At 40.4% G+C, this 72,089-nt stretch overlaps 1 protein-coding gene and 1 pseudogene across 1 annotated transcript; one reads left to right on the top strand and one right to left on the bottom strand.

The window, feature by feature from the left end:
* Nucleotides 1–19,771: 19,771 nt before the first annotated feature.
* Nucleotides 19,772–43,243, bottom strand: LOC147615620 (uncharacterized). The gene is made up of 3 exons (XM_086778137.1): nt 42,749–43,243; nt 42,074–42,191; nt 19,772–20,157 (listed from the first exon to the last, which is right to left on the bottom strand). Exons 1-3 carry the CDS (start codon nt 43,181–43,183, stop codon nt 19,961–19,963), a joined length of 750 nt encoding a protein of 249 aa, XP_086634263.1. The 5' UTR covers nt 43,184–43,243; the 3' UTR covers nt 19,772–19,960.
* A 2,894-nt stretch (nt 43,244–46,137) lies between these two features.
* On the top strand, nt 46,138–46,888 carry LOC147615619 (chromatin remodeling protein EBS-like; annotated as a pseudogene).
* The last annotated feature ends 25,201 nt before the right edge of the window (nt 46,889–72,089 follow it).

Genomic DNA, 72,089 nt, shown 5'->3' with positions numbered 1-72,089 from the left:
TGCTCAAGAGCTTTCTTTCCCTCCTAAACCACATTAATGAGTTTAGATCTTCTCAATCATGGGGTTTCCTCTCTTCTGTAAAACAGAGAAATTGAAGGGTAGGTTGATTATTTGGTGCCATTTAGTTGGAACCACATATTCATCTTCCCCTTTAATCATCTTTATGTTCGTTAGTCTCTGCAGCAAAAGAATCAAAGAACAAGAGAGCAATGGAGGTATGTCCATCTTGTTATCGGTTATGTTGTTTTGTTATAGTTTAATTTTGTCTGAGTTATTATGTTTTCTTTTCTATTTTGACCATCTTATTGTTCTAAATGTGATTTAGTCATGTGTGAAATAGAAGATGATAGTTGAGTTTAATGATGTTATTTCTATGCTATTTGCATTTTTTATTTTACTGATTTTTTGAGTGCAACAAGTGTGTGAAATATAATTGTTGATTAATAGTATTGATTTAGTTTTGGAAACAAGAGAGTAAAAGAATCAAAGAAAAAGAGAGCAATGGAGGTATGTCCATCTTGCTATCTGTTATGTTATTTTGTTATGGTTTAATATTGTCTGAGTTATTTTGTTTTCTTTTATATTTTTACCATCTTATTGTTCTAAATGTGATTTAGTTATGTGTGAAATAGAAGATAATAGTTAAGTTTGATTATGTTATTTCTGTGCTGTTTGGATTGTTCATTTTATTGATTTTTTGAGTGCAACAAGTGTGCAAAATATAATTGTTGATTAATAGTATTGATTTAGTTTTGGAAACAAGAGAGTAAAAGAATCAAAGAACAAGAGAGCACTAGAGGTATGTCCATCTTGTTCTCTGTTATGTTATTTTGTTATGGTTTAATATTGTCTGAGTTATTTTGTTTTCTTTTCTATTTTGACCATCTTATTGTTCTAAATGTGATTTAGTCATGTGTAAAATAAAAGATAATAGTTAAGTTTAAGGATGCTATTTCTGTGTTATTTAGATTGTTTATTAGTGATTTTATGAGTGAAACAAGTGTGTGAAATATAATTGTTGATTTATTTTACGATATATTGAATTCTATATGTTATGTTCAATAATGTTATTTCTCATTTATGATGTTATTTATGTGTTATTTGGGTGAAACAAGCGTGTTATTTTGATTACAAGTTATGATTTAGTTCTATATTATATTGAAGTTATATCTCGTTAAAGTTCAATAATGTTATTTTTGGTTAAATTTTTGAGTTGTATAAATGTATAAAAGCTACTTTTTTGTTAATAGTTATATTTTATCCAGAGCTAATTTTGGTGAATACAAGGTAAAATGGCATCTTGCTGGTGATTTGAAAACATTGAAATGTATGTTTGGTATTTCAAATTCAACATCAGCTGAGTTCCCTTGCTTATATTGCATGCAATCCAGAAAGAAAGGCAACGATGGGAAGAAACAATGGATAACAAACAAGGATAGGACAACGTGGTGCTCCAACACATGACCAGTGTGTTCAAAGGAATGGAATGTTGGTGTTATTAAATCCTAAGTGGGATCCTATTTTAGAAATACCCTTAACAAGGGTCCACTTTTGCACCTTGCATTGTGTATAGTAAGGATAATAGAGAAGTTGGTGTTTGAGTACGTGTGTTTTGCCTACAAGATGCAGCCTACTTTAGATGATGATGCAACATGCAAGAAGGTAGAACAAGTCTTATCTGATGTTAGATTGCACCGGAGCCAAGTAGAAATAAAAAAGGACGAGAAAAAGTTATGAAAGAGTGAAAATTTACCAAATTGCATTGCACACTATATGGTCAGAGTGGTCTCCATTTCATTTTTACAATTAAATTATGAATGTAATATTTTGAGTTTAATTGTGGATCATGTGTTTTTGAATGCCACACATACTTGAGGCTTATGGTCCATACTTTGCTGAACAAGGAATTTTGGCGATATGGTCCACACAAGGTATGGAGCAATCTCATTAGCAAGCTCGATGCAGATTCCAAAAAGCAACGGCACATGGAGGTGGAATCAATGATTCCAATCCTATGAGGCAATTACTCCAATGGTGGTATATAGGAGAATAGAGATAAGATATGAGGACAAATTAATAAAGTCCAAATCCAATGATACAAAAGCTATTCGTAGGGAAATATATAAAGTGAGGAAAGCAAGATATGAAATAGCATGGCCAAAGAACATCATGCAGAATGGTTGACAACCCAAGAGAGAGTCGGTAGTAGCAAATGGAAATATCGATAGAATTGTAATTATGAAATAACATTTTTATGTTTATGAGAGTATTGGAGCAATCCAATGTTTTAAAGAAATAGGTGTTTGCTAAAGTCAACATGGATAACTTTTTCAAAATAAGTGTTTACTTAAGTCAACATGGATAACTTTTTGATAGTGTTGATATTTTTTAAAAGTAAGTGTCAATAACTTATAGTAAGTTCCATTTATAAATAAAGGAACTTCTTTCATTTCTCTCCATTCCTTCTAGCTTGTGAGTATGGCACGTATAAGCAAAGAGCAAACAAGATGCCTTCCAAGACACCAGTTCATTCATCTAGATCTACTGAACGTACTAACACCGACAATGATGAAGGTCAAGCTCCTCTCGCTACTCCAGCTAGGAAAGCTGCTCCAGCTGGAAATGCTCATCCCGCATAAGAAGAGAAGATAGAGACCAGGCACCGTCACTCTTCATGAAATTAGGAGGTTCCTAAGTTGATTATACCCAAGGCGCCTTTCTCAAGGTTGGTGCGAGAAATACTGCAAGAGCTAAAAAGGAAAAATCACTACAAGTACTTTTCAAGAGATCAAGCCTATAATGTGGAGCGATGGTCATCCCAAGCGTTGCTTGCTCTTCAAGAGGCGGCTAAAAGTTACTTGGTGGATCTCATGCATGATGGTCAACTGTTAGCCATCCATGCCCGGCGCATCACACTCAAGCCCTTGGATCTCCCTCTTGTTCGTAGGATTCGTAACAATAGTGATGCATTCAACCTTAACCATGACATGGTTTGAAGAGTTGTGTAAATGCTCGTGTATCATTTTGTGTTTTCACGTTTTCCTTCAGTTCTACTCAACTAGTTGTACTTTATACGATGTACCGAATTTGGATATTTTAAGTTTCCTTATTTCCAATGTTATGTACCAGACTTGCCCATTGATTTGAATATTTTGAGTTTTCTTCATTTCTAATGTTAGTGTATATTCTTATATTTTCGTGGAAAAAAAATTGCAAGTGCATGTGCATGTGTAGGTGTTTTTTTATTTGTGCATGTGTAGGAAAAATTGACACATGGTGTGCATAGATCATAATGGGCAGAAATTTGTTCTGTGCATAGATCATGTGGCTTACATCATGAGCATGCATGTGCATGTGCAAGCAAGTCCATGTGCATGTGCATGTGCATGTGCAAGTGCTATTTTATACGATAATATTTTTTCCTATAAAAAATTGATACATGGTATGTGTAGTAATCAGAATGGGTTGAAATTTATTATGTGCATAGATCATATAGTTTACATGTCTTAGATAAAATATCATCCCTATCAAAGGCCTATAGGGTCCTTGTCCAAAGGCTCGCGTCGTGTAGAGGCCTTTTTTTTAATACCAGGTCTATACACGATGCGAGCCTTCGGACAAGGGCCTTGTAGACCTTTGATGGGGTTGATATTTTATCTAGGAGGTGTTCCATGATACTTATATGTACACATAAAATTAGAGCTCATTCTGATAAGGAAAACTATTTTTAAAAATTAAAAAGTATCAAATTTATGTATTGAGCTAATTTAGAAAATATATAAATTTTCATCTATAAGTATGGAAGTAACCCTCATTTCACCTCATTTCTCATCTTTCATTTCTCTCTCTCACCTCCAAGAGCATGGCTCACACCAAGCAAACTACTAGGAGAGTCTGGCCTCCCAAAGTGGGACGTGGAGTTGATCCATAAAATCTAAAACAAAAGTATAAAAAACAATAATAGGGGACTAACATGCACTAACTTATAAACAAAAAGTGACCAACAAAGATCCAACTAGTACTCTAATAATCTAAACTCACTCGCCTTCATCACATTCCTTGAATGTTGCCAAACTCTCATTTGCCTTAGTACACAAATTTGCTAGAATCTTAATCTTTTATGGCACTTTTTGCCCCATAGTAACCCCGCAAAAACTATCAGTTTGATACTTCCCAATGCACAGGATCCTTCTTATTACACATCCATAATTTGTTCCAAAAATCTCTATAAACCTCAACATCACTAACATAGAGATGCCTAATATTGTATTAAAATCCTCTTGTTTTTAGATCTGTTCACATCTATGTTACTCCAAGCTACACCCATCCTTTTTGCATACAGGTGTCTAATATTGTATTAAAATCCTCTTGTAGTTTTGAGATCTATTCACATCTATGTTACTCCAAGCTACACCCAACCATATAGGATATATTGGTTATTGGTTCTAATGGTCAAATAAGAAAAGAGCCTCCATTTCTAACATTAACCATGCGTTGAAAAGCTTGCTTCAGCCTTTTTTGTGGTGCGCAATAGTGGTCATCAAATTCCTCCAATCCCAAGAATTCATCATCAATGTCAATAGTTATATCATCCACATGTATGCCTCGAGTTCTTGGCTAAAAGTTCTGATAAAATTCTCTGTCTTGGACACTTGGTCTCTCTAATGGGATGCATATTTTTGGTGAGCTTCCTATGATGAGCTTTTTGGCAATTCTAGTGAGCTTTTTCTATAATTTAGGCTAATAACACAATTTATCATCACTTGTTGGTGGGCTTTTTGCAGACTACGGTAAGCTTTACATGATGAGAAAGTTCCTAAAGCCATTGTCAAAAGGATATTAGGAGAATTTTAGACTCAACTTTGGGCCCTCTAGGAAGTGCCAACTCAGCTTACATAGAGATAATCCAAAAAAGCTAAAAGATAATATGAAATTAATTTTACCGTATTTTCTCTCCTATTCTTAAATGTAGATAAAGATATAAAAAATATCAAAGATACAAAGATACAATAATCTTGAGAGGGGTTACTCATAATATCAAGGTTATGTATGTAGAGACGAGATCGAAACGCTTGCAGGAGTACGTGGATTTGGAGGTGTGGCATTCTTTTGCCCGTTAGGCTGCTACATACAATGATGTCAATGGTCGAACACGATGAAGATGTCCATTTTTTCTAGGTTTGCCAAGAACGAGAATAGTGCAGATTGCAATCTATCACTTCCATGTGGAGATGGATAGTCGCCTTATGCCTCTCTCATTGTAGATATTGTTGAATTTTTGCCACTAGGGACATTAAATAGCTAGTGGTGGGCAGGTGCACATGTATGACTTCCATACAAATTCAATTGTCCTCTCATAGATAGACACGTTAGAGTTGGTACTTCAAAGACCTTTAGATGACATTAGACATGTCACCAGTTTTATAGCATAGTGATTTTATAGATGAGAGCTACACACAACTTGGTGCTATATGATGATATAGATGCCTCATTGTCCTTTATCAGGTAGGCTTATTTTTCACATGGAGGCGAGTCAAGTATTATGGATTACTTGACGAAAAGTCTCTTGTTTTCTTGTGATACATTAGGGACTTTGCTATCCCACCACCACCCATTGGTAAGTCTACATGTCGAAAAGTAGGCTTTGGGTTTATGTGGATGAGGAGGTTGTAAGGGACCCAATCTTCATCTATCCCTTCGAATTGCACAACAAAAGGTAAGCTTGATGTGCTCATTTGTTCATGTAGCTCACATGTGGGTCTAAGTTGCACGTGTGCCATGAGATAGTGTCAGAGAAATTAACTTCTTGCTTGAAGATGCAATAAAGCTTTTCTCTTCCTTTTTACTCAGTTCGTGCTAGAAATTGAGTAAATTTATCAAAGAGAGAGCTATGCATGGCTAAGAGAAGTCAAAAGGTAAATAGAAAGTGAGGAGTGGTTAGAGAATTCTATAGAGTGTCAACAAGAAGAACAAATGAAAATGAACTAGGGCACTCTCCCTTTTATAGACCTTTGGGCATGTTCATATTGGGTGCCCAATGTAGTAGATGTGAACATAACCACAATTAATAAAATAATATAATGTGACAAATATAATCAAGATCTCAAAGCTATTTGACAACAAAAAATTACGAGAAAAAGGAAAGATATTAACGTAAGTCATTTTTTCATCTTGTACATGATGTCAAAGAAAAACATTTTATATAGTCAAGGATTTCTTGTTTACAAAACAACATCAAGAACATTCAAATCATTTGAAGCCATGAAAGTCTTCTCCAAATGTTTTATCAAGCAAAGAATATGTGTGAATAAGATTACAATTACAATGCTAAAGAAAATCAAGCTCACTAAAATAATTAAAAGAATCACCAACCTTTCTACTTGCTATTGAAAAACTTGCTATTGAAAAACTTGCATTCTCTAACTTAGGTACACCCATAAAAAACAAATGGTCTGAAACATTGAATAAACTCCAACAAGTATTCACTGAAACTAGTTCTATGATCCCATCTAGCATGTTCACTTGGAGATATTTGGGTGTCCTAAGGTCTACCTTGGACTTCAATGGTATCCAAGTGATGACTTTCTTCATCCAACGTCAGTAGTAGAAGCACATATACAATGTAGAGTGCCTTATCAAATATCAAAACGTGGTACTTGATGTAACCATCCTATAAGAGTACACATCACTCTTGTGTATGCCATCTCAACTTTCTCCCAGTCTTCTTCAAAGATAGGTTTCAAGAAGTGCTCATTGACCTCTTTACAAATGAACATGAAGGAGCTTCGATGTGGGTTCAGAAGTTGAAAAATATGAACAAAAACATGAATTGGCATAATCCAAGATAAACCAGCAAACATCGGAGCTTTTGAGAATTTAAGGGAGGTGTGGATATCAAACATCATCTTGGATTTCAAGAGTTCTATAGATCACTTATCAAAGATAGGTCATTCTACAGAACTCAAAGAAAGACCAAGAGCTTATTCTAGACTACCATATTCATTGACAATAGTAGGATTTTGTTACTTAAAAGAGATGTACTAGATTTCCCAACAAATACAAGCTCGTCGTCAAAAGCCTCAAATAACCCTGTCAACCTCTTCACGGATTAGTCTTCCACAAAGTTTGATGGGAAAATATCTGTTTACAAAAACCATAGACAAAATTGTCAAATAATATTAGATTTTAATAACACTAATATATGCATGAAAAAACATTGAAAACATAAAATTACAAGGGAACATAGGATTCCTAATGTTAGGACCAAGTTTTAAGTGTCACGACCAGTGAAGACATGTTGCTCGGTATCCACTAGACCATTCTCCCTTGTTTCTTTAAGCCCAAGTATATTTCCTTTCGAATGATTCTCTACTACACCACGATGGCAAACTCGATGTAGACCTATAATAGCCCGAGGCTACATGTATACCCAAGAGTCCTTCTTGAATGTTGATGCTTCCAGTGGCCATTATCATCTATGACATTGTGAAGAGTCTCTAGGGCGTCTTTGTGAACCTATGGAAGCCATTGGAGCTCAAAAAAGGGAAAACACACCACGTTGGATCTACAAACATACTAGATAGAAATAAACCAAACAATATTCTAAGAAATTTAAGCTTCTATGTATGTCACACAATACTAGAGGTTGGAGATGAGAAGTTGGAGAATAATAAAGAAAATTGCTGAGAGAATATGAAAATAGAAAAAATGGAGGATTTCTATGGGTAAAGAGGCTTGGAAATAATTTTTTGACTATATATTAGTGCAAGAGGAACATTGGAGAGGAAGGGGGATGTTTTTAGCTAGGGGAAATTTTTTTGAATTTTGAGGGTCACCTTTTGCATGAGTCCAAATGTGGGTCCCTCTACTCTCTTTTGAGGGGGAGGGGTGGAGGGTCCCAAATAGGAGGGAGGGGAGTGGGGGTCCCAAATGGGGGGGGGGTAAGTGGAAGAGTAGGGAGACAAGCCTAGGGAGTGGGGGACCAACCCAAAAGTTCATCTAATGAGGTTTGAGTAGACTTTTCAAAATGACCACCTCTCTCCTATTGGTCCACCTTAAATCTTTTTGCATCAGAGAAGGGATTAATAATTAATTAAAGAGGCCCTTTCATAGTCCATTCCACCCATCATGCTTTAATAAGAGTTTCAAGGAATATAAAAAGCATTTGGAGGCTATATTCGATCTTCTCAAGGAAAATGACCTCTATCTTAATCCTGAGAAGAGTAGCTTCTTCCAAAAGGAAATTGAATACTTATGTCACATTATCTCTACTAATGGCATTCAAATCGACCCCAAAAACTATAGGTGGCCACAATCAGAGTATATTCCTGAGCTTTGTTCTTTTCTTGGTCTTTACACAGTTACTATTGTTGTTTTGTGTAAAATTTTGCTTACATTATGCATTCACTTACTAAATCTTTTAAAAAAAATCAAAGCCTTACATATGGACCTATAGGCAAGAAAGAGCATTTAATGCAAATATGCACTCACACATGCTCCTATTTTGCAATTGTCCTGATTTTATGAGACATTTCTTTGTCTTAGTCTATGGCATAGGTGCAATATTGATGGTTATCCTCTTTCTTATGAAAGTAATAGAAAAATCATCCTAATAGGACAGTCATATGAAATTAATAGGACGGTCATTATATTGCTTTTATAAAAAACTGACAATAGTATAGTACATGAACTTGAAATTTTGGAAGTACCATCTCATGGTGGGTACTGAATTTATCATAAATACTAGCCAACAAAGTATCACCTCTCATTTCAGATAGGCACATTAAATGGTGGTCATTTTCAACTCGTTAGTCAATACCAACATGGTAAAGAAAACGTGATAGTAGCTGACGCTCTAAGTAGAACGCTCGGTGTTCATAACATATCTATCACATTAAGAGTTATACTTTTGAGACACCTATGGTAGCAACCTTGATTTTACCACTACATGGTCTAAAATGGAAGAGAATAATTGGACTCCTCATTTCAAGTATTCTTATGATGATGGATACCTCTTTTTCTAGATTAAATATGCATCACCCTACCATTTAAATAGTCTCTTATTGAGGAATTTCACCAAGCCTCCTTATGTACGGCATAGAGGATTTTCATGCACTCTATAGACCATAGTTAAATACTTTTATTGGCCTTTAATGAGATGTGATATATCTAAATTTGTTTATGAATACATTGTTTGCCAAAAAGTCAAAAGTTATAAGGGTAAGAAACAAGGTTTGTTGATGCCACTTCCAATTCTAGATGTACCTTGGTAGTAGTTGTCCATGGATTTTATTATTGTTTTGCTTCTTACTTCTAACCATAATAATATGCGAATAGATTTAGTAAACATGTATACTTTATTGCCAACAAAAAGACTTTAACTGCATACCAAGATGCATATTTATACTTGAAACAAGTATGTTCATCATAAATTACCGAAAGTCATTGTTTCTGATAGAGATAGGAAGTTTTGAAGTGAATTTTGGATAACTTTATTTGATAATCTTGGTACTAGGCTTGATAATCTTGGATTACTTTATTTGATAATCTTGGTACTAGACTAGATTTCAGTACTACTTTCCATCCCGAAAGTTAAAATGAGGTAACTTTATTTGATAATCTTGGTACTAGACTAGATTTCAATGCTTTCCATCCTAAAGCTAAAATGAGGTAACAAATAGCATTATTCTTGACTTATTATGAGCCTATGTTTTTAGTCAACCACAAAGTAGTGGGATAAGTACATACATATTTATAGTTTGCTTACAATCACACTCTCCATATTGCTATTGGTAGATCACTTTCGAGGTAGTTTATGGCAAGTCCCTTCCTACACCCATTACTCGTCTTTCACATAAAGTAACGGATGTATATCAGTTTACTAGAGATTTCTTAAGTGATTATGGAAAAAGGAAGCTTCTAAGATTCAAAAAACCTTCGAACAGGGCCCCGAGGTATATTCACTCAAGAGTAAATATTTCTTAACATATACTACATACGGTTTGACATGTGCAGGGATCCCAAGATGCTAAGTGATTATGGGAAAAGGGAGCTTCTAAGATTCAAAAAACCCAGGCCGGTTCCTCCAGTTTTACAATTACAAGATGTTGCAGAGCCATCTTCAAAAAAGGCAAGGCTTCATGCACCCAAGATAAAGAGTAGTAGTAGGATCTTATCTCTTGTAATAACCACTTCTATAAAAGTTTGAATATTAATCATTGATCAATGGGTATCCAAAACTTTTCATGTATTTGTTTTGCGCACTTCTTTATGTGTGTTAATACTTGTATTAGATCTCCTCCATATATCTTACTTTCTTTCTCTTTTCATAATTTTCACTAATTAATTAATTTCTAATGCTTTGAATTGTTCCTTTTTTTTGGCTTTGTGAAGAAGCTTCCTATATGTAATTCTTCTAAGCTGTTAGCTTTTTCTACTCCTCCACCATGTCTTGTATAGTTGAAATACCCAGAGCGTGCTTGATAATGTGTTTTCTCCATTCCTTGGGTTAACCATATTGATAAACTACCATACTTCTTTGCAAACCATATTGATAATGTGTTTTCTCCATTCCTTGGGTTGACCATATTGATAAACTACCATACTTCTTTGCAAACCAAAGAGTATGATTGTAGATAATGTGCGGTAAAAGAATTAAAAAATATATTGATTAGTATATTGTTCAGCATATAGTTTAAAAATTTGTTCAATGTATAATCAATTGGATACCATATAGTGGGTGGTGTTGATTTGTCCATGTATCAATCATTGATCTCTTGAACTCGTCTAGCGCTATTTGAAAGATGTCATAGTCCATATTCTTCCACTCTTTCTCACAAAACTTAAACATAGTGTCTAGAGATTACCACACATTGGCTTTACATATTCTTGCTTCGCCATCGTCTACATGGTCTACTACTGCATTGTGAACACATTTTCATCGGTTGTATTTTACAGTCTGCAGAGCAGTGATCATCTTCTTCTATAACGAGGATTATCTTGTGGTGTTTTTGGAGATAGAAACCTTCTTAACACCTTTACAATACACATGCAATATATACAAGGACTTTTTGAACTGGCCGCCTTTGACATGTTATACATACATTTTAGAATTTTAAGATCACCTACCATATACCACTCCACCTTATATTGTCCCATGTCTTTCATATCCAAAATTTTATCATTTCTTTGCTCATTGTGGTGATCTCGAGTGTAGATGTCTTATGAAAAACCCAGTGCAGAATATCAAAATTCTCTGAGTCTACCCGTAACACACAAAAAAATGTAAGAATGTAACACTCATTGCTTATTATAGCTTTGCACAAACTGATCTCTAATAAAATTTACCTCAAAGGATCCCAATAAGAATGTATTATTTTCAGACTGAACACTAAATCATATAGGATCATCCTTTTTTTAATAGATAGATCAAGTGCCATGTTCATCAATGTGATGGTAACCCTTTCTAACTTTCTTTCCTTCACAATTTGACACTCATCAAGCTTTAGAACAAATTTGAGGATACCATCACATTCTTCAGGAGTAACTTCAAAAAATTAGAGAACGTACGACTGCAAGGCCTCCAAGTCATAAAAAATATTATTATATCTATCGTATACCACATCTCCTTGTGGTGCAACATATGTGTCTTCAATGGTGAAATGGGGTTCCCAATGCTTGCAGTACCTCTTCATTTACTTGTCTGTGCATTTTTTTACTGAAGAAGGATTTGGCAATAATGACCCTTTCATACTAAAACCCTTCATCTTTTCCTGCAAAGTCTTATAAATAGCTAAGTACCCTCTATGTGATATACTCGCCTCATCAAGTATTGCCTGGATATCGTGTGGATTGAGTTGGTTCTTTTTAATAAAGCTTTCGATCTAATTTTCTACGACCTTCTTATATTTATTTTCCTTCATCATTGCTTCTACATATTGGCGATCTAAAAGAAGACTAAAATGTGTGCCAAAAGATTCTCTTGTTGATTCTTTATCAGGGGGTGCAACAATGATCTGATATCAAATTGAAATGAAGAAATTAATATACATGAATATATGCAATAATGATTGAAGTTTATAAAAATATTTCAATAACAACAATCAACCCACTTCCCTTATGTCCCAAACCTTAACCAATAGTCGAGCAAAGTAAGATAGCTTCATGTAGATCTGTGTGCCGCCTTGAAGCATCGTGTGTTTGGCGGCCATCCTTGAATATTGAGAGAAGTGAACATTCTCTAGCAATTTCCTTTCTTACTCCCCATGCATCTATAGATAGGGTCTTCTCGATCCCTTGAATACCATCTTCTCTTGGAGAGAGAGAATGAAAGAAAATGCTCACTTGAAAAGAAATCTCAAAACTTGGTTGCCATCGCTCTTCATAAAACTTGCAAGTGGGCATGTGGTCGTATCTTGCAAGTATTTATATATGAATAAAGAGGCCTAGAATTATATATTCCCCCTTCTTATCCTGTCAAGGGGCCAAGAAATTCATAGGCCAATGCTATATTGATAGCGTTGATGCACGAGCCCTTTGCTTGTACAAGAAAACCACATGTCATGCCAACAAACGAAGAGGGAATCTTAAAAAAGTATCATCACCATATGCTATTTCTTCTTCATCATTTTCTTGTTCGACTATTTCAACACAATAATTTCAATCATGAATAAAAAGCATATATGATTTATCGCATAGCTAGGAATATATGATTACATATATTTGGAGCATTCATGTCACGTGCACTCTACACTAGGGTACACACTGACACACTAGCATCATCATCAATGCAACACTTGTACAATAACAGTACCTTTTATAGGAACATTTGTCATACTCTGTGACCCCATTATGAGTCCTTAGCCTGGGGACAATCAGGCACAAGCTACATAGGTCAATCTTTGAGCCATAGAGGTTACTCTAGAGTCAGTCCTCTTAACCCACTTGGAAAACCCCATTAGATAAGTGGATGTAGAAGTCAACCTTAGCATAGGTCTTGCATCAAAAGTATTAGCAAATATGTATAGATTTGTTGCATGCCTATGGGCCAGCAAAACGCTAGCCCATGGCTACAACATCATTCAACAAACTGTTTAAGGACCATTTACAGCTAGACAGTGGATAGCATTAGAGAGCATCCGTGCTCCAGTCGACTAGCCTAAATACCTTTAGCAGCACGTCGGTAGCCTTTAATGTTAAGTCGAACCAACATTAAATGTTGGACCTAGGCATCTTATGCTACATAAAGTGGAGTGCAACATTTAATGATGATATTTTGTAATTTTTTGTCCCATATGAACTGGCCAACCAATAGCAATATCCCATATAAATACCATTGCTTGTTATTTAGCATAAATCAATTAATCATAAAATCACAATCAATCTTCATCCTCTCCAGGCAACATTGATGATTCTCTTCAGCATTCAAGTGTGCAATCCTACAACTTTGGACTTGCATCAATGGCCCAAAAGAGTCTTCTACAATGCCCTTGGATTAGTGGATTCTCAGTCGATGCATGGTAGCTCTTGTTCTCAAGCATTGTACACATAATTTCTCCAAAGAGATATTATAAGCAAATACTCTTGCTTGCAGAGAGGACCCTTCAGTGGGTATTTGGGACCCAATATTGTGTCGTCTACATTCTCTTCTCTCTCTCTCTACTCAATGAATGGATACGAAACATCTCACCAAAGTAAAGATTTAAAGAAGGCTTTGTTACGTGTTACCATAGTCAACCTTAGTGCATGTAATACTGGTATCAGAACATCAGGTTGGTGACCCAACTTGGCTACCTAAAGAAGTGAGAGCATCCGATGGATGGTAATAATGCGATCAGGAAAAACCACCCAAGCCTCCACCATGTCAAGATAGACATCTCATCAAGAAGAAAGCCAACAAAAAGTTATGGAGATACAAACCCTCCAGAGCGACACACCCAAAGAAAATACGTGTCCGCCAAGCACAGAAGAGCTCCTCAAGATAATGATGGAGCAAATCAATTCATTAAAGATGCAGCTTGCAACACAAAAAGAGAAGCCCAAAGAAGATTTCTCAGATTTGGCAAGAATGTTCTATGGTTTGGAAGAACAAAGAAGAAAAGATGATGAAAGACATGAAGAAGCAAGAAGAAAAGATGAAGAAGAAAAAAAGAAACAAGAAACAAACTTGTGGAGGAATAAAGGGATAAGGAAGCCACACGCAAGTATGAGAAAGACCAATGCCATTGGAAAGAAGCCGAAAGAGAGTACCAGTAAAAGCTCAACTCGAAGGCTATGCAACACCAGCGTCAGCAAACAATGGCACAGATTCTGACATCCCTCCCCATGATGACTCCTAATTCATCGTCCTCTACCACCCCAACCATCACCATCATCTGAACTTTACCAAACTTTAGTAAGTATGATGGTAAGTGTGATCATGTTGTTGTTACTCAGTTTATTCATCAATTTGAAGCACATTTTCCATTAGCTAGAAGTAGAGATCCACAAGACAAAGTCCATGTGGCAACACCTCAACTCACTAGGGAAGCTATTATTTGGTGACAGCATTGGTCTGACCTTCACACAGATCCCTTAACAAGCCAATGTCAATTTGATTAGGCTACGTTTGTGGCTGACCTCAAGGCCCGTTCTCTTCCACCACAATATATGACCGATCTTGACGAGTTTTACAAACTCACTCGAAGTGGTTCCCTTGTTATGACCTATTTCAACAAGGTCATTACCATGGCCCGCGACAGTTGGGTATATCGAAAGAAGACAAGTTGAAACAGTTCATTAGAGGTTTAGACACAAACAGTACCCAATCTAAAACTTTCAACCTCAAACTTATGCACGAGCACTGACCCTCGCTTAGAATCATGAATGATGCTGAACGGAGGTAAGGCCAAGCACGTACACTCTAGTCCTAAGCCCCAACAACAGTCATCTACCCAACAGTCATCCAACTAGGGTAAAGGGGCTCATAACATCAAAGACCAAAAGGACCAAAAGAAAAAATCTCAAGGTTAATCGAGCAATAAGAAAGATTCCACACCCAAGAAAACACCTGAGGAAAAATCTAAGGATGGCATCATTGGAGGTTACCTCCAATCGAATGAACAGTCATGGTACAAGGCAGAGAATCATTGTTTCTTCTACAACATTGTGGGACACGAGAAGAAGAATTGCACTAAGTGGCAAGCTGAAAAGTCTGCCAAGACAGCCACTTCCACAATAGTGACTATAGCATCCACATCCACACCTCCACCACCAGCCTCTAATGTCATTCAGCTATTGTCGGCTTTGAATCCGTTGCCACTAGTGGTATTTGATGATAAGCACGAAGGTGAGGTTGAGGGATAGAAGAAGGCTCTCATCCGTGGCTATGACACTATAAAGGGACATTTGTTCATTGTCCTCTTCGACATGAGTAGCTCTGAGGATACCATCTCTCCGTAGTTGGCAAACAAAACGAGTTGTACCTTGATTCCTTATCATTTAGTTGTGGACGGGTTTACACATGGTCTACGTACACATCACTCAAAAAGCTCAGCAGTTTGAGTCCTAGGTTAAGAAGGCAACATTCCAAAGGGGTTTCATTGTCTCCCTCTTTTAGCATGTGGCATGATCCTCAGGATCCAGTAGTTCAGACAATATGCACCCATTCCTGATTGGAGACAGGACACTTTCACTATTGTTGAAGGTTTTTCAGAGCCCATCATGATTCATGGGGATAGAAGCATACCATACATTTAGGCCCAACGAGCCATAAGAAAAGACAAAGAGTGTGTTGATTTATGTCTGCTCTCAGTCTAATGTTGTTCAAACAGCACTTGCATTGGAGCAAAGGATGGCTGGTCCCTTGTCTCAATACAATGGCATTATGTTGCGAGACGACCTCCCACGCAGTAGATTTGAGGACCATCGTATAGAGTTGGTTCGTGGTTCAAAAGCCTCCCAACAAGTTTCCCTACCACCTTTCTAAGACATTGGAGGGCAAGCTAGAGCAACAGTTATCCCAACTACTCCGGGCTAGATTTATATGGCCTTCCTCCTCCCCATTTGATGCTCCCATCTTGGTTGTCCAAAAGAAGGATAAGACCGCACGCTTATGTGTGCATTACAAGGCGCTAAACAAGCTAACAGTTAAGAATAGATTCCCCATGCGACTAAATGCAGCTAAATTTTTGTGGCTACCATCAGGTTCGGATCTTTGAGGCCTGCAACATTCCAAAAACCGCCTTCACCCAAGTGAGACCACTGTGAATTTGTGGTGATGCCTTTTGGACTCACCAATGCACCAACGACATTCAACAGGATGATGTCTCCGATTTCTCGAGATCTCATGGAAAATGCGTCTTCATCTTTTTAGATGATATTCTTATCTTCTCAGGGATTGCAGAGCAGCATGAGCAAGATGTGCCAAAAGTTTTACAATTCTTGCAGGTCAATGAGTTATTTATCAATGCCAAGAAGAGTGAGTTCGGAGCACTGGAAATACATTACCTGGGATACATCATTAGCTCATCAAGTATTAGCCTCGACCCTGGAAAGAGACAAGCCATACTTAGTTGGGATATTTCCAAGACATCCCAAGAAACTCTGCTCATTTGTGGGTCTTTATTAGGCCTATAGTACACATGGATAAGTTTTTTGACCTTGCAACACCTCTCACATATGTGCTCAAGGACGTGAAGAGTCGTCGCCAGAAAGTGTCCATTAGAGACATTCCATGCATTGAAGAAAGTTGCCTCTAAGTTACCGATCTTGAAGTTGGCATCATGGGATGATCCTTTCGAGGTGATTACCGACGCCGATGGCCTAGCCATTAGAGCCGTTCTACAGCAAGATAATAGGCTAATGGCAAGTTGAATGCAATTGAAAAGAATTATATTGTGTATGACAGAGTTATTGGGAGTGATGACAGCACTTAAGCATTGGAAACATTTCCTTTACGGGAGAGATTTCATAGTAAAGACACATCATCGAACACTTAAATGGTTGCAAACTATGCATACCCAATGTCCAATGGAGTGAAAGGCAATCTAAATGAAGTCAATTGTTCCAACAGTTTGGGAGAACGATTGAATATGTCCCTGCCAAGAATAATCCCATTGCCGATGCTAAGTCATAAAGACACAATTTAAACTTTGAAGTCCACTGCGATAGAAATTCAAGGAAAGGACTTTGAAAGCGTTAAGGCACAAATGCGTATTCAAAAGAATTCGGGACTGAGTATCAATTGGCCCTCAATTCAAAACTAGGCCACTATAGTATACAGGATGGCTGGTTGACAAGAACTGTCTGTGTACTTAAAGAAAAGCGCCAAGTACTTCTCCATGATGCCCATGAGGTATCACTGGAGAAGTTAGAGCGGTCAATTTACTGGCCCAAACTGCAAAGGGATGTCTACCAACCCGTCCAAACATGCCAAAAATGTCAAAAATTGAAAGTTCCACACACGAAACATGCACGGTTACTTCAGCCTTTGCCGATTCCAAAGAAACCTTTTCACGACATCGATATGGACTTCGTAGGCCCGCTTCCCGCATCATCTGGATCTAGAAACACACTACATAACTATTGTGGAGAGATTCAATACGTTCTACATGCTCATTCCATGCAAGCAGACAACCACCACAACCGAGGACATAGCTCACTTGTTCATTCGGTTTTGGTACTCCATTGGTGCTCTGCCACCACAGACAATCACTTCAGACAGGGATCCGAAGTTCATATCCCATTTTTAGAGTGTTGTTTGACAACTTTGGAACTAAGTTGTAACTATCCCATGCATTCCATCCATAGAGAGATAGCCAAACAAAGATATATAATCAATTGACCTTTGACGTTCTCAAATCATACTACCATGATGAACAGTCCAAATGGGAGCTATATCTTCCATTGGTATAGGCAATCCTGAATGATACTCGTCTAGTGTTCGTCAGATGTCATATGAGACAACATTTGGTAAACGGTCCTCATCTCTTTTGATGAGATAGGCATCATCATCCCTAGAGGCCAACAACACTATCGAAAAAATTTCGAAAATCATTGAGTTAGTTAAGGAGCACCTTGCCAAAGCTCAGGAAGCTTATACCCGACAAGCCAACAAATCCAAGAGAGATGTCAATTTTAAGGAAGGGGATGGATTAGATATATCCTGAGATCATAAAGCAACGCCTGAAGCAAGTGGACAAGCGTTGTCCCAAGCTTTCATTTCATAGTTTCAACCCTTTTCCTGTCATTCAGAAGTTAAGCGATGTCTCTTTGAAGTTAAAGTTGCCGAAAAGTTGGACTATGCACAATGTCTTTCATGTTTCTTCGTTGAAGCCATGTGTAGGTATCAGAAGAAGAAGAACCAAATATAATCAACAAGACAAAAGTCTCCTCCACAGATGGAAGCATGGTTCCGATCAAAGAATCAAATAATTCTATACGAAGTTCAAAGATCAAGGAACCCATAAAGCTGTATGGTTAGACGAGGAGTTCTTTCAAGAGTACCCCCAAGTATTGGTGGACGGACTACCTGGAAGCCTTGAACCTGCCGCCAAGCTGTGCAAGAGAGAATGTCGCGTGCACCTTGCACTGGGTACATAGTGACACACTGGCATCATCATCAATGCAACATCTGTACAGTAATAGTACCTTTGTTAGGAACATTTGTCGTACGCCATGACCCCATTGTGAGCCCTCAATCCAAGGGCAATCAAGCACGAGCTTCGTAGGTCAATCTTTGAGCCATATAGGTCGGTCTGGAGTCAATCCTCTTAACCCACTTGGAGAAGCCCATCAAATAAGTGCATGTAAAAGTCAATCTTGGCATAGGTCTTGCATCAGAAGCACTAGCAAGCATGTATAGATTTGTTGCATGCCTTTGGGCTGGCCTTTAGCCCATGGGCCAACCAAAGGCCAGCCCATGGTTACAACATCATTCAGCAACCTCTTTAGGAACTGGTTACAACCGTGGACAGCACATACGGCCAGCCGACAGCATTAGGGAGCAGCAATGCTCCAATCAGCCAGCCTAAATACCTTTAGCGATAGGCCAGCAGCATTCAATGTTATTAAGTCAACCAGCATTAAACGTTGGACCTAGACATCTTATGCTGCATAAAGCGAGGCACATCATTTAATGCTAATATTTGGCCATATGAACTGGCCGATGGAATTTCTGTTGGCCGACCAATAACAATATCTCATATGAATACCATTGCTTGGCATTGAACATAAGTCAATCAATCATAAAATCAAAATCAGTCTTCATCCTCTCCAAGTAACATTGAAGCCCCTCTTCAGCATTCAGTCACCATATGTGCAATCCTACAACTATTCTAGACTTGGTGTCACTGGCCCAAAAGAGTCTTCTACAATGCCCTTGGAATAGTGGATTCTCAATACACACGGTCTTTTTCTCGTCCTTGCGTTCGACAATCATAGCTCTTGTTCTCAAGCATTGGACAAATGTTCTCCAAAGAAGTAAATATAAACAAATACTCCTGCTTGTAGGGGGGGGGGGGGGGGGAGGGGCGGGGGGGGCTTCAATGGATATTTGGAACCCAATACTGTGTAAAGATCTCACCAAAGTAAAGGTTTAAAGAAGGCTTTGTTTCGTGTTACCACAGTCAACCTCAGTGCATGTAACAATTGCGTAGCTATGAATGTGGTCAAAAGCAGGTGGTCTTGTACATCATCCATGTGGGGATGCATTAACCCATTCTGTCGATGAAAAAATGCATTTATATCACCTGGAGAAAAAACATGGAGCAAGTGCATAGGCCAAGCCATGCCCTTTTTCATGCAACATGTAACCTGAATATAGGAATCAGTATTAAAAAAGGGTTGTGAAAATCACCCTCGTGCTCCTTACTAGCCATGGCATTTTTCATCTCTAACCAACTAATAACACTTTGCAGGCTAATGATTCCCCAACAAAGAGAAACATACTGCTGCAACAAAATTGGGGTTCCTGGAGTTAGAATCAGTGCCCCGGTAAAACTTTGCATATAACAGTGGATGGTGTTAGATTTGATGTTAAATCCAGACTAAGGTTTAAGTCTTTGATTACGATTTCCTCACCAATATCCAGGTTACTCACATCCACAGTTACATCAGGTACATGAAGGTCATGCTCGCACCGAAAAGCAAGGTAGGTTAGATCTCTCTTGATAACGCCTCCTGAAACAAAGGAATATTTTAGACTCTCTCTCTCTCTCTCTCTCTCTCTCTCTCTCTCTCATCCCCATAGATCTGTCACATTTCCCACGACCACCACCCTCTTTACCACACACATAATGTTACTAAGGCCATACATAAACTGCAGCATGATAAGGCCAAGGACCACAAGGACTTACTAGCTGAGCACTTCACTCATGCATATCATACTAAGGCCCCCTTCCTAGCTGTGTGTTCAACATAACCCTTTGCCAAGGTTTCCCACCCTCAAGGTCAAGTAACACCATTGTGCCGATCCATGACCCATGAGATCCAAACAACTACCACACTATCATGATTGACCACACATTGTATGGACTTTACAAGTCAATGTTGGAGTCCGAGGTCAGCACCTTTGCAGAGAGACATGGGTATAGAGCTAGGGGACAAGCAGGTTTCTGGAGGACCTATTCTATATATACCTAGATGAATCCAGGAACATGCCCAAATTCACCTTTTAGGAACATGCATGTTATATGCTCATGGTAGTCAACCCACAAGACTATATAACTATCAACTCCATTATGCATAGTATGGACTAGATAATACAACATCCCCACTAATGTCATCAGTGCCCAATAGTGGGTGTAGAACTCTGTATCAAGATATGCTCTCACACACACTCCACACACACACACACACAAATTAGAGCATATATTCACACAAAGCCGTTCGTATTGAGTTTCTGTCAAACCTCCGGAGATGCAGGGCAGACTCAGCCTTAATGAAGCCTAGCACTAAGGGAAGTAGCAAATAGAAAGAATTAGTATAGCAAATAAGTAGTTGATAGGGTAAATGCACCGCTAAAGATAGAAAGAATTAGCACATATTCTACCCTGGATCATATTTTTACATTGAGAGCCATCACTGAAGAGGCCTGGTCGAGGGGAGGGAGGTCTATTGGTGCTTTGTGGACATCCGCAAGGCATTTGATATTGTATCCTGAGCATGCCTTATTAGATGCCTTCAGGAGTTGGCCCTTCCAGTCAGTATGATATGTGAAGCCATGGCATTATATGAGCCGGTGCTGACTAGGAGAGTCCAAGAACCAGGAGGCATGTCACTAGCACCATAGGGGTGAAGCAGGCATGCCTTCTCCCTCCAACACTCTTTGACATTGATGAGATCTCTGACTTCATTGACAGATTTGGTAGGCCGGGCTACATAGTATATGTGTCAAATCCCCACGAATCCCCTCGTGATCGATCTTGGTTCGAAACTCGAATCCTGCAAACAAACGAACAAACAAACAAGCAAGGGGGTGCAGGCCTGACTCACCTCCCAACCATGACAGCTGTGGGCGAGCCCACAGTCTTGGTTGTCCCCACCGAGCCACGAGCTAAGCTAACTAGGATGACGTACCGACCAATCTCCTCCTCGCGACGTCCCATACCGCCACGAAGCTGCTCTCGCGGGCCTTGAGACTGCTGCCGGCCTCGGCTGCATAAAGCAGATGCACGTCTGCACTAGATCCAGGCTCCAAGACCATAGAGCTCTCACAAACTCGCGAGATTCTCTATATCCCAATAACTAACCTTGGCCACCCTTTTATAGGCTCTTGGCCGGTCATTGAGCGTCCACACTTGGGCGCTCGCCCGTCCATACTTGGGTGCCCGCCTGTTAGTATATCCCTAACTCAGCTCGTCAATCAGCCTGCCTAATTCCAAGCTTCCCCAAGCCTCGAAACTAGTCTTGCGTGCGTGTAGCACACGGTAGATACACACACATACTCCCCTTCCTCTAAGAGCTCACTCCTGAGCTCACTAAAAAGCTAGGGTAATCTCTCTGAAGAGTAGTCAATGTCTCCCATGTAGCGTCCTCCTCAACACGATTCTTCCACTTGAGCTTGTATTCCGTGATAAGCGTATTACGCAATCTTCGTTCACAAAATCCAAGAATCTTTTCAGGTTCGTGCGGAACAAATGTCATGTCCTCGACATCTATAATTTCTTGAGGAGTAACTAACTGATCTGCTCCAGTACTTCTACTGACATGAAATACAGGATGAACTTTCACATGAGAAGGCAAATCCAATTCATATGCAACTGAACCAATCCGTCCTGTAACCCGAAATGGTCCACAGTATCTAGGGGATAATTTCGGAGACCGACCTGTCCGTAAAGTCTCGGAATCTTTCGAAACTCGCAAATACACCATCATTCCTGCAGAGAACTCTCTGGGTGAACGATGTCTATTAGAATAAAACCTGTCTCGGTCTTGAGCACTTCTAATAGATTCCTTTGCAACTTGTAACATTTCCTGCATATCTTGCAAAAAATTACGTGCTGCATCATGCTGAAGTCTTGAGAATCCTACTGTAACAGGTGATCTTGGTTGAAAACCTTACATAAGCATGAAAGGACTAACTAAAACCTACTGTAACAGGTGATCTTGGTTGAAAACCTTACATAAGCATGAAAGGACTAAAACCTGTACTCGTATGCTTCGTACTGTTATATGCAAATTCTAACATAGGAAGATAATCCTCCCATGAACTCTGTCTTTTGGATACATATGCTCGAAGCATATCCTCCAAAATCTGATTCACTCTTTCAGTCTGGCCATCAGATTGAGGATGATCTGAGGAACTCAAATTCAAAGTTGTTTCCAACTTTTCAAAAACAAGTTTCCAAAAATCACTCGTAAACTTGAGTCTCTATCACACTGACTATGTCCTGCGGTGGGATCTGTGGTACACAAATTTTGTCATTACAGAATAGCAAACCATTCCGAATCATCCACTGGCCTCCTGCAGCCTGAATAGTAGACTGCTCAGTCACCGAGTCTTGTTCAATCAATGAGCTCCCGTCCTAGATCTTCTGCCAAAATGGACCAAAATAACTATCAGTCCTGCAAAGCCCTCTCAATGACTGAAATAAGTCAGTAGAAATCTCGGTGAACGACAAAGTATTCACCTCTCGAATTCGACTAAGCGCATCTGCAATACTATTCATGGACCCTTTCCGATAACGGATCTCAAAATCAAAATCTTGCATTAACTCTGCCCAACGAGCTTTCCTGCCTCTCAAATCATCCGCATCACACACATACTTGATTGACTGATGATCAGTCAATACCACAAACTTGGAGCCATATAAATAATGTCTCCAAACCTTGAGAGCATGAATCACAGCATAAAGCTCCTTCTCAAGGGTTGGCCAACGAGATTGAGTATCGTCTAGCTTTTTACTTTCAAAAACAACCGGTCTACCATCTTGAAATAGAGCAACCCCGATAGCATAGTCACTGGCATCACTTTCAAGAACATAAGGCCGACTAGGATCAGGCAATGCTAAGATAGGTGCTTCCTTGACTTTATCTTTCAAAAGTCTGAAGGCCATATCCAAATCGTTATTCCAAGTGATAGGCTGATTGATCTAGGGAGAGGATAACGGTTCTTAATGGTCAGCTTGTTCAATCTCTTGTAATCTATACACATTCTCCAAGTATTGTCCTTCTTTCTCCTAAGCAACACAGGTGCATCCCAAGGTGATTTACTTGGACGGATCTGGCCCATCCTCAAATAATCTTCGAGTTGTTTAGCCAACTCATCTTTCTCGGCTTAACTCATCCTATAAGGTGGAATACTGACAGGATGAGCACCAGGGATAAGTCAATACAATGACCTACTGCCCGTTCAGGTGGTAAACCCGATGGCAGTTCCTTAGAAAATATGTCTTGAAATGAATCAAGTATCTTCTGTAATTCTTTGCTTTCAAACACACTTAATTCATTTACATCCATGGAAGGGATGAGAAAAGAAGAAAGTGGAATTAATACACAATGGAAAGCGGTATACAAAGAAGAATCCATTATATTTTCAAAATCAATTGTATTTACAAGAGGTCCCTGAGAGGGATGGATACAATCACCTAAAATACTATACTTGGTGTCCCTATGCTGAAAAGAAAAAATATAACTAGACCAATCTATCTGGACGTCAAGAGTCTTAAACCACTCAATCCCTAATAACAAGTCTACATTTTCCAGATGCATAACATAGCATTCCAGAGTATCTTTGTAGTCCTGAATCTGGATTGGAAGCATCTCTACCTTGCGATCCCAAACTTGCCTTCCCGCAGGTAGACATACTTCATAGGTATGGTCGCTGAGTGTCGTATCAAGACTCAATTTCTGCACAAGTTTGTAGTTAACAAAATTATACGAACTGCCAGGGTCTAAAAGAAAGTGAATTTTATGGCCATTCACTTCTCCATAAACTCGGAGAAGATCATGCAAGCCAAATACTTGAGAATTGAACAGACAATCAGAACAAGTACTAGGGCGAGAAAGTACAGTAATTGACTTACCTGTCAAAGACAACTGGTTAGCTGCCTTTGGCTTGGGTCCTGCGTTTGACTTGGTACCCTTTTGCTTTGGGCACTCGTTACGCATGTGTCCTTTTTCTTCGCAGATAAAAAAACATCCTTTCTTCTTGAGCTTTAAAGCCCTAAGGAGTCTAAAAGAACTTTCTTTTATGCTTATTCCCCTGCTCGGTAACGGGTTTCGACTTGGAAGAGACCATCGTATCATCATAGATACGAGCTGAATGAATGGCCTCGTCTAATGTTTTACATTTGTTATTTTTTACCTGTAATCGGTACGAGTCTGGTAAACCGGCTATGAAAAACCCCAAAAGAGTAGTGGGATCCATCTTTGTAGCTTTCATCTGCAAGTCACGAAACTTCTGGAGGTAGACCTCATAAGTGAGGTGCTGCGAGGTCATGGTCAAAGCTGAAAACCGGGCAACAACATCGTAATCATCCTCTTTCTTGAGGAATTCTTTCTTGAAAACATCTTCGAATTGTGTCCAAGTCGTTGGCTTAGGGTTGACTTCCTTCCACCAAAGCAAAGCTTTGCCGGACAGGAAACCTGCTGCTAACTGGATCTTCTTTCCGTCATCATATGGATGAAACTGAAAGTGAACTTGCCACTTATGTAGCCAAGTGTCCACGATCTCCTTGGTGCGCTGCTTTTGCTCGCCCCCGAACGGTTCTGGAGTAATGTTGGGGCCTAAAGCTCAAGCCAAGGTATCCATACCCGAGAAAGTAGAGAGGGTAGTGGTCAATAGAGCGATGGAGTTCTGCAAAGCCTGCATCTGGGCTGCGATTTGTGCCTGACGTTCCGTCGAAGAAGCTTTGAGAGCTACTTTGAACTCTTGGAAATCTGATTTTGACACAAAATCGTCAAAAAGATCGGCATCGGTACCTCCCATAGCCGCAAGCCTTCGCGTTCCACGAGGGGCTCCAACTCTGATTCTTGGGTCGACATCGTGAAGAGGGTACGTGGAGAGAAAATTCGATCTTTGCACAATGAAAGTGCGAGCGAACTTGAGAGCTTGAGAGCTTGAAAACTTGAGAGATGTGTGGCAAGAAGCCCACTTAAGGGGGTTTATAAAGGTTTCCAAAAAAACTAAAAGCCCCCAAAAGCTATGCTTGGCTTTTTCTTTGCTTTTGTGTTTTTTTTTTCTTGAATAAATATATATATATATATATATATATATATATCTCAAAACTTATCACTAAGTTTGATGGGACTCAAGATCCAATTCCACATTTGGAGATGTTGAATCAAATTTGTGAATCCTTTGGCCATGTAGAAGATCAAGTCAAGGTGAGTGTCTTCGACCTCACCACCTCACCCTTGATGGCAAAGCAGACCAATGATTTAGGTCCTTGAAAGCAGAGGACAAGGCCACCTTTGAAGCCTTGAAAGAGGCCCTCAAAGGTAGGATATTCTTGCCAAGGCACTAGATGGAGCCCAGTGGAGCAGCTGCATAACGTCAGCAGCAGCAGCAGATAGAGGGAAGGAGAAACCGTTAGAGACTAAATCAATAGAGTTAGATATCTCTTATATATATTCTAAGTTCTTAAAAAAATAAACACTTTTAAATCTTGGAGGAGAGTTCTTTTAAAACTTTTAAAAAAAAATTTAAACTCAAAAAAAGAGAAAGCCCATTAAAAAAAATGTGTGCTTTCACCTTTTTTTTTCCCCTCTAGGATTAACGCTGGCGATTGAAGCTGCCGGCACATGCTTTCATTCCGGCGGATGCTGTCGTCAGCTGTGGTGCTGCCGTCGCCTATGTAGCCTACGCATCATGGCAGCGTTGGCCCGCCTGCCAACATTTTGAGGAAGATAGTGGGCTGTCTTTGCTCACAACTTCTGAGGGGGATTTTTCTCCTATTGCTTCGCCTCAGATTCTTTCTTCGTCAACCAATGACCAGGATGTGTTGCTGGTCCCTTTGCTTTCTATGGAGGAGCCTGCTTTTACGCTGTGTGATGCTATTGAGGAGGCTACTACTACTTCAATTACCACTACAGTGGATGTTCCTCTTCCTCTTACTCTATGTGAGGATTCTGGATTGTGGTCAGGTGTGTCCGTGCCTGGGCCATAGTGGTACTTCCAGGGATTGAAGGATTGGGATTTGGATTTGGTTGGGCTTGTGGAGTCCCGACATCAGCTTTCAGAGGGGGCAGTTGAGTTCCTACATCTGGTGATGACGACCTTCGAGGAGGGTGCTATTATACAGCATTTGGCTACTCTTCGTATAGAGTTGGAGCAGATGGACTCTATTTCTTTTGAGGGCATTATCTTCTTGGAGCTACAAGCTTCTAGGGATTCCTGTGACACTGTGTTTACATTTGGGTTTAGCACCGATATTTGGAGCAACACGACGCAACCTACATGGTTGTTCTCTTCTAGAGGAAGAGTGTACCTGGCAGCTTGTTCTCTTGCTTCTGTAGCTGATCTGCTGTGGAGATTGCTTGTGGAGCTTTCCTCGTACCTGTTGTTGCTGCTTTCTTTTGTCTTTGATAGAGGACGACTTCTTTGGCTTCTCGGAGTTATGTTCAGCATCTGGTGCTGAGAGGGGGTGTTAGCACATTCATCCCCAGTTTCTGCCCATTTCTAGTGTCCTTTTGGTCCCATTTGTATGGCCCTTGATTGTGGGCTGGCCACCCCTTATTTCCATATTTTTCTGGGATTTTTCCTAGCCCTTTTGGTATTTTACCAGTCGGCCAACTCCTCTGCTCCAGTCGGCCAGCCCTCCTCACCTATGAATAGGTGGGGCTGGCCTCTTATCATTCATTCAGTCTTGTACATATTCTGCTCCCTCACTTATGAGACTATCTGTGTCTCTTGCTTGGGACTGTTTTGCTTCAGTATATTCAGCATACTTCTCTCCATATCTCTCTCTCTCTTGCACTCTCTGTTCAGCACATTCTAGTGCCACTTTCTTCCGCTCTGTGCACTCTTTCAATCAACAGCATTGGCGGTGTGCTCTCAGGGTTCTTCGGTACTTGCGTGGTACTTTGGACTTTGGCATCTTCTATGGCCAAGGATGCACTCTTCTTGGATGGTTTAATTGAGATTGGGCTAGAGATCCAGATACTCAATGTTCAACCACTAGTTGTGTTTTTTCACTTGGGTCAAGAGATGGCATTTCATGGAGCAATAAAAAGCAACCTACTGCGGCGCTTTCCTCTACAGAGGCGGAGTATCGTGCAGTTTGTTATGTTGCATGTGCGGCGATTTGGTTACAGGTTGCAGAGATTACTGGGAGAACTTGGCTTTCCTCCTACCGGATCTACTGTTCTGAGGTGTGACAATGAGAGTTGCATCGCCATCGCCATCGCCAAGAACCCTGTGTTTCATGCTCGTACGAAACACATTGAGATTCACTATCACTATGTTCGTGAATGGGTTCTTGCTGGAGATTTGTGTTTGGTGTATTGTTCTTGAGCAGAATAGATTTGTTCACCAAGCCGGTGTCTCAGGCTTCCTTGGCTCCTCATCTTCGACTTCTCGGAGTTTGTTCAGCATCTGGTGCTAAGAGGGGGTGTTAGCATATTCATCCCCATATTTTGCCCATGTATTGTGTCCATATTTAATCCCTTTATGGCCCTTGGGTTGTGGGCTGGCCACCCCTATTTTTCCCATTTTCCTAGAATTTTTCCAAGGTCGGGTGATGCTCCTCCAGTCGGCCAGCTCTTTTTTTCTCCAGTCGGCCAAATCTTTTTTTCTCCAGTCGGCCAGCTCTTTTTTTCTCCAGTCGGTCAGGTCTTGTGTTCTAGTCGACCAACCCCTCATCACCTATATATAGGTGGGCTAGCCTCTTCACTTTTCATAGCTTGGTCATCTTAACACAAAGCAGCTATGGGCAAAGAATGGAGTGTCACTCACTGCAGATGGATGGAGTGACACACGAAAGCGGTCCATCCATGGTCTCGTTGCATATTCCCGTGGCGAGATGTACTTTATTGCTTCACATGATGCCTCAGGGACAGGGAAGAGTGCAGACATGCTTGTAGCAGAGTGGGCAAGTGGCATTGAGCTCATGGGCCCGAAATGTGTGGTGGGTTTTGTTGCAGATGGCGAGGCTACAAATAGGGCAGCTGGAGCTATTATTGAGGGCATATATCCACACGACTGTCATATTGTATGGCACATTGTTTGAACAATCTTTTAAAGGATATTGGAAAGATGTCATGGATTGACCTTATCATTCAGGAGAAAATCAAATGGTAACTTTTGTCTTGAACCATGAGTTCCTCCGCCACGAGTTCTCCAAGAAATCAAGGCTCTCACTTCTCAAATACTCCGACACCCGATTTGCCTTTAACTTCTTGATGCTGGCCTGCTTGAGGGAGTGCAGTGGTGCATTAAGGCAGCTCTTCATCAGCAATGAGTTCACCACTTCTACATTGGCTTCGACAACCATAGGCATATTATGCAGGGAGCATGCAAAGAGCACTTCCTTTTGGGAGGATGTGAAACGCATTGATGCTATGGTGAGCCTATCGTCCACTTGTTGAGGCTTGTAGATGCTATGCAACCAGGCATCGGGAAGGTGTATGAGGCGATGGATAGAATGATAGAGAAGTTGCAAGAGTTAGAGCCCGATAAGGACAGATACGAGGAAATTTGTTTCTTATGTGTGACTAGCCTGAGTTTCAGGGTAATGGACAGGAGACTCAAGAGTGACAGAGAAGTCAGTGATGGCTAGAGGCGCATCTTGGATCGTCTAGTACCAAATGGAGGCATTAGGCGCAAAATCGGAGACCAGCTTGCTGCATACAGGTCCTTTTGTGGTGCTTTTTGGTTGTGCGGATGCACAAGAGGATAGGTTGAAGGTTGGGATTGCTTTGTGGACTATGGTTCAGATGGGCCTGAGCTGCAACACTTGGCTATCTGCATTCTTAGCCAAGCTATAAGCTCCTCTTGTTTGGAGCAGCTTTGGTGTTCTTACAGCCATATTGCATCAAAGAAGAGGAACCGCCTTGGTGTAGAAAAGACCAATGATCTTGTCTTTGTAAGAGCAAACTTGTGAATACTTTGCAAGGGTGTGGCTGCAAAGGCAGATCCCTTTACCCAGTGGGAGATGGAGCAGGAGGAGGGAAATGAGCAGGTGGAAACACAACAGAGCCCAGAGAACGATGCCACTACCTTTTAGACTGGTCATGTAGGCAACCATGATCATGACGCCAGTACTTCTCACGCTCCAGCCTCCAATTGAGCATTGCAAGCTCTATGATTTATCATTTAGCTATGTTTCATTGTTTTAACTTTATGTGCATTGTAGACACTAGCCTTTTGTTATTTGATAGTGATCATCATTCCATGCTTATATATCGGTTTGAACTTTGTCGGTGTACTTATTAGCGCATGTTCGGTGTTTGCGCCATGTATTGTACATTTAAAGTGATGCCTTGAAAGTTCAAAGTGTAAAAACATAAATGTTCTTTTATTTAGTATGCTTTGTAGTCAATAAATTGCATATTCCATATGTCGTCCCCGTCCCCCCGTTCCCTGCCTTTTGCCGTTCCCGTCCCCGTCCCCGTCCCATGTGACTATGACGGCTTCACACTATGTAAAGGCTGGCTTTAAATAGGAGGCATAGTTATTAAAAGAACTATGGGAAAGCACTTATAATAAAAACAAGGCTAAGTTTAGGGTCTAGGCTCCTATATAAGTGAACCCAAGTTATAGTTCTAGGACACAATCGTGTAGTCTGACTCGTAGCCTAAGGTCCAATAGGATTGCTCACTACAAGGTGTCATGTGCATCACAGATGCCATGGACATTTCTAGGGCTAGATCCAGAAGAGGCAAGCAAAAAAAGACTAGGAACCAGATAGAGTCAGACTGTGGAGCATGTGGCCAGTTTGGATGTGGAGAAGAACCAGGGTACAGTCGGCTGTACCAGAAAGCAGGTTGGCTGACGTCAGCAATGCCAGGAAGGTGTGGCAGCAGCAGGCGCATCCAAGACATAAAGTACATCCAGTCGGCTGGATTTTAGGGGATTTAATGGACATGTAACTGGCCGACCAGCAGTCGGCCAGTTCCTCATTTATTCCAAGGGGCTATAAATAGCCCCCCTTGCTCAAGGCTTTATTCATTCACTCCCACTAGGGGTGTGGGTCACCAGGAGGTCCCATAGGGGACAGATTTAGGAGTTAACAACCTTTTATGAAGGCAGCCCATGGCTGTACAGATTTGTACCTTTTTTGTACATAGTATATACTGAAATTCCAGCACTTCTCACTCTCTCTCTCTACTCTCTCTCTACCTGCGTTTTTGCATCATGGTGCGTTTTTGCATCAGGAGGTCTTCAAGAGTGTTTAGGGCTGAAAGATGACTACCCAGAGCTTCCGCGTGTTACATTGGTATCAGAGCATCAGGCTCAGCAAAGCTAAACACTGATTCAGTCCAATATGATGGTGTACAGGTCCAAGGTACAGGAAAGTACACGGATTCGAAGCCCAAGACAAGAACACAGAGCGGGAAGAACTCCCAGGAGGTTTGTTGGTGGTGTTCCACAGTGCCAGATGGGGATGGCAGTTCCGTGAGCCAGATGGGTTCTAAGGGAACGGTCCCAAGGGAGGTTGATCCTCCAAGGGTGATGTGAGAGTGCCAGACTCAGTTCCAGGAACGAAGACCAAGACGGTGTTCAGAGCCAGGGCAGGAATGGATTGTGGACTAGAGGAAGACCAGATGCATAGATCTTCATCAGGGACAGAGTGGTTTGGAGAACAGAACGGATTTTCAGAGAAAAAAGGTTTGCCAGGGATGGATGATGACAGAGGGACTTCGGAATAGGATTGGGATGATGACAGTCATCCAAGAGCAGATTGGATTCCCGTCATCAAGTTTAGCAGAGGGGGATGTCATGTGCATCACAGATGCCATGGACATTTCTAGGGCTAGATCCAGAAGAGGCAAGCAAAAAAAGACTAGGAACCAGATAGAGTCAGACTGTGGAGCATGTGGCCAGTTTGGATGTGGAGAAGAACCAGGGTACAGTCGGCTGTACCAGAAAGCAGGTTGGCTGACGTCAGCAATGCCAGGAAGGTGTGGCAGCAGCAGGCGCATCCAAGACATAAAGTACATCCAGTCGGCTGGATTTTAGGGGATTTAATGGACATGTAACTGGCCGACCAGCAGTCGGCCAGTTCCTCATTTATTCCAAGGGGCTATAAATAGCCCCCCTTGCTCAAGGCTTTATTCATTCACTCCCACTAGGGGTGTGGGTCACCAGGAGGTCCCATAGGGGACAGATTTAGGAGTTAACAACCTTTTATGAAGGCAGCCCATGGCTGTACAGATTTGTACCTTTTTTGTACATAGTATATACTGAAATTCCAGCACTTCTCACTCTCTCTCTCTACTCTCTCTCTACCTGCGTTTTTGCATCATGGTGCGTTTTTGCATCAGGAGGTCTTCAAGAGTGTTTAGGGCTGAAAGATGACTACCCAGAGCTTCCGCGTGTTACACAAGGACACCCGCCATGTCTTACCATGGGGGAGCTTTGCCTAGGGTTTAGCTATGGCCTCTAGCTCGGGGGTGAGTCCGGATGGACTCTATGGTTGGGAGGGAAGCCTAAAGCCTTAGTACTTACTTCTAGGTGTGTTCTACATCAGATGATCCTTGGTAAGTCTTGGAGGAGACTCAACACGTAGGATGCCTCATTTATTCGTACAACACCCAACCAGACATCACACATTTGAAATACCTAAGAACCATGCAAGCAATCCAAAAGCTCATCTATCCTAGGGATTGGGTACTCGTTCCTGATGGAAGTTAGTTTAAACTTGTCCTCGCTTAGCAAGTTTATGCATAGCTCAAGAACAAAGCATTGGTAGGTTGTTAAGCGCATTTTCAAATACCTCCGGGGCATGCAAACTCTTGGATTGTTTTATGCCAAGGGGATGATTCCAGTTTCGTAGGGTTTAAATTGGGTTGGAGATTATGACACTTGTCAGTCCACCAACGAGAATTTTTCTTGGGAATTCATGCATATCTTGGCTAAATAAAAAGCAGCCAACTCTGGCTACCTCATTGTGTGAAGTTGAGTACAGAGAAGCTTTCATCGCGACAGTTGAATGTGTTTGACTTGTGTGAGTCAACATACTGCGACTCCCATCCTCTCATCGATAGTCAGAGTGCTATGGATGTAGCACGAAATCCAATTTTTCTTGAAAGAACCAAGCACATAGAGGTCCACTACCAATTTGTTAGAGACAGGTTACATGCATGAGAGATTAGCATGAGGACATAGGACACCATTGAAGATATGTTCACCAAGGGACTTACACAACCAAAGTTGAAGCTTTTCACAAAGCTTTAGGATTACAATCTTTTGTGAAGACTGATCTGTTGCTACTTCTACTTTGTACCTATCACATTATCACTATAGGGGGATTTGTAGGATTTATGCACATTTGCTAGTGATAAATGTGTTAGGGGGTAGGATAAATTAGTGCATGGGAACACTTGTGTGTACCTTAGTATTAGCACATGGTGTGTTATTAAATAATATGATGTGCCAGATACACATGGCGCAAAAGTCAACATATGACTTATCTTGTATATACTTGATGAAAAATCTAATTGATAATGCTCTTGCACGTTTTCCAACACACAAGTTGTACTTCTCTCTCTCTCTCTCTCTCTCTCTCTCTCTCTCTCTCTCTCTTGCACGTTTTCCAACACACAAGTTATCCATTAGGAGCTCCTAGTACCGTACTTTTTAGCTTTTCTTACACAGACATTGTATCAGATCCACCAATTGTTGTAACCTTTTTGGTCTCATAGGTCATTTTGGCCTTTTGAAGACGTTAATATATCATTTCATTTCATTTCATTTCTCTCTCTCTCTCTCTCTCTCTCTCTCTCTCTCTCTCTCTCTCTCTTGGCGTTTATGTTCACTCTCTACATAAACCCTGATCTATAGAAAACCCTAATTTCAGCCTATGAAAATCCAACAATGTGAGGTGGGCCAACTCATGCATGGCTCCCATGTCCAAGAAACCATGTCCCTAGTGTCCTTTGTGAGAGCTTGCTGCTTAAGCCTTATAGGGCCTAGGCGGCTGGCCAAGAGTGAGAGAGTGGGAGAGAGAGAGAGGAGAGCTCAAGCCTTATAGGCGGCTCTATGCACAGTCCCCACAGGTGACGGCAAGCCACAGTGTCGGACAGACACCAACGGGTAGTGCAAACGGGAGAAAACGGGCATAGCCACCAACAGGAGAAAATGGGCAGAAGCAACAGCGAAAAATGGCAGAAAAAATGGCGAAAAAAAAAACAACAAAAAAAAAAGTCAAAAAACCAACGAAAAAAAATAGCCAAAAAAAAACGTTCCGAGCATCCCGTTCCAGACCCGTCCCCGACAAGAAGTGGCCATTCCACCGTTCCCAAGACGCCGTCCCCTGGTGACAAAGATGCCTGAGACGTTCCCCATTCTGTGTTGGAACGCCAGGTCATTTCGGGACGGCATTTCCGCCTCCCGGCCCTCCGTCCCCTAGCCAAGCACCCTCTAACCTGGGATTAACCCATCCTAGGTTAGGTGCCTAGTGTGGACATAACACTACATGGCTGTAAATGCGGGCATCATGTATACTAAGCCGAGGTGTTCTACCAGAGTAGAAATCAGCTTCCAGCCTTCCATGTTGAATCTTTTAGCAATCCTCTTATGTACTTAGACTACAACATAGCAATGCCCTCATCTTGCTGCATAAACTATATGCCCAAGTAGTACAGCAAAGGTCCCAAATGTCAAAAGAAGACTTCAAATCAGCCTTGAAGGCTGAGATTTTCGCTTCTCGTGTCCTTGTCACAAGCATGTCGTCAACATACAGCATGCCGATAAGAATCTCAACGCCCTCTTTCTTTGGCATAGAGTGTGCTCTCAATCGTATTCTAAAAACTATTCTCACAAGATAAGCATGTATTTTGTCGTACCAAGCTCAAGGAGCTTGCTTTAAACCATACAATGCCTTCTTTAATCAGCACAAATTGTGCTCTTCACCAGGCACAACAAAACCAACGGGCTGCTTTACATACACCTCTTGTTGCTGCGAATCCCCATTGAGAAACACTATCTTTATATCCTACCGATGCACTTGCCAGCTCGTATGTGCAGCCCATGCTATCACTGTCATCATGGACATGGGAGCAAAGGTCTCATCATAGTCGATTCCCTTTTGTTGGGAATAACCTTTGGCTACAAGTTTGGCCTTGTACTCATCAATGGTATCATCAGACTCTCTTGACTTTGTACACCTACTTCGTCCTGATTACATTCTTGCCAGCAGGAAGTCCACCAAATTCCATGAGTGATTCTTCTGAATAGAAGCAATCTCATCAAGCATGGCTTACATCCAGTGATCACTCTCTTCAGCTTCTTCAAGAGTAGCAGATTCTTCTGCATCAAAGAGACTACTCAGCATGCTGAGAACTCAAAGCATGGTTGGAACCAGCACGTGTTCTGCCTCTAAGGGAAGCAACAAACTTATTGTCCTGTAAAGTCTGCAACAACCATCTTGGCACAGTTTTAGCTTCTCTAATGGCTGTTTGGTCCTCTTTCCATATCTTCAAGAGATGGAGGCTCTTCCAATGGCTGTTCCAGGGGTCCCGTGTCATGCATTTCCCGAGGCATAACATGCTCACGAGTTTGCTGAACTGTTCTTTCACCAATAGATATAGGCAGCAGCCCATCAAACATGTCATGTGGTATTACATCAACTTGTTTACCTATGTTAAAGCATGGGCTGAGCTGAATTTTCAGCAAATACTCTACTGATAAAAAATCCTATGAGTTACTGGATTGTAGAGACGATACCCCTTGCTCTCACTGTTGTAACCCACAAAAATGCACTTAACTGCTTTATCATCCAGCTTTGATCTAAGTTCCTGTGGTACATGTGCATATGCCAAGCACCCAAATACACGCATATAATCCACTTTCGGCTTTCAGTTGTATCAAGCCTCAAATGGAGTTATGGTCTTCAAAGCTTTAGTTGCACACCTGTTCAAAACATGAGTTGCACACATGATAGCTTCTATCCAAAATTTGTGTGGCAGCTTTCGTGCTTTAACCATGCACCTCGCCATTTCCATAAGAGAACAATTTTTCCTCTCAACCACACCACATCATCCTGTTGTGGTGTGTATGGCAGTACAGACTGGTGTTTTATGCCCTTTTGAAGCATAGTCTTTAAATACATCGACATACATGTCTTGCAAGAGGTTCAAGAGGAGGCATTATGATGCTTCTACAAAAGCATCAAACTGCCAAAATTCACATGCCCAAAACGAGCATGCCATAACTCTGCATCATGCATAGCAGGAGTATGGGCAGCCACTATCTGTATATCATGTGGACGCCTATCATAGCTGTCCAGCATGTACAAACCATTGAAAAAGAAGTGACTATTGCATAACCTCGTGAAGGGTCTTTCACCAAGCACTTTCCATCTACAAATTCAACTACCTTATAAGTGGATAAGTGTGCCATGTGGCATATACTTATTAGTGTGTGTTATTTGTATGGGTCAAAAGATAAGGCTGCAAGCCTACAAAAGCATTATACTTGGTGAGTGAACGTCACTTCTATCATATCAATTAATCTATCATTGGGTCATGCAATACTCTCTCTCTCTCTCTCTCTCTCTCTCTCTCTCTCTCTCTGCTTAGGCCCATTGGGTCTTTAGTAGATGTACATAGATCCTAGCCAATCATGGCCTCCAAAAGGTAACATCTATGCCTATGACATGTCCCACCTAGAGGTATAATGGACCTCTTCACAGAAAGTGCAATAAGACACCTTCAATGTGCATCTCTTGCATCCCATCTTCTCTGTTGTTGAGTAGAAGTTGGTACCACTGGCTCTGGTTCTACACGAGCTGTGTAGCTATCCTGGGTGGTGATTGTGGCTCGACCTGCATCGACACCATTTACCCCACCCCTCTTGCATGTTTTCCAACACACAAGCTATGCTTCTCTCTCTCTCTCTCTCTCTCTCTCTCTCTCTCTCTCTCTCTCTGCATTTATGTTCACTAGATATACATGGCACAAAAAGTAAACATATGACTTATCTTGTATATACGGATGATGAAAAATCTGATAGATAACACCAAATGTGCATAAATCATACAAGGGTAGCTCCAACACCGGATTACTTGATGGGGTCTCCTATTCTTATGTGACATATCCGGGATGTTGGACATGTCATCTCTAGCATTTAATCTCCATTTTTTCCCATTTTATTTCCCCTTTTATCCAGATATTTAAATGATGTTATTAGGGATTTTCCCATATTTTCCAGCTATTTTAGGCATTTTTATTAGTCATGTCCTCCGGCCCTATAGACCGAATAGCTCTACATATATGTATACAAGCATGGACATTGTTCATTCATAAATCAATCAATGGCTCAAGTGTTGGATCTCTCTTGGCTGTCTACTCTCTCTTGGCTGATCTCTATTTGCTTCCGCTTCATATTCACATATTCTCACATGGTATCAGAGATCTTGTGCGTCCACAGATCAACAAGAAAAGTTTTCAGCCTGCAATTTTTTTCTCCTTTGCTCCCTTGGTGGCTGCGTTTTGGCAATCTACTTCGAGCACAAATCAGCGTTTTTTTGGCACTGATCCGCGTTCCCGCCCCCATCGATTCGCGGTTGTTTTTTGCCTCTTGGACAGCACTTCTTTGCTGCGTTTTTTCTCCTACAGCAATACCTTGCTGCGTTGTCCTCTATATCAGCCGTCTTTCTGCATTTTTCATTCCCAGCCCTCTCCCCCTACGACTTAACACAAGCCGCTTTTTTTTTGCATCCCGGACCCCTCCGCATCCCAGAGCATCCTGGAGTAGTGGCAGCATTGTGCACTTGGTCCATTGGCCTCTCCCTCCCTTACTTCATCGCACATTGGGTCAGCTCCCATCTTCACCCGTGTCCTACTTGCAGCCTTTCCACTGTAAATTCAAGAGGAGGATTCCATGGCTTCCACACCGACTACCATCTCTTCATCCATTCTTCAACTTCCCAAGGAATCCATCTTAGATGGAACCAATTATCTTGATCGGGCACTACAAATGAAGGCTCTCCTTCGGTATCATCGACTATGGGGTATTGTTTCTAAAACTGATGCCTCTCCCGATGCTACTTCTCCTCAGGCTCAGATTGATGCCTGGGCTAACAAAGATGCAAGGGCTCATGCTTTTATCTTCTTCAACATAAAACCCTCTATTGCTTGTCAATTTGATGACAATGATGAAGAAACTGCAAAAGAATTGTGAGATACCATCCAGAGGAGGTATCACAGTGCGAACTCTACTAAGAAGCTAGCCTTGGAGAATCAACTCTCCAACTTGAAGATTGTTGATACTGCTAGCATCATGGATTCTGTTTCGGAGTTCATAACCATTCAAAAGCTAGCCTTGGAGAATCAACTCTCCAACTTGAAGATTGTTGATACTGCTGGCATCATGGATTCTGTTTCGGAGTTCATAACCATTCAAAAGCAGTTGGTCTCTTTGGGGAGCAATGCTACCAATAAGGAATTTGCCAATCGGCTCCTCGCCAAATTGCCCGAGACTTTCTCTGCTTTTTGTGATACTATATCACTTCTTCCTTCTACTCCTAATCTACATACCATTGTTGGCATGCTTCAGGATAGGGCATGAGAAAGAAGACCAGCCAGGGTACTTCCGAGACCCTTCTTCAAGCTAAGGGCAAAAGCAAATGGCAGTCCAAGGTTTCCACGAGCAACAAAAGTGACCACAAAGCTGCCAACAATCCCACTCATAAGAAGCTTACTTGTCATTATGGTGGTCTCAAAGGTCACATTCAGCTTGATTGTCGCAAGAAGAAGAGAGAAGGTGGTTCTGCTAAGAAACCCCCCAATCAAACCTCTTCATCCACAAACCAAACTCAAAAATCCTCTTCCACCAACTGTATTGAGGAGCTTCCCTTTGACTCTCCTCTTTCTTCCACCTTACGTCTTACGGATTGCGTGGTTGATAGTGGGTGTACGACTCACATGACTCCTGACAAGACCATTCTTCATGACATTCGACCCAGCTCTTCGATGGTGTCCATTGGTGATGCTTCCAACTTGGAGGCCTCGTCGGTTGATAATGTGCAACTTAACTCTTCCCCAAGCCAGCCTTTTACCATTCAGGATGTGCTTCATGTTTCCAAGCTCTCCAGCAATCTCTTCTCAATTTTTTGGATTACGGAGAAAGGATATGGTGTCTACTTTGGCAGTTCCATCCTTGAGATCATCGACACCAGCACCTTGCAGACTGTTGCCCCGCAGGTATCCAAGAAGGTGGTCTTTAATGGTTGAAGGACTCTGCTGTAACTATTTGGCACTCCTAGCTCTATTCACATGATCGAACCCGTGCCCGGGCGCTGGACAGGTAGATGAAAGAATGGGAACAAGGACCATGAAGTTGGCACAAGGAAAAGCACCAGTTTTGGTCAAAAAGCAAGGAAAAGCAAAAAGTCAAATTGAGTTGACCGCCGCGAGCTAGGGACACCACTAGCAAGAGGAGATTGAGCCGGACCAAAAAGCTAAAAGCCGCTTTTTCAAAAAGCAACTCTAGGGCCAAAAAGCAAGGCCCTAAAGCCAGAAAAGCAAAACTAAAGAACTTTGACAAAAGATGAGTAATATTTCTATTATTATAAGTCAAAAGAGGACAAGAAAAGTGAAAAAGAGAAAAGCAAAAGCTTGACTAGCTTTTGGCAAAAAAGAAGGGCTTTCCACAGGTATAAAAGAACCACGAGTCTCTCTTGAGCACCAAGGACAAGGGCTTGAAGATCATCAAACAAAGCTTGGAGCTTATCATCACCACGATCATCCAAATGCTTTCATACAGCACCACCAGCTCAGCTAGTGTGCCGCCTTCAATCAGCGACTACCAGCCCTGTTTGTTGTGCGCCGCCATTGGATCACCTGTTTGCGCCGCCAAACTATTCGGTTGCACTGCCTACGCCGCCAACTACTACCAGCTCAGCTACGTTGTTGCCGCCTCCGCCTGCACTTACGTCACTGCTGCCATCAGTCGCCCGCATTGCCTGCGCCACCACCTCGGTGCTTGCGCCGCCTGCACCACATTAGCAGCGCCGCCCAGATTTGCCCATTTGCCACCTAGTAAAGCACCTAGCACCACTTCTCTGCACCGCCCCCATCTGCTGCTTTGAGCCATCTATAGGTTGTTGACTATGGACCTGATTTGGCATATATTCCTTTGTGGGGTTTGAGGTTTACTTTTTCTCCAAATTGGGCATTGAGTCTTCTACTAGATATCATCCTCTGAGCACCTAGAGTACAAGCTAGGGATCCCTAGGACTTGGACTTGGTACTAGCCCGATGAGAGATTCTTGTGGGCCATCCCCGTGGTGTGCTCGACATCAGAAATCTCGTGCCTCGACATCGACTCCGACTTGGACTTCTACATCAACATATTTGCTTGATTTTGAATTCATCAGTTGTCCTGATCCTGGCTTGAAAAGCCCGTGGATTGTTCCTGAATAAATTCTTGAGAGGGAGCGGGGCCTGTTCCCCGCTTAGTGTGTGTAATGTGGTAAGTCCTCTCTCTCTCTCTCTCTCTCTCTCTCTCTCTCTCTCTCTCTCTCATCGCCTTCCAACTCCGATTACTTCACCTAGCACCTGGCACACCTATGCCACTCTCTCTACCATGTCCCCAAGCAGCCACCTCTCCCCCATCCACCCCTCGTCCCCCACACTCTTCCTTTTTTCACCTCAGCATGGTGAGAGATGCTATTGACAGGATGCAAACTTGGAGAGCACAGGAGCATGATGGACTCCTCACCGAGCATTTCTCCCATGTTAGAGACACGCTAGCTCCTTTACTGGTTCACATGTTTAACAGGGCTTTATGTGAAGGTTTCCCCGTCAGTTGGTCATCAAATACTATTGTACCTATCTTGAAAGCAAGTGACCCCATGGACCCCAACAACTATAGGACTATCATGATTGGTCACACCTTGGCCAAGATTTATGGTTCGATTTTGGAGCATGAGCTTTGTAGATGGTCCGAGGAGCAAGACTCAAAGCACCGGGGCAAGCAGGCTTTAGGAGAGGGCACTCCACACTAGATCATATCTTTACACTACGGGGGATCATTGAGGAGGGGAGAGCTCACGGGCAATGGATGTACTATTGCGTTGTAGATTTCCGCAAAGCTTTTGATACTGTCCCACGGGCCAGACTGATGAGGAGACTGCAGGATATGGGAGTGCTAGCAAAGATGCTGTGGGGGATCATTACACTCTATGAGTCAGTCACAGGCAAAGTACGAGCTCCAAGAGGTGACTCAGAGATCATACACAACACTATCGGGGTGAAGCAAAGCTGCCCCTTGTCTCCTACTCTATTTGGTCTATACATCAACGAGATCTCGGATTACATAGAAAGACAGGGAGGACCAGGAGCACATTTGGCAGGAGTCTTGATACCGATCCTCTTGTATGCAGATGATATTGTTCTTATTTCTGATGAACTTTGGAAAGACCAAGGTCATGATCTTTAACACCTCCTCGCAGTGGATAAGTAGATCTGGCTAAGAAAGGGGGCATTTAGACTGTATTGAAGTGGTGGGAGCCAATCCACTTGGAGTCTTGAGCCTCAAACCATGCACATACAAAAGCACACCTTGAGGATTGTCCCTGGGCTACTAGTTGCTGGGATGACTGTAAAGCAAGCCTCACAAGTCGCAAGGGATGCATGTCCCGGATGCAGTGGATGTGAGTGACTGTTTGGAAGAATGCCTCCACTACCATCGGAGCTGCATCAAACTCTGCCTGAATAATTTGATGTGGGACCAATGGTTTGTTGTGGATCATGCGGGAGAGCATCATGACCTGGGGCTGCTCTAGCTGCTACCAGGCGTCTGCTGAAAGATCTAGTGCTCAGAAGGGTGCTCCATACATCAATGCTGAGGTGACTAGGGTGTCAAAAAGCCAACCCTCCGTCCTTGGCTTTTGGAAATGGGCGTGGAAACATTGTCTCTCCATGAGGAGGGCTAGGGCTGCATATCCTTGGGTCAATCTAGCCTCTGCTGCGTGTTGCATGGCGAATCCTGGGCCAGAAAAGGTGAACTCGAGGTATACATAGGATCGCACAATCCCCACCAAATTGCCCATGTAGGTGAACCTCATCCTGGATGCAACGGGGTAGATGTATTGAAGACCATAGCCTTGGTTTTCTCAAGGTTAACTGAGAGCTCCCGTTGGATACAGAAGTCCTGTAGAGCAGTCACATGCCTCTGGAGAATCTGCAGTAAGAACAATATCGTCAGCATATAGTAAAATGGAGACTAGTATGTTGTCTAGTGATGTTGCTCCTCCTCCTCGTACCCTGTCAGTGAAGTCTGAGATCTCGTCTATGTAAAGGCTGAAGAGGGTGGGGGACAGCGGGCAGCCCTTTTTCACCCCAATGGTGCTGAAGATCTCCTTTGATAATCTCATAGACCTTTTGGGTCCTTCGTAGAAGATTAATGTAACTCTCTCTCTCTCTCTCTCTCTCTCTCTCTCTCTCTCTCTCTCCACACGCACCAAAGCTGGCAAAAGGAGATCACCTTTTTTAAAACCAATGCAATGTTGCTCTCCAGAAAACAATATCGGGCATCGCTTTCCCCAATGCTGAGGGTTCACAAAAGTTAGATTGATAATATCATCCTCTTTGTTCAGATTTACCTACAATAGTACACATGTAAGCCACTGTTGTAAAAAATGTTTCATTACAAAAAGAGTTATACCTAATTACAATTAATCTAGAGTAGGTAGATCATATAGATAAGCTCCACAAGAGACAAAGTACAAGATACGTAAAAATTAAAAGCACAAAGCCCAAATGATAACAATAACCAATAGCACAAAGAAAGCCAATATATATTTGTGGGTTTTGAGCAGCCTATATACAAAACACTAAAGCAAGTGCCAAACAGGCAAAAGATAGCAAGGATGTCGATACAAGTACCCATTTTCTGACAAGATTCGTACCAAAAATAGCGTGAAACTTCATGTCATATGCTTTTCTTCCCAAAACTTAACAATAGGGCAATGTTGACTTCGTGAGAGTCAGGCTATACCCATGTAATTGTATACAGCCGCGACAACCTGCCTAATCATGTCACGATTGACCAAGAAAAGGTGCGGATTTTTTTGGTAAACGACTTGTCCACCTTAGCATTCATATCTACATGAGAGTTTATGGACCCGACATGCAATCTAAGAGCATGAAAAGTACTTACCAAGTGGGGGTAGACCTCCACACTAGCAATGATTTTCGACTCATTCAAATTGTCTTCCCAAGTTCTATCATGGAGATCCAACTGAAACTTAGTGCAGAGGAACGTAGGGTTGCCCAATTTCCAGTAGAACTGGTGTATTTGCAACCTGTCCATGTAAACGAGGAATCCAACCCCTTCGGGAAGGCCTTCTATAAACCTGTCAAGGCAAGCAGGGATCCGCCAAGCTTTCAAGGAGCTCACGAGATGCTTTCTGTGCGTGGAGACCCTCTCCATGGCCCACAGGCGAGCTTGAAAAGGGGTTGTGGCTTTGGTCTTAGCTTCCTCTGCGGCTTCTGCATTTTGCGCCGCTCCGGGTAGGGCTAGGGTGTGGCAAAGCCCTTGCCCAGCACACAAGAGAGCACTCCTGTAGCTCTTGGGCAGCCCACCTCTGATCATGCCTTGCGTTCCACCTCTTCTCTGGAGGTCGTAAAGAATGGGTGAATTTTGCGACCCCGGGTTAACAACTTGTGGTGGAATTTCTTGTTTGATTTTTTTTTTTTTTTTGAAGTTTTTGGCCTGCCTATGGTGGCAAAGGCCTTAGCATTGTGTTTGAGGGGTTGCCTTGCTTCCCATCAAGCTGAGGGGTTACCTTGCTTCCCATCAAGCGTTGCTTTCTATGAGTTAATGCACTTTTGCTTCCTATGAGTCAATGCACCTTTGCTTTTCATGAGTTATGGGCTTGACATCCTCTAAATAGCCAAATTTCAAAAACTCTCTTTAGTTCATTAAACATTCTGTTTTCAACCGTTGCTTTCTATGAGTTAATGCACCTTTGCTTTTCATGAGTTATGGGGCCTAACATCCTCTAAATAGCCAAATTTCAAAAACTCTCTCTAGTCCTCTCGTTCATTGAACATTCCCTTTTCACTATTGGTCTGAACATTCAATTACCTACATTCTTATTCTTGCACAATAATAAGGCAGGCCATCGTGATTCCTCACCTTGTTTAATGTCATCTTTACATTTAATAATTAATAATCGGATGAGTGGAGGTTAATGTGCTGACATTAACCTCCACACAATAACTCGATTGAGTGGAGGTTAATGTGCTCACATTGGCAGCTTGTGTTGATAGGGTGAAGACATCATGTGGCCCTTCAAGAACAGGAGAGTCATTCTTCGTTGTGATCAATTATAAGGCTACCTTGAAAGTTCAACTTGTTACATTCAATGTGTGATGCAACAAACAACTTAATTCAACATCATTGATTCACATCCAGCTACTACCAAGATGTGGGACAATCCACCTATGAGAGAGAGAGAGAGAGACTGAGAGAGTGAGAGATAGGTTTCTCCCATTAGCCACCAGGTGAAGTCCATCATATTACTCAACACAACAAGAGCAACCACCCACAATCTCCACCTTGCTGCACTTTTTAACTATGCCAATCTTGGCCACCACCGTCGGCCAAGGGGTGTCACCACAGCGAGGTTGCGGGTACATTGAGCTCATAGGAAGTATACTTAGCCAAGGATTCTGTTACGTTAATTAATTTATTAATTGTTGGGTGACCCAACAAGTGAAAAGAATATCTTGGGCTAAGTTGTAAGTGAATCCGATCACGGTAGCACGTGTGAGACGTGCCCAAGCTAAGCTAATTATGAGTGAATCTGATCAATGGTAACGTGCGAGACGTGTTGTGTGAGCTTGATTGTGAGTGAATCCGATCAACTCTGTGATGAACACGTGCAGACATTGTGAGTGAATTTAATGTGGGAGTGAATCCAATTAATTGTGAGTAAATCCAATGTGGAAGTGAATCCGATTAATTATGTGTGATACATGGTTTATGTGTGAAGCATGATAGTGAATTTAGATAATGATTTCCACTTGTCAGTATTATTTTTGTGAGTGATTATAAAGTAATTGTAATCTAACATTGTTGACTGTTTTTTAGTATAGATCATAAGTTCGGGACAACAGAGGTGGACATTGGATGGAATTATCTAGTTGTGCACATGTGTATAAAATAATTAATTTTGTATGGTTTTGCCCATTGTATATATGTTGGGCAAGGTTTATTTTCGATGAGATACTTTAAAAGCATTGGACTATGGTTCAATTTTGTAAAAGCCCAATTTTGGAAAGGCTATGCTATTTATGGCTCCAAGGGCTAAATTTATGAAATATGATTAAAATACTGCATGTGGGAGAGGAGCCACATACGTCGAGGGGGAGGATTGCACCCAATCTTTTGTTCTTTGATTTTATGCTCTTGAGTTATGCTATGGTGTCTATGGTTTATTTCCTTTATTGTTCAATTTGTGGAATATTCAAATCTCCATATACCAAAAAAACAGTGGTAGGTATCAGAGCACAGCAAATTCAAGTATTAAATTTGGGTCATGGAGACTTTTTGATTTTTTCTCAAAGGTTATTGGCTTGGATAAAATTTAAAGGCTTTTCCACAAATTCAAAATTCAAAATACTTGCACTGGAAGTGGAATGTGGAGAATAATTTGCAAATCAGGGCTTTGGAGAAAGATACAAAATCATTTAAAAATCCAAAGGGTAATGAAGATAAAGCCTAAAAATCCAAAGGGTAATGAAGATAAAGCGTGAAAAACTCTTGATAAAGCTTGGAAGGTTCATGGAAATTTTGTGGACAGACCCTTAGATGATGGAGATTGGAATGAAACCCTTAGATGATGGAGATTGGAATGAAACGCTAGCAATTGATGTCAACCTTTCTTGCAAAACCACTACTATGCAAGAGAAACCACTCCTAGTTTCACAAAAGTGGTTTTAGAAAATTGAAGATTGGATGATGGAGACTTTCTTGCAAAACCACTACTATGCACGAGAAACCACTCGAGAAACCACTCCTAGTTTCACAAAAGTGGTTTTAGAAAATTGAAGATGGTTTGGAGATCCTTCTTTAAGGATGTTTGGAGCAAAGCTTGAGAATCATTCTCCTATTTTTAGACTTCCGGATAGTGGCCAATGGTCTCTCTTCTTCAAATAGAAGGTGGCAGTTTTGTTTCCTTTCAATTAATTGGAGGAATTGATTTAAATCAAGCTTGTGCTTAATTTTAATTATCAATTGCCTTTAATCAGCCTCTGGAGGCGTCAAGAGTGGTGGAGATTATACAGAGCGGGCTGAATTTGCAAAGCTTAAAAGCTTTGTTTCACTGCCTTTACTATTAAAGCTTTATATATATATATATATTCAGGGCCTTGGCCACCTACGCAGAGAAAGCAGAGATGAAAGAAGGCATGTCCTATGGTCGCCCCAACATGTGGAGAGGAGAAAGATAGGTCGCCTACGTAGAGGCGGGCACAATGAGTTGGAAGAGGCTATATATATATATATATGCCGTGGCCGAAGCAAGGAGAGAAAAGCGAAGCATGGGCCTTGCCCTGTAGTGTGAAGGAGAAAACGAAAGTGGGAAGAAGGTGGTTGCCAACGACTTTTTTCACTTCAGCATGGAGATATTTTAATATAAAGAAGATAGGCTCTTGTTCTCTGCACGCAGAGAAGAGCACGGGGAAAGCAGCTTGAGAAAGCAATGGCGCCTCTGCTAAGAAGTCCCTCGAATCCTACGTTATCAAAGTAACCCACAAGGTCGTCAAAGTTGGCAGCTGCATGCCTCCGTCCACCCTCTGTTAAAAGCAAACATAGTAGAAACAATGTCAAGGTCTATGATGCTACTACAGGCCAGAAGAGTCCATGGGAAGACGGAGGCAGTTCATGGTGCGAAAGAGCCTTTCTTGTCTATTCAAAGTCCACCATCATCAAAGGGAAATGCACTAAGCTACACCAAAAGTAGAAACTATTGTGGAGAGGATTACTTCTACATAAAGCTAGCACTGGAGGCTTCACCCTTGATAGGATTGCAAGTGTGAGATGCCTTATAATCCTACCCTATATGTATGAACCTGAGCCAAGATCCACTCTATATTTTTTTTAAAGATGGACCACTTTGTTTGTCCAAATTGTGACAACAATCAACAAGATGGAGATAATAAGAATCTCGACAATAGTCAAGGAGCTTCTCCTTTGGTAGAATCAAAGACATGGATTTCTAATTATAGCTCACAAGATGCTTACAATTCTCATAGAGTCTTTCCACACTCAGAGCCAAAAATAAGCATATGATTCTTTCCCAAAATTTCACACTTCTTCAACATTTTTCACTCAACCGTGAGGACGATGACTTGTCTCTTAAGCAAGAGGGTAATTCTTCACATAAATATATTTTAAAAAAATAGTAATAATATAGGTAAGCCTAAAACTCGTTCTTATACATTGTTCAATATGGATAAAAAATTAGAGTCCATATGTGACCTTTTTTGTCAAGCAAGAGGGGAACAAAAAAAATCTTCTAGGATATGTTTACTGATTTCCTAAATAATCAAATAACAATGCATAGTTAAATTCAAATTATCCATCATATAGTTTCAATGATTAATATGTACTTTCTAAACGCGGAAGAAAATACATATTAGACCATTCACTAGATTTTAATGAGCTAACAATGACGCACATATGTTTTTCAATTGATCATTGAAGGATATATGTCCCTTATTGTCATTTTCAAATCGAGACCATAGCTTTTATTATGCATAAAAATACTTCAATGTATTACAATTATCTTCATACCAAGAAAAATTAGTGGGTTGTCTATGAAGGATACTTGTGTTGGTTTCCACAAAGGATGCTCTTTTTTATGTCCGTGATAGTGGATACTTTTAGTGATATTTATCTGTGTGACTGATAACTTATCATAATTTAAGTGTTGATAGGGATTCTATATGTGAGACGGATATTCTATGAATGCTGACTCTTTTCACTTGCTAAAATTAAATATGCAACTGAGGACAGTTCCAACCCAAGCAAGAGGGATGTTACGATAATTAATTTATTAATTGTTGGGTGACTCAACAAGTGAAAAGAATGTCTTGAGCTAAGTTGATTGTGAGTGAATCTAATCAACGGTAACACGTGTGAGACATGCCCACGCTAAGTTGATTGTGAGTAAATCCGATCAGTGGTGGTAACGTGTGAGAAATGTGGTGTGAGTTTGATTGTGAGTGAATTCGATCAACTCTGTGAACACGTGCGACGCGTGTGAAGACATTGTGAGTGAATCCAATTAAATATGTAAGAAGCATGGTAGTGAATTTAGATAATGATTTTCACTTGTTAGTATTATTTTTGTGAGTGATTACAAAGTAATTGTGATCTAACATTGTGGACTGTTTTTTATTATAGATCATAAGCTCGAGACAAAAAAGGTGGACATTGGATGGAATTATCTACCTGTGTACATGTGTGCAAAATAATTAATTTTGTATGGTTTAGCCCATCGTACATATGTTGAGCAAGGTTTATTTTTTATAAGATACTTTAAAAGCATTGGACTATGGTTGAATTTTGTAAAAGCCCAATTTTGAAAAAGCTATGCTACTTATAGCTCCAAGGGCTAAATATATGAAATATGATTAAAATACCACATGTGGGAGAGGAGCCACACACATTCGCGCGCACGCGGGGGGGGGTGGAGGGAGGGAGGATTGCACCCAATCTTGTGTTCTTTGATTTTATGCTCCTGAGTTATGCTATGGTGTATATGGTTTATTTCCTTTATTATTCAATTTGTGGAATATTCAAATCTCCATGTACCAAAGTTCCTGTTAAACAGATTCACCCCTCCCTTGTCTGCTAGATTGAAACCTCTTGAGCCCTCTGATGCAAGAAGACTTCCACCATTGCACCACAAAGTCAAGTTCCCTCTCGGTGTATTACTTCTCTCACTCCCTCTGTCATTCAATGCACAAGACACTCACCAACATACAAATAATGACAACACAAGATAGAGACTCAAGACATTAATCGAGCATGCCACAAGCACCCTTGAAAATCAAGATGGTGTGCTACCATAGCCACACCCCAACACAATACTCTCACACACTACCTAAACTCTATTTTATATACTCTTCCTCATCTTATATCCACTATTTCCTCCTTTACATTGCAAACCCTCTTATTTAGAGGTAGCCTCGGAGTTTCAATGGAAGTAAGAAAGAGCCTCAAAGGTTAAATTCCCTTGAGAAAGAGAAACTCGCACCATCGGGAAGGAGAAGATCATACCATCGAGAAAGAGAAGAGAAGATTGGACCATCACAGAGAGATATCCCCTTACCTTGCAAAAAGGAGAGAGATGTGACGGCCATAAGTGTCATGTGGCTTAAGAAGGTGGCCATGCACTACGTGAGGCACGACCACCATCGGAGAACTTAACGGTCGAAGAAATCAAAGAATCAAAGAGCATTGGTGTTAATAACAGCAATCGGAAAGGTCAGAGCACCAACAGTGATGGAGTGACAGCAGAGAAGTCTGAGAAGTGAGAGAGCCAGAGGTATGAGAGCATTGGTGGTGGTCAAAGAGATCAGAGATTTAGAGATGTCAAAGAGCACCAATGGTGACAAAGGTAGGAGAAGACAAAGGTGACAGAGTTCGGAGAAGATGGAGGTGATGAAGTAACGATTGGTGCTAGAGCCATCTATACCCAGCACCGACAGTGTTAGAGGCTAGAGAGGTCGGAGAAGACGGTGAAGACGGAGGTGATGCTAGAGCCATCTACACCCAGCATCACTCACTTCACTCTAATAACTTCCTTTAGTTGCTTTAGAAAAAGCTTCATTTGCCAACAATGGTCCCAACCCCTTTTGTGGGCCTCCTCTTTCCATATGCCATAGTAGACACCATTATTTCCTCTTTAAAGCTTGTCATCACTAATGCCCCACCCCTTACGTAAGAGCTACAAAACATGCACAAGCCTTGATAAGGGAAGGTATGACTTATTTTATTTGGGGCACTTATATGGGTAGGGTTTCATGCTTACTTCAAAATATAAAAAAAATAGCCGATTGTTAGGTTAGCATGGCTTCACCCACCCAACCTACCATAAGGTGTTGTGCCATCTTTCTCGCTTGAACAACACTTATCTTTTGTAAGACAGCACTAGAACATATAAAGCAGCCTTATCATGAGTTTAATGTCAAATAGGGAAAGTCTAGGGACTTCGTGTATATACTTGCTTAAGATTATAATAGTGTCTGGACCATTATTAAGTTTGGTTAGCCTAGTAAAAACTAGTCACTTATATATATATATATCATTTTTGACACTAAGCAGCAATACACATTCATTACCTTGCAATAAAATACTTCTGAGCTTTTCTCTTCTCTATTCTTACTTACTTACGCTCTATCAAATTCTTACATGCTAGATGGATGCTTGCTTGAAGGTTTTATTATAGGTTTCTCTCTTCTATTAGCTTCTTCCTTAGCCACTTTTTGTGAGAGATAACCACCAGAAATGACATTCTCTTTTTTTGTCTCCATCTAGACATAGAGAAAAGTCTACCTTCACTCCATTGTCAAAGGAGCATTTTGATGTGATAACAGAGTCAGGATGTGATGGATGAGCTAGTGCACCCATATTGGGAAGTTGAATTGCAACTCTAAGGTAAGGCCTAATGACACATGATTTGGCAAGGCTAAGGTAAGCTCTTAACTTGAAAATATTTGGCACTTTTGATAAGGAGTAGCATATTGCTTAATCTCGTTTATCCACCATCCATTCCAAGATATTGGAAAAACCCAATATTTTCCACCAATAGTGTTGATTAGGAGGTCATACTTCAAAAAGGATATGGTGAGCCTTGGATGTGTTATAGCTTGTTTTTTATTTTGTCTTGAAATCTATTTGCATTAGGGCATTCTATACATTCACATCTTGGGAGGGACAAACCCTAGTTTCTTGGTCATTTGCATAATTTTGGAGCATCAAAAGGCTTAAATTTCACTGCATTGAATTAAGAAATAGCTTAGCAATTGTGATTAGGAGTGTAATCAACTCTAAAACACATTTTGTTTTGAAGTTTATTTGCATTAGGACATTGAATTAAGAAATAGCTTAGCAATTGTGATTAGGAGTGTAATAAATTAAATTTCACTGCATTGAATTAAGAAATAGCTTAGCAATTGTGATTAGGAGTGTAATCAACTCTAAAAACACATTTTGTTTTGAAGTTTATTTGCATTAGGACATCCTATATTTATATCTTGGAAGGGGAAAACACTAGTTTCTTGGTGATTTGCATACTTTTGGAAAAAGGCTTAGATTTGATTGCATTGAATCAAGAAATAGCTCAGCAATTGTGATTAGGAGTGAAATCCACTCTAAAAACATAAGCTCCCCCCAAGAGCAGCCACCAAGGCTAGTATTGTGCAAAAAGTGCTCAATCTAGCTATGGGGGTGAATATCTCTTGAAAGTCGAACTGTGTTTCAAAAAAAAACCTTGAGCAAATCGCAAGCTCCCCACTTGCTCCAAAAAAAAATGGAAATAGGTGGTCAACTCATGATTTTTTCAAAATATTCATGTTGTCATAATTTGCTAAAAGCTTACTCAAGTAATAGTATAGGCTCGATGATTTCATCTAGCATACCAAAACTACAAATTCAACACTGAAAAAAATATTTTGTTAACTCAATTATTATTTTTGAGAGCTAAATTGTGTAGTTTTGGCATGCTAGATGAACTCATTTGATTTGGGTATAAACATTTTTTTAGTATAAGTAAATTAGGACAATTTTATATTGAAAAAAAAACTTTGAGCAAGTGGTGACCTTGCCACTTGATCAAGGGGATTTTTTGCAAAGTATAAAATGGTCATATTTATACTCATAGGGATTTTAAACTTACTCAAATATGGTCATGTTTATACTTAAATCAATTCAAACAAGCCCAATGAGTTCATTTAGCGTGCCAAAACTACAAGCAAGTGGAGAGCTCAAGGGAAATTTTTTCTTTAAGCAAAAGAAGAATATTTTTTAAAAGTATAAAACAGTGTTTGTGCACTCATTGGCCCTATTTTTATGAGTGTAGAACTACGTAGTTTGTGCACTCCATTGGCCCTATGATTTGTGTATTTGAACAAATTAAGTAACTATGATTTGTGTATTTGAACAAATTAAGTAACTACGTAGTTTGTGCACTCCATTGGCCCTATGATTTGTGTATTTGAACAAATTAAGTAACTATGGCATTTTTAACCTTTTTAAAATTCCCTTCAACATTGCTCTCCAAAAATTTAAAAGAGAGCAAGTAAAGCTTTTACTGAAATATGGTCACATGTTTATACTCAAATTTATTAGCCTTAATGAATTCATCTAGCATGCCAAAAATTCAACATTTCTCTCTAAAAATTTTAAAGAGAGCAAGAAAAGCTTACTGAAATATGGTCACATGTTTATACTCAAATTGATTGGCCTTAATGAATTCATCTAGCATGCCAAAACTTTAAAATTATATAGTTTTGTAGAAAAAGTTATTTTCCTTTAGAGTTCATGTAGCATGCTAAAACTAGAAAAATCCCCACTCAAAAGTTTTTTAGAGTTCATGTAGAAAAAGTTTTTTTTTTATAAAGTTCATGTAGTATGCCAAAACTAGAAAATTTTCGACTCAAAAAAAAGATTTCTAAAGAAAAATAACTATTTTTTAAATGTAGAATTTTATAGTCTTGACATGCTAGATAAACTCTTTGGGCTATGCTAGATAAACTCTTTGGGCTTATTCCGGTTGATTTTAGTATAAACATGACCATATTTAATTTTTGGCGAGCAAATGGCAAAGCTCGCCACTTGCTCAAGGGGATTTTTTAATATTAAAATTATCCTATTTTGTTGAAAAAACAAAGGCAAATATCATCATCTTTATACTCAAATCGATTGAATAGGCCCAATGAGCTAATCAAGCATGCTAATACGGCAAAAATTTGGGCTAAAAAAATATTTTCTAGCACTCAACTTTATTTAGTGCAAAATTTTGTAGTTTTAGCATACGAGATGGGCTCATGTAGGTGAATTCCAATCGATTTGAGTTAAAATATGCTTCTCATGGGTGGTTTACGAAAGTGTATACCAATTACCGGAACTACTTCTTTTTCAGGTATGACCATATGTTTTAAACAAATTTAGAATTTTGAAAAAAAAAACCCTTGAATAAGTGAATATGTTTTAAACAAATTTAGAATTTTGAAAAAAAAAACCCTTGAATAAGTGAATATGTTTTAAACAAATTTAGAATTTTGAAAAAAAAACCCCTTGAATAAGTGATAAGCTCGTCACATGTTCTCTTATAATAAAAGAATTTATTTTTTTAAAGTATCAAAACTTACTCGAATATAGTCATGTTTATACTTTAATCAATTTGCCCAATGAGTTTATTTACTAGTATGTCAAAACTACAAGATTCTGCAATTTAAAAATTTATTATTGTTCCTAAAATTATGTACTCAAATAATATTTTTTATTTGAGGGAAAATTTTATTATTATTTCGGTAAAATTTCACTATTTTATTAGGCCTATTCGATCAATTTAAGTATGGACATCACTATATTTTTAAGAATATTTTGAGCAAAGTTTAGGACACTTTTAAAATTTTGACTCTCATTAAAAAAAAGGAATGCTCAAGGGGTTTTATTATTATTAAATTGTCATAGCTTGCTCAAAACTTACTCAAAATAGTTATATTTATACTCAAATCAATTGGAATAGATTGAATTTGTTCATCTAGCATGCCAAAACTGAAAAATTGTGCACTTGAAAAATGGGAATTTTTATCTAGCATGCCAAATTATAAAATTTAACACTTTTTTTTTCTCACAAAATCTTACACTTAAAATATCATTTTATAAGTGTATAATTTTAAACTTTTAACATGCTAAGCCTATTCCGATTGATTGAGTATAAGTATCATTATTTTTTAATAAGTTTTATGTAAATTTTATGATAATTTCATATTTATTTATTTTTAAACTATCTCCCTAAAAATTCAAAAAATGGAAGCAAGTGGCCAAAGTGGGTTTTTTTTTAAGTTTCAAAATTGTCATGACTTACTTATGTATGATTATGTTTATACTCAAATCGATCAAAAAAAGGCCCAATGAGTTTGTTTAACTTGCCAAACTACAAAATTTTGTATTTAATTCTTTTCCCTAAATTTAAAAAAGCGAAACTTACTTAAGTTTTTTTTTAAACTTGTCATGTTATACTCAAATTAGGTCCAATGAGTTTATCTAGCATGCCAATACCATAAAATTCTATAAAGAAAAAATGGTTTTTAAAAATGCAAGTGACCTCACTAGGTGTAGAATTTTGTAGTGTGGCATGCTAGATAAATTCATTAGATCTATTCTGATTAGTTTGAGTATAAACTCTTTGTATCTATTTTGATCATTTTGAAATATAACCATATTCAAGTAAGTTTTATAGAAGTCTTGTTATATAAACTTATTAGGTCTTTTCTTATCAATTTGAGTATAAACATATCTATATTTAAGTAAGTTATGAGCATATTAAGAGTCATGATAGATAAACTTATGGGGGCCTTTTCTTATCAATTTGAGTATAATCATATTTAAGTAAGTTTTGAGAAAATTAGAAATGATAATTTTAAAATTTGAGAAAGTTTTAAGCATGTGTGGGTGTGTGTGCATGCGTGCGTGCATGTGTGTGTGTGCGTGTGTGTGTGTGTGTGTGTGTGTGTGTGTGTGTGTGTGAGAGAGAGAGAGAGAGAGAGAGAGAGAGAGAGAGTAGGCAGGTGGATAAAAGAAGCAATTTATGTGGTTTTGTAACAGTGTTGAATCACACATTGTCAATTTGCTCCACAATCAATAATGTGTCTTTAAGGCCACCATCAATATAGCCAATGTAAAAGGAACAACTTTAAGAGACAAAGATGTGTAATCATTGCAATGAGTCGGCTTTCTTGTTTTTATAAATGGGGGATGATACTAAAGAAGAAAAACTATTTCCTACTAGGGCCAATAGGTATTGGAGCAGTGAGTGCTGTGTATCAAAGCTTGGATCAAAGAAAATTAACCTTGCCTTGAGCTTATTTGTATCTATTGATTCATAGAAGAGCTTAGTTTTAAGAAGAATGAGCTCAAAATTTATTTAATAAAAATGTCTTCCTTTGCATAGAGAGATGAGGGCCCAGACTTCCAATATAGCCAAGCATTAAGCCGAGAATTCCTAGCATGCAAGTGTATATACTTTGTGTACTAATGGATTCTTGGTCTTGATGTGAACCAGAGCATGCAAGTGCATGTACTTTGTGTACTTATGGATTCTTGGTCTTGATATGAACCATAACATGTGCATCTATGTGCATCCACTAGTCGTTTTAAGAAAAGAGGGCCTTGTTAGAATGCTAGCAAGCCACATGGCCGCATAATTATCAAAATATAAAATGTTGCTTAGGATTAATCCATATTTTTTGTTATTTTTAATATAAAATATGATATAGAATATATTGAGTTATTATGCTCAATTTTTATAATTCAGACCACTAGCTATAACCTTGATTTGTGCCTCGTATTGTCATAATAATTGCTTTCATATGGAGCTTGCTTTACCATGTGTATCTAGAGATGTAGTTGATTACCTTAAAAATTCATCTCTCTCTCTCTCTCTCTCTCTCTCTCTCTCACACACACACACACACACACACACACACACACACACACACACACACACACACACACACACACACACACACAACATTGATGGTGGCAGATCACTGTAATGCAATTATTTTAAGGTTTAGGATTTTCAAGTTTTAATCTAGATATATACATTTAGATAGCTTGTTTACTTTGTTGCCTTTGAACATAAGCGATCTGACACCACTAATGTTCCCTCTATGTGTGTGTGTGTGTGTGTGTGTGTGTGTGTGTGTGTGTGAGAGAGAGAGAGAGAGAGAGAGAGAGAGAGAGAGAGAGAGAGAGAGAGAGAGAGAGAGGGAGGCAGGGAGAATTTGCGATCTTGGCCACGCGTAGATTTTGAGCCTGCACAGTGTTTGTGTTTGCCCTAATTTCTCAGTGGGTGAGCCTGAAGGTGGCTCCACTAGCCGTGCTGAGTTTTACCCCCCTTTCGAAGCCATACGTGTAGACAGATGTTCCATCCGGGCAGTGGAGAATTTGCAATCGTGGCCCCACGTGTAGATTTTCAACCTGCACAGTGTTTGTGTTTGCCCTATATTCTATGTGCGTGAGCCTGAAGAAGCAGTTCCACTAGTTGTGCTAGAATTTTAACCCCCTTTTGAAGCCACTCGTGCAGTTAGATTTTCCACCTGGGCAGTGGATCTTCTCCTGTTTGTTTGATGGGCTAAAACGTACCTCTTCTCCTCCTTCTAGTGGAAGCATTAATTTTCAGTGTTTAGTGGAAATGAGTCAAGGAACCATAGATATGGATTTTGTAGAGGCACATGTCTCCACAGAAGATACAGAGAAGTTTGAGGGTGGAGGGCCAGAGCCAGAGTCTAAAGATCAGGCTAAAAGGCAGAGATCAAACGGCGGGGTGAATATGGAGAGGAGGCTGGTCGGATGCTTCAGGATACCTTGCTTCTTGATGCACCTCACGAAGAAAACCACGAGGTGGATCATCCACAACCAAGGTTCCAGATTTTGCAAAGTGTCCAGAGAAGGTGAATGCTCAGCCCCAACCGAATGTGTCCCAGGTTCTAACTCATAAGGATACATTAGCTCATGTTTTACCATCTGGTTTGAATATAGAGAAGGGCAAACAAGTACCAAAACAAAGTGAGCAAGTGGTAGATAAAGGTAAACAAGTATTGGTAAATACAAAAACATAGACCTTGGCTTGTGGTGGTGAAGAAAGGCGCTCGCTGAACAGCTACATCTAGTGGTAATTAAAATGTGGGTGCTAGTCATGGTGCCTCTTCATCATGTCGTCCTGGTGCCACAAGATGAACTCAAGACAAAGATAACCAAGGCAGGGTATCACACTCTCGGTATAATCTGAGACCTCGAGTTACAAAAGAAAATCAAGTAAATTTTCCTCTTCTATTTGATAAAAAAGGGGGCTATGGTCTCAGCCTAGGACAAGAAGTATCCGAATGTCAAGTGGAGACAAGATACATCACCTCTACTGATGCCCATACTTTAGGTGAGAAGGAACAGATGGATGTTTTGCTATGAAGAGTATGGAAACAGATGGAGAGAGAAGGCATTGAGGATCTTATGTAATATTTTAAGGAAAGAGAGGCCGATGGTGGTACCTCTCATTGATTAGCTTTATGTTTTGATGGATTATAAAGATTGCTCTTTGAAATGTAAAAGGTGTGTGTCCAAGAATTATCGCATGTGGCGTACTGTGTTTCAAGGTCAATGGGATACGTTTTGTGCTATAGAGCATAAACAACATTCCATGGCTGGACAGGTATATGATTACAAGGAATTTCGTGTGTTTTATAGTGGGCACCCCACTACCCAATCAGGGATCATGAAGATTGCAGTGAAATCTCAGTTTAAGCCGTCATTGGTTATGCGGGATGTCTGGGGGCGCCGGTTCATTTTTGTGGAAGTGGACTTTATGGATGAAAGGGGCTATATGCACCTAATGGTGTTGCACAATGTCGTGAGTTATGGGATGATTTATTGTGTTTATGCAATGCTAAGCCTGGCTTTGTGTTGGGCGATTTTAATGTATGTGAATTGTCAAAGCATGCTTCTACACCTCACTCTATTATGGATGGGCCGGAGAGGCTCACTTGGAATGTGTTTGCCAATCAAGTTTTGAAACAAGATATGTGGTCATGGCTACACCCGCATGAGAGAGGATTTACATATGCCTCTCAATAGTACGTGGGTACAAGAGCTTGTCTAGACCGAATGTATATTTGCCAGCATGATTTGTTTCTGCCAGAGATATTGTCCATACAGGTGGAATATAATCATATTTTGTCAGATCATTTCCCTTTGGTATTGGAGATGCATAGCCCTTCTGTGGATGTGAAGGCAAATGGCAAGGAATGGAAAGACTCAAATGAAGAAACAAGTGCAAAGCAATGATAACCAAAGTACTCACATGATATGAAAGCTTGATGTGGACTCCATCATGTGACAAGGACAAGTACAACTCTCTTATAGAGCACACACACACACATAATAGTACCACTATGCTTATGGGGTAAATACCAATGTGACACGTGGCATCTATAGCACACACTAGATTAGAACTCACAAACTAGCTCAACTTGACTTCATGTGTTCTAACACCCCCCCATGAAGGAAAGGTGAGGGACTACTGGAATGGAACCAAGAACAGAGCATGACAATGATGGACTGCTAATCTGTGCATCCCATGTAACTGAGAGGCTCATATCATAGCATGGCTACATGACCCGCTCATATGTCTAGGGAATACACCAACATCCTGGAACTCGGCCAGCCAGGCCTGATAAAGAGACCCATCAAAGGCAATAGAAAGGCTCCTACATCCCCCTTCTAACTCCAGAACAGAATGGCAGGGAGTCACACACGAAAAACTAGAAAAAGATTACATCATTTTAGGAGGACAATCCAAGGCTGAGTACCTTTAATGACTCAAGGACACACGACTCATTATTACAATCATTTTAGGGGAACTACCCATGGTAGAGTACCCAAGTACACATAGAAGAAATCAAAAACAACAGTTGCGGTCATCAGGTTCATAGACCTTTGGATGGAGAGAGAGATCTCGGATGTCAGCAGTGAGAGCATGGATCTCGGATGTCAGCAGCAGTGAGAGCATGGATCGGAGTAGAGGTGTCATCTTCTTCGTCTCTTCACTAGTTGCAGCCCCAACCAAGCTGGCATGACCCTTGTTTTGTTGCTTGGAAAGCTTCTTGAAACAACAATCCTCGGTGTGACCAAGCTTCCCAGAGTGATTGCACTTGAGAGGTTTGAATTTACCTTTACCTTTACCTTTACCTTTACCTTTAGAGAACAGTGCATTGGTGTTAGGAGTATCTGTCTGTATACCTCCATTCATGATCAAGAAGCATGGCAACCATATCACCATAGGACATGTCCTGTGAGACACGAAGGGTAGGTATGATATCACGAAACTTAGGAATCTCCTCAATGCTCGAGAGAGGAGGATTACAACCTGATCATCTTCCCCTACAGGGGCCTTCAAAGCAGCAAGTTGTGTGATGAGAGATTCCATGTGATTCAGATGTTCATTGAGAGTGTCTTCATGCTTCATATTAAGCTTGAAGAATTCCAGTCTAAGAAACACTTTAGAGTTGATGATTTTGTTGCCAAATAAGCGTTCCAGATTGTCCTAAATTTTGTGTGTAGTGCCATCAAAATCCAAATGATGAATAGCTTGATCACCCAGACCCAAACCAATGAGAGCAAGAGCTTTGTCATTATTAAGAGACTCCCATTGTAGAATAATCTTGTCATCAGCGGATGCTGGTTTCTTGTCTTTTGCCATTAAAACCTTTCCACAATCCTTCTTTCATAAGTAGAAGACGCAACTTGGTTTGCCATGTAGGAAAATTCTTACCGGAGAACTTCTCAATAATGACACTTGATTTCGAAGACTCCATGGCTGGAAATAAGTGCAGGAATAGCAGACAGAGCATAAGTGTTGAACTGAGTTGGAGTAGTTACTTCAGTTGTCGGGCAGCATCTCAGTGAAAGCACAAGCAAAAAAAAAACACAAACAGTGGAGGCAGAAAAGACTCGTAGGGATAGGGTGTCAATGTTGAAGGCGGCCCCACGATCAGAATCAACATGAAATGGTACGCTGTTTGCTCAGGAAACCATGGTCAAAATCAACATGAAATGATACTCTATTTGCCCAAGCTTTTTCATGCCATGAACAAGCTGGAAATGTTGCGTAGTAGGAGCTGAAGATGCAAGCCACAATGATAGGAATGCCACACAGGAAACGGGCAGGATTGAAGCAAAATATGGCAGGCAAATAAAGAGCGAAATGGCAGGCAGATTCAGCAGAGAATGGAGGGTGGAATCATGAGGAACTTGTGGGCAGCTCCTTGTTGATGAAGAGCGATGACTTGAGGGCAGCAACCAGTCGATGACCAATGATTAGGGGAAGGGTAGCCTTCTATGGAGAAAGAGAGAGAGAGAGAGGCTTCTCTTTCTTGGCCTCCCTCACCTCAATCCCTTGGAAGAGCAAGGAGGAAGGGAAAGGGACAGCATGCTAGGAACTTGCGCTCTGATACCTCATGAAGGCACATGGCAAGAAATGGAAAAACTCAAATGAAGACACAAGTGCAAAGCAATGATAACCAAAGTACTCACATGATATGAAAGCTTGATGTAGACTCCATCATGTGACAAGGACAAGTACAGCTCTCTTATAGAGCACACACACACATAATAATACCACTATGCTCATGGGATAAATCCCAATGTGACACATGGCATCCATAGCACACACTAGACTAGAACTCACAAACTAGCTCAACTTGACTTCATGTTCTAACAGGATGCTTATAGGCCATTATTGGGAAAGGTTCCTCTTAAGGTTAACCAAAGTTTCTTGGAGCATATTGTTTTCCATCAATTTATTTTGCAGGTGTTACAAAACTTTCAAGGCCATGTAATCTCTATTGGGGTGTTAGCTTGGGAGTGTTGTATGTTCAATATTCAAAAGCTTGCTTGCCAGTATGGAATTCATAATGCATCATATTTTAGGGAGAAGTTGTGGAACCTAGAATCATTACTGGTTGATTTGAACGAAGAGTACGGTTCTTGCCTTGACGTTGAGATAGTTATTGATTGGTTGTTCCATCATGTTGTAGCATTGCATGAGAATCAATATGTGAGATATAAGCTTATGACTCAAATGGATGCCCTAATGGATCCTAATTGTCAGTCACATACGTTCTTTACTCATTTGTAACAAAAGCATGCATGTGAGAATATTGTCAGGACGCAAGATAGGCAAGGAGTATTGGTTACTGATCCTGGTTGTGTTCTATATGTGTGTATAGACTTTTATCGGCCATTTGTTGGGTCTGTAGAGGAGATCATATCTCCTGATGTCATTGCAGCTAGAGAGTCTTTGTTTCACTTGGTTCGTCACCACGTATCATATGTTTCTACAAATGAATTGGAAAGAGATGTTTATGAGGATGAGGTGGAAGCTATGTTGAAGCATTTAACTAAAGGGAAAAGTCCAAGATGGGATGGGCTCCCCAATGAGCTTTTCACGAAGTACGTTGATGAGTTGAAGGCCCCTCTCGCTTCTATTTTTCAGGAGGTGTGGAATACAAGTATCGTGCATGTGAGTTGGAAGATTGGGCTTGTACGTTTATGGTCTAAAGTTCCATCCCTTGTTAATCTACGTCAATGGAAACCAACCACATTTATGGGGGCATGTATAAGATATTTGCAAGGGTCTTGGCCAACAGGTTGCAGTGTTTTCTTCCTACTTTGATTCATCCAAGGCAATATGGATTTATTAAGTTGAAATATTTTGCATAATATACTGAATGTACAAATTGGAACTGATTATGCAAGGGCTTTGAGGCAAGAGGTGGTTATGATTCAATTGGATATTGAAAAGGCTTATGATCACGTTACCTGGTCTTTTCTTTCACAGCTTATATAGGCTATGGGATTTGGCCCTCACATTTCTTCTTTGATTTATACTATTAGCCAACATGTAGTGGCTAGGCTTATGATTAATGGTGGGATGACTGAGCCCATTCATTTGACAAGATTGGTATGGCAAGGGTGCCCACTTAGTCCTCTCTTGTTACACATCCAATCTTATCTCGATTGTTTGCAATTGCCAATCTTATCTCGATTGGATAGGCTAGTGGAGGACGGTGAATTTGTGGGGCTTACACTTCCAAGTGGAGAGTATATGGTTGACCAGTCATGGCAGATGATTCTTTCATGTTCCTTAAGGCTCAAAGAAATTTTGTAGCCATATGTGATGGCAAATCATGTTAGGGCTTCCAAGGTTCCAATAGAGGAAGTGGTAGATGCCCGAGTGGAAACATGGCAGCTTGTGGCACAAATAGAACCTTTTCATAATAACAAGGCTACAATTTTCTTTTTTACTGGACGAATTCTATTCTTCAACAGGATTATAGATTGGTTACATGATTTATTAGATGGTAATTCTATGGAGAAGATCTTTGATGGTCCCAGAGGATTCTATGAGGTCCTATTCTCATCCAAAGAAGTTCGAGATTTGGTTATAGAGATGGACAGTTGGTGCATGTTGTACCCTGATGCCTTATAGTAGAATATAGAGATGTTGCGCTAGGCAAGCCCTATTTGGGTGGAGGTTGTAGACTTTCCATCAACTATGTGGGAATTGTTACCGTTGGCCATGCGTACTATTGGGGAGGTGTTTGTGGAGCATGGAATGTCATCCAAGAATAAAAATAGGATTTGCATGTTGTGGGATACTGGGAAGCCCCAACCTCGACAATTGAGGTTATGTGTGGATGGATTTGACCCTTTGTCTTTTGAATTAAAGGGGGATCGTTTGCAGGTCATTTCTTCTGTTGTAGGGGGATGTGTCATTCTTTTATGTGGCTCTCACCATTCACACAATATCTTATGTGGAATTCTTATCTTTCCACAATATCTTGCACCTTTAGGGTGCATTCACACACTCAACTAAATAACCCAAGTTTTAGGGTGCGTTCACACACTCAACTAAATAACCCAAGTTTTAGTTTACATTGCATATTTCAACATATTGTACGCCCTTAGAGAAAATTATAGTTATGCAAGGTTGGGGAAACCATCGTATAGGAACATGTCATTACTGCCCTTAGGATCCCATTCAAGGTAATCTATCCACTGTTAGTCCTTTAGTTACCATTGGATAGAGGCAATCACTAGTGAACTTCTAGGCATGCAAGAATCCCATTGGCAAAGCCAATTATGCCCACACCCTCACAAAAGTCTTACATCAAAGAGCCACCACCTCTAGTGCCTCACCTCAATGACATTATCCGCCTTTAGAAGTTTAGCCTATTTGAGAAACCCAATCTCATACTCGTCGATAACTCTTCAAGGACCTCATTTTAAGTAGCTTGATAAAAATGCCAATGCCTTTTAGCTCAAAGGAACTATCACACCAAATGCCTCAAGAAGCAATGGTACTACCCCCCCCAACTATAATCTACTCAACAAGATAACCCTCTCATCTCCTCAAGTGTTGATATGCTTGAGGCACATTATTCTTCACACAAAAGGCACCTAAAGGAGAGATTGACAAAGGCATTAGCATTTTTCTCAAGTAGCTTGAGAAAAATGCCAATGCCTTTACCTTAGTGGAACTATCACACCAAATGCCTCAAGAAGCAATGGTACTACCCCCCCAACTGTAATTTACTCAACAAGATGACCCTCTCATCTCAAGTGTTAATATGCTCGAGGCAAATTAATTCTTCACACAAAAGGCACCTAAAGGAGAGATTCACAAAGCTTAAGCCAAACCGCCAACAAGAAGCTGAAAAATTAATACACATGAGTAGGCTTCACTCGCCCCATCCCAAATCTTACCAAGTCTTGTAACTTTTGCATCATTATAAAAGGCCTCCCACACTTGGGATCATCTCAAGGATGCCATCTTTTGGTCCCTCTTCAACCATCTCATTTCACAAGGTCTAACTCATTGCAGTGGGTCTAGTTCATGGGTCACATAGTTGTGATGTTCAAGAGGTACGTATACCAACAATAATAGGAGTGCCAAGAGATGAGTCCATCTAGTAGGAGCTCAAGAAGTTCAACCGTTCTCAATAATAACATCATGATGTTGAGGACAAGATTGCCAAGTTAGAAGCCAAGCTTAAAGCAAAAATAGAATTCAACACGCTTGAGAACGAGCTTGTAGTTGTCGAGGTCACACAAAAAGAGCTCATTAAGTCTAAAAAGTAGGACATGGATACAAATAACCCGTGCGAAGCTCACAAGGAAAATCTCATGAGCTCAAGAAAATCCCAAACCATCCATGCTGCTAATCTGTTTGCAAAAGAATGTGAAGACACCCTTACGGCACAATCACTGGAGAGGCGCTAACAAAATTTCAATGAGTATAACAAGGCCATGGCCAAGTAAAAGGCTAGAGATAAGGCTTACCAAGAGCTCCTCTAACACAAAGAAAACATGTCTCAAAGGTACATAAAGAAATTTATAAGCTAGAGGCCATCACATCGCATGATACCAAGGCTGTTGAAATATACAAGTGAATAGGGTGTGTGCGGGAACAAGCCCTTGGCTAGAGGTTGTAAAAGAGAATGTGTAAATGTGAGAGAACCTGTGAAAAGGTGAGAAGAATCTACTGGGAGATAATAAAGGGTAGCATGAGGAGATTTAGGAGGTGTGGAGATATTCTGGGAGAGGTGGAGAGAATCAAGCAAAAGAGGTGGAGTGAATCAAGGAGAAATCAGTGGGATTAGATGCTTGGATGTAATCTCTATAAATTGAGGCATTGGCCTAATGAGAATTTTCTGGTTTTTGATTATCCATGCCTACATTAAGCTATTAGTTAATTGCTCACTAATCACATCTTAATTATCATCTAATCTCTTTGTTAATGATGTTGATTCTAGCATTTGATCTACCATAGCTCATCACATTGCTGTAATTTTAACATGGTATCAGAGCCTAGCCTAGAATCCATCAATTTGTGAGCCCATTATCTTACTAATCACTTGGCTAATTAGGATTAGTAGAAAATTAATATTTTCACCTCTTTTTCAACTAATCTCTGCACCCCTAGCCAGTGGAGGAGCTCTCTCTCCTTGTAGGCTCAACATTAGCTCAAATGCTTCTAGCCCAACATAGCTAACTCAGTTGTGCTCCAGCCCATCAAGTCAGCGCAGCAAACTGCCGATCACAGCTCACGATTTTCATAGATTTGCAAGTGCCATTTTTTCTGAGGAAAAATGAGATCTTGTCTTCTCCAGTTTTGCAGTGGGTCTAATTCCTCTTAGCCCCAGGGGTTTTCAAGCATGCTCTACAAGCTGGTGAAGTCAGAATTTGATTTGATCAAGTCTACAGTGAGATCCAAGCTCTTCATCAAATCTGCAGGAGGTGACTTTGGTAAAATAGAGATTAAGCATTCAATGTTTGGTCAAATCTTGTGTTTCTTGGCTTAATCCTCTACTAGACTAATTTCTATTGATGGCCTTGAAAGGATTTGAGCTCATTTGAACTCTAAGGCCTCAGATCTGGGCCTCTTGCTTGCAGCTCAGTCCTTAGCATGAACCAGGCTCTGATACCATTAAAAGATAGAGGGGAGAAGAGAGCTTGAGCTCTTGCAAGCACACACACTCACAAAATCCTAAAAGAGAGCACACAAGGTGAGAGGCTGAAAATCTTCTTCTTCTTCACACAACACTCAACACACCATATACAAAGATAAGAGTACACACAATATGAAAAGGTACTCAACCAAATACATACTAGGGTTCTCTATAGTGTGAACCCAACTAAATAAAGCTGGCGCTATAACTATGCCAGTCTCTAGAATTCTCTGGCGCTATAACTATGCAAGTCTCTAGAATGGCCATCACACAGCCTGTCATCCCACTGGCCGCATATCACCCATGATCTCACTAGCCATGCCAGTGGTGTAAATGTGGGGCCTATCCCCCAGGCGGGTCATCAGTGTCCACCGCCTCACTAGATGAGCTCGATATCTCAACATAGTTTCATTCTTATGAAGGAGGCAGCAAGAAATCCTTTTTTATCAGCTTCTGTTGGAATTCTTTCAATGACTTTGGTTTGTGTTTGCCCTGTCTAATAGGATTCCACCAAAGAGCTGCACTGCTTATTACTAAATGATTAGTAGCACATTGAACCTTATCCTTCTCAAAAAAAATTATCCAAAAAAATAATCATAAAGATGGCTCAACCATGCGATATGACATGTGCATCCTTTTTGCCATCATAATCTTGAAAAGTAAAAGCTTTTTTTTTAAAATTTTGTGTCCCTTTCAAGACTCTTGAGCTTTGAGAGTAGCCCGCACATTTCTTTGGATAGGGTCCTCCTCAGAATCCAAAGAATCAAATTTCGAAGATGCACGTTTTCACTTGTTATACGAGCAAATTTTCGCTCTAGATCTTCTCTTTGATTACGCTCAATGTCAAGTTGAGCTTGTAGTGCATTTAATTTATCTTGGATAGTAGGTGGTTGTGGATAGATTGTCATTGTAGAACAAACAGGTAAAGTATTATGGAAATGCATAAATAAAATAGAAAAGGTGGCAAACTTATCTGACTCCCGTGTGTTTAGAAAGAAGGCTTATTGAAGCACTCAAAGTTGATGGCGTCTAATGAAGAATAAAAATAATAACCTAATTATCGCCTTGATGTCGACAATGAACTCAAGAAATGACTCGTTGGAAGAGTCTTTAAAAGAGTCAGGAAAAAAAATGTCGAAGCAGAAAAACCATTTGATTACTTGCTGAATTTCTTTTGTAGAAGGAGTAATTTTGTAAGGTTCTCGCTTTATTTTTCTTATGACTCCGAAAGCTCTTGAAACTAAAAGTCTTAAGCTTTTTGAAGTCTTTTGAAGCTTGTGAGAGACATAAACTTTAAAAGCTTGAAATAACTTTAAGCTTTTGAAAGCTTAAAAGGGGAACCTTCACTATTTAAAGCTTGAAGCTTTAATATATATATATATAAATATAAGAAGTCTTCTCTTCGTGGAGTAGGCAGCCTATGCAACCCAATAAACCACCTATGCCTAGGGCGATTTAGAGAGAAGGGAAATAAAAATAATAATTTATAAAGCGTAAATTATATTAAGCTTGAGTAAGCTTATTAAAGCTTTATAAAGTGACCTGCTCCTAACGTGCGCTCACGACCTACATAAAAGGAAACCGCCCCTCAGTGCACAACGCAAATTGGAGGGAGGGAGGAGGAGCCATCGTCGCTATGAATTAAAGAGAGAGGAGAGAAGGAGTAAAATAAAATTTTGGCTTTTTAATTCTTCAATTTCCTACATGTGTGAGAAGAGAAAAGTGGATTAATTTCGATGCTTGTAAATCACTTTTGAGCCCACCATAGCCATCCATTATAGAAATCGGATGTTTCCACTAGCTTAGCAATCCAAAAATTGGACCAAAGCCTCCTTCTCATGCCAATTTCATCCGTTTATAAACGGATCAAGAAGAGGTTGAGAATCCATGAAAACCACTTTTTGATGAAGAGGTTAGTTTTTGCAAATCCACTTGTGGTTTTCCACCTTGTTTCCTTGCCCTTGATCTTCAATCACATCCAAGGGTGCACAAAACTCACATAACCATGTCTTCTTTTGCCCAAAGGTCTTCCACACCTTCTCTTCTTTATCTCCTGGATTTTTGAATGAATCTTGTCTTTGTCCAAAGCCTTATTATACCCTTGCTACAGATTTTGCTCTTCCCGTAAGCATTAAAAAGCCTCAAATTTGCTCTCCAAGAAAATAACCTTTGAGTAAAAATCAATTTCTTGATTTTTCTTCAACTCTCCATAACCCAAATTCAATACTTGAATTTGCCGTACTCTGATACCACTGTTACAAGACCATGGTACATAGAGATTAGAATATTTTATAAATTGAATAATAGAAGAAATAAACTATCATCACTATAGCATAAAACAAAAACATAAAAATTAAAGAACACAAGATTGGGTGCAATCTCCCCCCCCGCCCCGACGTGTGTGGCTCCACTCCCACACGCGATATTCAAATCATATTCATAAATTTAGCCCTTGGAGCCATAAATAGCATAGCTTTTCCAAAATTGGGCTTTTACAAAATTGAACCATAGTCCAATGCTTTTAAAGTATCTCATAAAAAATAAACCTTTCCCAACACATGTACAATGGGTCAACCATACAAAATCAAATATTTAGCACATATGTGCTCGTCTAGAAAATCTCGTCTAATGTCCACCTTGGTTGTTCCAAACTCAAATCTATACTCAACATAGTCCACAATGTTAGATTAAAATTACTTTGGAATTACTCACAAAAATAATTCTAACAAATGGAAAACATTCACTATTACCGTGCTTCACAAATGAACCATGCATCACACATAATTAATTGGATTCATCCCATGATAAAATATTTTTGAAAAATCTCACTCATGTGATAGTCCCAATGACACCCAATTGTCTATTATCATGATGTTATGACAAGCTCGAGGGCTAATTAGCACGCATTTACACTTGACATCATTGCCCTAGGGAAATCTAACCATACCATGATAGAATCTTCCAGTGGAACCATGGATGTTCCTGTTTCTATTTTTATTTCAGCTTCAGATCACGTTTCGGTTTCATATTCCCATTCACTTTCATCCTCTTTTTGGCTCTTAGCTTTTCAATAGTACCCAATGTGTACAATGGCACACTTGGTCCTCTGACAATCCTCACAGTCCTGTTCTATGGAGCTCTTTATGTCTTAGTACAACTCATTTTTATCCCTTAAAGGTGAAAGGGCTGAAGCTGTGCTAGCTTCACCACCACGAGAGAAGAGCACTCCTCTAAATGAGGATTTGAGAGACTGCTTTAATTTCATAAGGGATTCATCAAATTCCTCACGTGCTTTTTCAACTGCATCATTCATACAATCTGCCTCTAATGACTCTTCTTTAGAGAGTACGTCTTCCTCTTGAAAGGGAAAGCGATACTTCTCTGGTTCTTGTATTTTGGTTGCTTTTTTAGGTTTGGCATTACGAGGTGCAATGATAACCAGTGATCCTATATGACACTCAACAATGCTAAGCATGCTCTCCTGAGCTTGCTTTTTGTGCTCTGCATATGTCATGTGATCATAATTTTTAATTTGGGGTGGTCAGGCTAGTTCTAGTTTCTTGATTGGTATGTGAGGTACACCTAGTGTCGAATCAGAACTTGTTTCATCCTCACTGATCGACGTACTAGAGCTTGTATCATCTTCTTACTTCCCCTGGATCATCAGGTTTTCATTATGTTTGTCCATACGATGAGAACATACTTTCTTTCGGGCCTTTTTATCATGTGTTGCACATGTGGGTTTGGTGGTTTGAGTGGTAGCCTTGGAGATGGATACTTCCATCATGTGTAGATTTTGGCTCTTTTGGGTTTATATCCTCCACAGGCTCATTTCCCTTTCCTTTATTTCACCTTTGGTGTCGACAGTTTGTTGCCCCTTGTTTTTTTTGGGTTTAGAAGGTTGTTATTTTTCTTTTGGTTTCTACGTTTAAGCATGTTCTTCTACCCATTTCGGAGTGTTTTCTTTTGCATTCTTTTTTATTGTATCTCATGTTGTAGGCGTGTAAGCACATTTAAGGGTACCATGGATAATTTCCCGTTTTGCACACTTAAGATGTTGTATTCTGTGAGACAAGTTGTAGCAATGAGGCAACTCACCTTGGGTAATCTTGGAATATGTGATCGATGCCACATCGTTCACATATGGGTTGCAAAGTGTCAGTGAAACTATGGACATGGAAGTATTCCAAACTATGCAATCTCCTACTTTGTGCAATCCACGACAATAGAAACACTGAAGTGTTCGTTGAATTGTTTCTTGAGTAGTTCCAACCCTTTGAACTGTGTTTGGTTGGGACACGGGAGACAAAGGCTTTGAGTTAATTGTATGTGAATTAGGACATTGAGATGTGTCATGACTAAAGGTTTTGCAATAAATGCAGTATAGAAAAAAAGGTGCCTTGTACACACAATGGGGATTGGGATGGACGTAGTGATTTACACTGAACACAAGGCATCTTGGCCATCACTTGGAGAGGCATTAAGGATAGTTTGCTTTTGAGGGATCTCATCCTCTCTTAGAGATGTCGGTTGTAAGCTTTTAAGCAAGGCTACATAGAATTCGGGGAATGACAATTCGGAGATCAAATTTTCTTTAGCCATTACTTCACTTAGTTTAGATGAGGAACATCTCGTATCGTGATCATCTTCCATCATGTTGTCATCTAAATGTATTACTTCTTTACAACATTGATCAAAATTTTTCAGGATTGGATATAATGATCAAGTTGTGTAAGCTGTTATTCTTAAGCCTATCATGAAACATCTCTTCAATTGAGCATCATTTAGTTTCTCTCATGGCTCACATCGTGAGTCCAAGATTTTTATCCGAAGGATAAAATCTCTAATGGTTTCATTTTGTTTTCGCTCAATTGCATAGAGTCCTTTCGCTGCACTCCACCGATCACCTTGTCTTCAGAAGCCATGGATAAGGCTGTTTTCAAAGTGTTGAAGTTTGTCTAACTTCATTTAATGGGACAAAAGCTCTTTTTGCTTATTCGGAGTCTCACATAGAGCTCCTGTACTGGACTTTGTCTATTATATTCACATCACCATTGCATACTTTGTGTTTTACTCTGATCTTTCATATATTTGGTGCTTTGGTCTCTTTTGTCCTCACATGGTATTAGAGCGATCGTGAGCAAAGGGATCAAAGACCTAGGAAGTACACTAGGTACACACCGTGGATCGTCTACCCTCGATTCCGGAGGATTAGCTCTTCATACCAGATACTGATTCCTCTTATTCCGATATAGATCACATAGAGGATGGAACTCCTCATTCATTGGAGAGCCTTGTTTGAGGTCTTTCATTGGGAGACGACCAGCCTACTTTTACCCACTCACCCTCTTCACCCTTGGCGTATGGTTTTTCTTCTCCAATCTTATTAGTCGTTACTTCCAGAGGAGGATACATGCCCACAGCCAGTATTGGACCCAAGTATTCAGCCTCAACTGGAGAGCTCTGCTTCACATTCTAGCCGACAAATCAGACTTCGATACGGGACTCTTTCTTCCCAGGAAGGACATGTGCCTCCTCGATCGTTCGGAGATCCATTCTCATCATCTCTGTAGGTGACCGCGCCAGGTTTGTATGTGCCTTTAGTACATATGTTCCTAACTCTGCTTGGGTATCTTCTTCTGTGTGGCACACAGGTTCAACAAAACGGTACCATCAACTACCCTCGATCCCCCTGGCATTTAGTGAACCCTAATAGAGGAGGGTCTAGAAGTATAACTCACTCTCCGACTTCCGGTGTTCAAGGAGGTAACACTATTTTCTCCTCTGGTTCACTTTTTGTTCCAACTCCTAATGTGTTATGGAATACTGTCCAAGTTCAAGCTCAAAACCCTCCCTCCCAACCCATGCATTCATCACTGCCTGCACCTCTTTTGGGTCCTGCGTATGGTTTCTACCCATCCAAGTTATCTTTTAACACGACGCCCTCTGGCAGAGCGGTTTCACCCAGCATTCCAAGGTATCAGGTGGTTTACCAACCCATCTCTGGTACTGGTGTTCTTCCTAATTATGTGCCCTCTCCAGGTTTCGTACCTCAACCTAATATTCCTCCTATGCTGAGCACCCAAATCTTGATTCCTTCTTATGGAGCACCCTTGACAGGTCCTTCATCCATTCTTGGTCTTGGTGGACTGTCAGGTTTCTCTCCTCAACAATTACACTCTGGATATGGACACCAGCCTTCATGGACTCCTCCACCATCTTCCTTTCATGTTTCTATGTCTAGAAATGCTTTCACCGAAAAGACTCGTTTTAACGGGTCTAATTATACTACCTGGGCTAATCTTATGGAACGAGTTTTCACATCCCAAGTTTCTTGGAACCTAATAAAGGGCCTTGAACCAAAACCCCACCCTTCTCTAGTGCCTCCTGAAGTCATCAGCCACATTGGGAGGCTAGAAATGCCACTGCTATAGTGGAGCTCATGCAAGGCCTCCTGCCCGAGTTCCATTCACAATTCCAGTAGTTCTCCTATGTCTCTGATAGATGAGCACACCTCGCAGAGAGACATGCTGCACGTGATCGTACACGTCCCATCATTGATCTTGAGCATCAAATTTAAATTTTCTCTATCAAAGAAGGGGATGACCTGACCGTCAAGGTGACTGAATATTGGTGCCTTAACGCTGAGTTTGCCACCACCACTGGCACTGCCAAGTCCCAAGAAGATCAGGTTATCACTCTTCTAAACAAATTGCCCCCTAGCTTCTTTACTTTTGTCTCACACAGACCATTAGTTTAGAGCCTATGCCTAACCTATATGAGTGTGAATGCCAACTCTTGCGTTTCGCTAGGTTGCATGACCAATTTCATCCCAAGAAGTCATCCTCTCCCTCCACTCAGGCCCTTGTGTCCAATACAACCTCTACTAAAAAAGGACAGCAACAAGGGAAAGGGAACAACAACTTAGGAAATCAAGGCAAATCTACTGGCAAACCACACTGATTCCAAAAATCCTGCCTCCACACCCATTCCCTATTGGCAGCAAAATATTCCCAAAAAGAATAGATTTTGCACTTCTTGCCAAATACTTGGCCGTGTTGATGAAATGAGTGTGTTTTTTAAAAACAAGGAAAATAGAGGCAACAACTCCAACACCACTACCTCCACCCGCCAAAACAACCAAGGTGGTAGCAATGCCCCAAATTGGCGATCCAGAGGGGGTAACA

This window comes from Cibotium barometz, chromosome 39, assembly GCF_041138505.1.
Source record: "Cibotium barometz isolate CiBa-2024 chromosome 39, ASM4113850v1, whole genome shotgun sequence".
Taxonomy (NCBI): Eukaryota; Viridiplantae; Streptophyta; class Polypodiopsida; order Cyatheales; family Cibotiaceae; genus Cibotium; species Cibotium barometz.
This window is presented reverse-complemented; position numbering and strand designations above follow the sequence as displayed.

What these genes read in the sequence shown, in the direction of transcription:
- LOC147615620 (XM_086778137.1), bottom strand. Translation starts at nt 43,183, where the DNA reads ATGATCAGAGGTGGGCTGCCCAAGAGCTACAGGAGTGCTCTCTTGTGT. An exon ending in TGGAGGTCTACCCCCACTTG is followed by an intron (nt 42,192 to 42,748) that starts GTAAGTACTTTT and finishes GTACTATTGTAG; the next exon opens with GTAAATCTGAACAAAGAGGA. An exon ending in TTGCATTGGTTTTAAAAAAG is followed by an intron (nt 20,158 to 42,073) that starts GTGATCTCCTTT and finishes CCTTTGTTTCAG; the next exon opens with GAGGCGTTATCAAGAGAGAT.